The sequence below is a fragment of the Mchenga conophoros genome, linkage group LG6 (assembly GCF_057382185.1).
Source record: "Mchenga conophoros isolate Kocher_MC1m ecotype Shallow Benthic linkage group LG6, M_conophoros_male_GT1.1, whole genome shotgun sequence".
In the NCBI taxonomy this organism is placed as follows: domain Eukaryota; kingdom Metazoa; phylum Chordata; class Actinopteri; order Cichliformes; family Cichlidae; genus Mchenga; species Mchenga conophoros.
The window spans coordinates 37,435,318-37,507,406 of record NC_140531.1 but is presented as its reverse complement, the minus strand read 5'-3'; the positions used below and the strand labels follow the sequence as shown (position 1 = coordinate 37,507,406).

Genomic DNA, 72,089 nt, shown 5'->3' with positions numbered 1-72,089 from the left:
GTACTGTGGAAACAACTTGTCTTAGAACTTTTTAAGGAAAATTAGTTTTTGGGGAAAGTTAGTTTTCCCACAGATGTGTGTGTTATCTGGAGAAACACTCTTAAATGCAGAAATGGTGCCAAATAAGTTTTCAGATTGTTAGGGACACCTACCAGTTTTAGTCTTTTTTTTAGAAAGTATCTTAAATTCTTAAAGCAACTTAAAGTGAAACTGGATAAATGAAAAAAAATAATTAAGTCATTATATCGTAAGAGTGTTTTGTATTATCTGAGACATGAAATATAAGATGACTTTTCTTTTAAACTGGATAAAAAATGCAATAAATAAACATGCATACCTTATCTTTATACATTGTTTATATTCATTTATTTTAATTGGCTACATAGTGTTAAATTGCTGCCTGAATCATCAGAAAAGAAAACCGTGGTTTAAAAATTCTTGCAGCAACTGCTATTGGGGTTTTTTTCTTTTTTTTTTCCTAAAACACTCAGTGCTTGTGTTTGTTGCTCAGAAGCAGACCTTCTTCCAAAACCACCTACAGGAAAAGAAAGTGTGTATACGTGTGTGTCCTCACACATTTGTGTGTCCACAGCAGGGTGAGCCTCATGCCCTATTTCAGTCAGGCCTGATATGATCAGACGTCAGATCGTGAGCTCTTCGTCTCTCTCTGGCTCTTGGCGTTTCTGCTCGAAGGTGAGAAAAGGTCTAAACGCTGACACAGTCCAACATTGCCTTTGATATTTTGTTACCACAAAGACACAGATCCACTGGAAATAAGCCTCAACAGATGTATCAGCTGAAACTCAGGGTAATAGTAAACTGATAGACATTGACGAAAGCTGAGGAGACACAAAGTTCAAGAGGTCCCTGAAAATATTCTGAAAGGTACATAAATACAACAATGACACTATGGTGTGGTCATTTTTATGTGCTGTTTATTTTACAAGGTCAGCAGCATCACCTTTTGAAAATGCCTCTTGAAATAGTTTGTTAATAATATAACTTATATAATATTCTGTTACTTGTGTATAAAGTACATCTAATGAGATTTGGACAGTTAAATGAAGTAGCCTGTCTAACGTCATCTTTCACTATCTTATTAATTGTCCTTTCCATTTTTAGGCATTTAAAAATCTCACATGTTTGAAAAACGTGATAGTACAGATGCTCATTAAAAGTGAAAGTTTTTGTGATGATAGTCAACATACCAACAGCGCTGTCTTCAACTCCTCCAGCTGACACATAACTTCACACAACACCTGCAGACAGACAAGCACACAGCCCCTCCCCTTACTAGCAGCTGAACAGGTGAAGAGTAGCTGATGTTCACAACACTGAGCAAGACTTTATGAGGAACTTCGAGAGGTCAGTAAAACTCCCGGTTCAACAACACTGGAGTATTACATGGTTATCATAAGCATGTTAACTTTAACCCCTTGACTGTTAACAGTATCTGATAGCCACACTACCCTTCTTTTAAGTTATCAATAAGAAAATGACTAGTGGTCGTAGCTAATAATAAAATGGCAAAGGTCATGTTGAAGCTAAACAGCAAACTTGTGAATTTAACAAAATAACACAATTATTTGTATACTGCGTTACGTTTTCCTCAAGTCCCAGGCTGAAGCTGAGGAAAAAAATCCACCAGCAACTAGTCAAAAACAGTGGCAGCCAACCTTACCAACTCTGTTTGATCAGCAATTAAATATGATGGCAAGTCACCAAAAGCACAACAGTCTCTCAGACAACTTTGGGGTTTTTTGTGTTTATTTTTATTTGGACAACCTAAGAGAATATTAAAATAGTTATCATATCTATACATTACAGTTCTAAAATAATATATTTTTAAGCAAAGCTACTTTCAGCTGTTCCTTATTAACAAGAGGTTTCCACAGAAGGTAGCTCCACATGTTTTGGTTTGGCACTTTTTTTTGCTGGATGTCTTTCCTGATGCAACACCCACTTGTTTTGCAAAGGTATAAGCCACTCAGACAACTTAAAAAAAAAACATAATTGATGTTAATGTTTGTACTTTTCAAATCTTTATTAAAAATCTGTTTTAATGTTTTCTTCCCTCTTTTCCACTCCACATTATTGAACATGGTGTTGAGTATGGAGTATCAGTACTGAGTTTGAAATTCTTGTGACAACCCTTCTCTGATCATGATAATGGGGGAAGTACGATGGCAAGTCAGAAGTTGGTGCAAATAAAGCCCTTCACCAATTACCACATCCTCACCCTTACAGCAGTTGGAAAGTAAGTTTTTCATGCTCAGAAGTACACACACACAACATACAATTATGGAATAAATGAATGATAAGGAAAGTCAGAAATTCAGATAAAACTGTGGTAACAAAATGGGCTTTGGTAGAAGCAGTGGAAGTGTAATTTTATAGGGGTTATATAAAATATACTTTCATAGCAGCTTGTTTGATTAACTGGTGGTGACGCAAGCAAAGGATTTGAAAAAGTATACAGACATAGTGTGAGGATTTTTTTTTCCAGCATCAGTGACACTTGGGGGGTGAAAAGAAGAAGGAAATCGGATTATTCAAGAGGAATGGCAGACTTCAGATCAGCTCCATCCCTGTAGAAACAGACTGCAGGGACTTTTCTTTCCATTTCTTAAACACATTTCTTCCCACACATAATAGCACTTGACTCAAAACATTTATGTGAATCTTTTACAGTCTGCGATTAATTAATTAAGTCATTCAACTCCCACACATGTTACTTAACGTGAATATACTCAGGTGAAAAGAATGAAAGCTAAAAGGAGAAGGAAACAGATATATTACATAACAGACTTTTACAACAAAAGTGTTCACATATTCTGTTTCAGCTTTCCTTCGCTGAGTCCTTTCCCCTCTTACTCAATTTAAACAATCAGCTCCTTCAAAGAAATGCATATTTATTTTCAAAGTTGTGCAACATCTATCAGAAGCTCTGAATAATGGTTATCACTTTATATACTGAAACAGAGTTGGTGGGTGTTAAGTATTCTATCACAGTGACTGTGACTTGTGCGCGCGCACACACACAGTGTAAGGACAAGTGTGCACACATATATGTGCATGAGCACACACAAGCCCACAAATCACAGGTCTCATTTAGTTCCCTTTCTGTGTTTTAATTAGAGCCGAAGCAGGCTAATCACTTCCTTAGTAGACAGCATCACTAATGAGACAGAGGGAGGAGAGAGATGGACATAATTGTAGGGAGCGAAAAAGAAGGGTCATGAAGGAGAAGTGTCAAGGAATAAAGAAATAAGACATGAGAGGTTGTTATGAATAAATAACAAAAAGGAGGTAGAGGAGGATGGCTATAATGATATAAAAAGAAAAAGAAAAAAAAGAGGGAGAGATGAGTGATAGAAATAAACATGGACCAGGGAGAAAATTAAGCTTGAGTTGACAGCAAGCACATTGACTCAAAAAGAGAGATGTGGCTGGAGTGACAGAGAGAGAGGGGGATGAACTTAAAGGACGGGAACACAAGAAAAGTAAAGGAAGCTTGGACACATATAGTGGGAGAGTGAGAGAGAAGGCTGAGAGAAATAATGAGAGTCCCTTACCTCCCACAAAGACAGCCATGTCTGCCCTAACCCCCCTTCCTTCCCCTCCCTTCCTCGCTGTTTCTCTGTGGCTGAGCCTTTCATGTTGTCACCCTCGGAGTGTCTGAATAGCCTTTTATTATTCAACAGTCTGGACAGGTCATGGGGTCATGACACAGACCACCACCATGCCACCAGCAAGCATCCAAACACACACACACACATACGCACACACAATCATCATAATTCTCATACACCACGGAATAAATGGGGTAAGCTATTTGTGAATGCAAACACACACAAACGTGAAACGGTAGCCAGAAAACACTCATACCATGCTAACTTCAGCTACTCCATGTTGACATGTGACAGTCCCCGATGCATTCATTATAACACTTGTCCACCCCTTGTTAACTTACTATAGCTATCTGTCCAATGCATCTGTAGTACTGGAGCTGGTACCCTGGTATTTTCTACGCGTCTGCTCATGTAGCTGCACGTACGCGTATGTGCGCAGGTACATGACTGTTTGTGTGTGACAGGGAGAAAACAGAGATAACAGTAGCTTGGTGGTATCGGCTCTATCTTATCTGCTACACAGCCAGCAGCAGGTATACAAGCTAATTGGAAAGTGCCAGACACACAGTAGACTGGTGAAACATGCGCTCACCTTTCCAGCAAGCGCAGCAGACTAGAGAATTGGCAGCTGGAGAGTGAGGGAGACTAAGAGAAAACCATTGATGGGAAAGACCAAAATGATAGGTCGAAAATGAGACAAAAGGAAAAAGAAGTAGAGGGAGGAGTGACAGAACAAGGGGATGAGATAGAGATGGAGGATAGAGACAGGAAAATTGTAGGGAAGACAGCAGAGCTCACAGATACAACATCAACAAGACAAATGGTAACTAAGGCACAGTACACTCTGAAATACCTCAGGAATTGTGCCTATTCTGTCTGTAACTGTATTGTCAGCGCTGAGTATTGGGAAAATAGGAAAACAAATAGCATCTCCTGCATTACTCGTCAGTATGTGACACTTTCCACTTCACTTAGTAAGGAGCAACTCTCTCAAAAGTCAGTCCCAACCTTTTTACAATCTTAAAACATCTCTGTATATTCTGCCTGTGATATTTGCAATAGAGGTCTCAGAACAGCCTGGGCCATAACCTGTATGAAGGTGAAAGTGGCCCGAGTCACTTCTCCCTCATCTTCATTAGTGAAAGAGTCCCTCAGGACCAAACTAACAACGATAGATTATTATAGTCATTTCAGAAATTTTTATTTGGTTGTGTATTTGCGTAACTAATACACAAAGAAAGACATTAAACAGCTCAAGCGGTCACAAAAAGAAAGCATAATTAAAAGAAGATTCAAATGTCAAATAGTGAAAGAAAGACAATGTGGACAACAGGATAGAAAAAAATGTCTGGTTTTCATCTCTTCCTCTGTAAGTGTCCTCTTTGCCCCACACAACTCTGATGTTTTCATTTGAGACTATTTTTTATTCATTGAGCCTGCTTTCACTGGAACTTCTTTTTTTTACTTTGGCCAAATACAGAAGCTTCCTTTGCTGTTTTTCTAAATATTTTATGTTTCTGTTTAGGTTTTTATGTCCATATTGAAACCGCACATAAAGAATGTAGAAAAGGGGAAGAAACAGAAAGAACTTCCTGTGTCAGTAGAGGAAGGCAGATATTCTCAGTACTGCTTTCAAAGCAGCATTTAGTTTAGTGGTAAATTACTAATATAGATCCTTTACCTTCATGTGTTTCTCAAGATCTTTAGTAAAGTAGCTTTGAATTAATGAGCAAACCATCCAATTTAATTTACATTTCTATTTAATTGAGAGAGAGAAAAGAAGAAAAAACAATATAAAGTGTCTTGGTAAAGTGTAAGGCACTGATCTTCTCTCAGAAAGGATGCAATGACCCCCACTACATAACACACTACATGCAGGGAACAAGCACAGCAGTTTTTCTTTTAATTTGCTATGGATATGTGTATAACAACATTATCAGCAAGCATTAGAACAATATATATGTTATATGGTGGAGAAGATGTATTTTATATTGAACTACTGCCTGTCCAAATGTCTGTGCACATCCTAGCCATATAGTATTTCACAACATTTTAATGGTTTTTACCAGTGTTGTATTTCTATTTCAGATTTTCACTCATATGACTCATAATGACGTATCTTTTTGAATGCATCATCAAAAACAGAAGAGGCCTTGCACAAGGCTAGAAGCAGGTGAGAAGTTGTGATAATGGTTATTGATTACAGAACTAGCACACTGTGTCCTGTCTTGTTTTTTATTACAGATGAAAAGCCATCATCCCTGCGAGGCTACTTAGTGTGCTCAATGAAGAGGAATGTGTGGGAGAAAGATGTTAAATGCTGGATATGTATTGCTATATATAAAAGTAATCAAGTGTGAACAAAAGCTGGTGCTGATGATGATGTGGCGCATGTGGGAATTAATTTGGCTAATTATGATGGATGCTTGTTTGGCTCGTATGGGGAAAAAAAGAAAATTTAGAGACCATGCTAATCAACAAAATGTGCTTGTATATGTTTCCTTTTTGGGGGGGGATTCATTCAGTAAGACTGATTGTGTGTAATCTTACTTTGTATCAGCATGTGTTTGTTTTGAGCCTGCACTCTTGGAGATCTCTCCCTCCTTTCGTACCTTTGATGAGACCCCTGGGAGTGATGGTTTGCACTTCAGCAACACGTTTTTTTTCTCCCTCTTCTTGAGTCGGAGTTTGTCGTAACTAAAACCATCAGAGAGCCTCCTTACCATTTGCTGTTTATTTGGCACAGGAAAATCTCTGATGTGAATTAATTGCTTGTTAGCTGAGAGGAGCCAATAATAACAGCCTAGGAGTGATGCAGACTTGACAAGACTTGTTTAATGATTAGCGATGGTGATGAACACTTCATTACTATTCATGTACTGTGCAGATTTTTTTAAGCACAATACAAATGAATTTTAATGACTCGAATTACATTTTTCTTAAGCATTTTTTTAAAAGTTTGTGAATAAATTAATGCTCACTTGACAGTTCACTAAGTACACCCCTAATCATTTTGCATACAAAATGACACATTTTTGACACTTATTTCAGATCCTCTATTTTCCTTCTTTTTATAAAAACTATTATGACATCAAATAGACTGAAAATACTTGATGTCCAGGTTAATAAGCAGGGATGAGCTAAAAGAGACGTTTGTAAATGAGGGATAATCCCTCAGCAGAGTCTTCCATATCACTGCAAAAGTGAATGACAGTAGTCAAAGTGTAATGCATATACACATCAAGTAAGGCATTAAAACTAAGCAGTTGTCTTTAACCGTTAAGAAAATATAGAGTTTAATTGTGTAAAATCGGCTGCAATATTGTGTCCATCATCGATCAGTTTTGTCATATTTTGTCCACTTTCCATTTTTGTCTGCTTTTCCAGCCATCCGTTATGAGTGTTTCTTCCCTTCCCTCTCCCTCTGCGAATCACTGCCTGCTGAGCTGATTGAACATGTGCTATTCACTGTTTGGATTGTGACCCAAATCCCTTGCAAAAACTTGAAACACCATGTTAAACATTCTCCAATAGAGTCCAACAGCTTGTGAAATATGTGGTCAATTTGTTCATGTTTGTAACAATGCTGCATCCAGAAGAAATGACTGTCTAAATCCACTTTATCATCCAACTTTGTATAACCTTTTCCAAGGTCTTTTTTTTCTCCAAACCAAATCAACAAGAGCTCAGGTGCAGCTAGCCTGGTGTATAACTAATAGATACTTGCACACACCAAAGTCCTACCTAAACACGCACGCATGCACACACACACACACACACACACACACACACACACACACACACACACACACACACACACACACACAAATTGAGCAAAGCATCCTGGCTCTGTCAAGGTTGTCACAAATCAATCCAGAGTTGTGTTTTCATTAAGCGAAGGTGAGAAGTGGAGTGTGCAAATGAGAGAGGAAAGAGGTTTTAATCATGAACATCTGAGGGACCAGAGGGTACACTGGAGAAGTCTTCGTTTCTTTTTTTTGTCTTTAGTGCACTCCTACACCTCTCCCTCCCACGTGTCTTTATTTTATTTCTCCTGATGCTTTGAATTCTTTCTTTGTCTCACCACACACACACACACGCCTACTTCCACGGTCCCCTCTAACCTCCTCTCTCCCCTTCTACCTTTTAACTCCATCATCTCTTTGAGCAGAAACTTTCCACACTTATATACTCCTTGACCCTTCTTTGCTTCTCCCTGTGTCTTAGTCATTTCATCCAGGCTTTTATCAAGCCCCAGCACATTTCAACTTGTGCATCTACCTTTCCACGCTCCCATAGCTTCATCATCGCTTTCCTACTTCTTTCCCCTGCTCCTCAAACTCTTTCCACTCCACTTTATCATGGCCCCCCATTCATTCTCCCATTCCACAGCTGTCAGCTCTCAGAACCTCAAGAACCATAAATCTGGTCCAACCCCAGGAAGTGGGTCACCAGGGGACACTTAAACATGTAGCACTCCAGAGAGGGCCTAACCCTGCTAGAAAATCGGCTCATGCATGCAGAGGTACACAAGCACACGCTCATGAGGACTTGCGCACACACATAGACAGGTTTATGGATGTCGGGGTTGAAACAGAGCAACCTAAGTATAGGTCTGTGTTATTACAACTCATGTTCTTCTATTCAATCCAGGTTGTTAGGATTTATGCGCAGGAGAAACAAGAGAAGCTTTGTGTCACATAAACCACACTGTGCTGCTGCACTTTTACTGAGCCTGGTTTCCTCCTGCATGAACCCACACCCGTCAGTCTGGTGTATGCCAGCAAGTCTCTGGAGCTAGTTATGTTGTGTGTAATCATGCGTGTCTTTGTGTGTGCTCCAGAGATCTCTGGTTTGAGTTAGTCTCTGTGCTCTGCAGCTAATGTCGCTATTTGTTCTACTGCTTTAACGCACTGTAGCTTAGAAGCTAACATTTCCTAATTCAAACATGATGAGAAATCCCCAAACATTCTTTGATTTGGTTTGGGGTTTTTTTGGTTTGCGGGAACACACAGATGACCTCGACCTCATTACAACTTCTTAATCAAAACCACACAGCAACTTTGTCTGTGCATCAATGAAAGATGTGCATTCCATCTCAAGTATGACTAATGCAAATGTTCTGATACTGTTCACACATGTTTACTGACATGTTCTAAAAGCAGCTTGTCACTGTCTTTTCAAAATGAATACATCAAGGATGACGGTTGCCTTCAAGTCAAAAAAAGCTTGGCCTGTCCTCATTACTAGCCTGACGCACATGCTCTGTCAACAAAATCGCACCAAATGGGACCAATTCCGTTTGGATGAAGCACATCTCCGAGAGAGTTCCTTTTCTAAAACACTAATCTCTGGACCACAAATTAGCTGTCAGTCATCAGCTGTACACAGCCATCGTATCGGGGAAAAGGCAGTCCCCAACAAATCAACAACATGTCAATCACCCATACACCCAAACACATGCTCACAGCTATCGACACAAGAAGGTACACACTTGCAGGCTGAGACGTGCATGAACACACGCACACAACAATCAGTGAATGTGTCTTTAGACTAAAAGCTCCTAACTCTGTTTTCTCCATTAATTCAAGGTGACTTCAGCAAAGAATTAGAGAAGGGATATGGAACTTAGGGCTCTAAAGTGCTCTCCTAATTAATATAAATTTTCAATTGATATTGCCTCAATGAATTGCATTATAATTTTATAAATTTAGCATGTATTAATTCTTATCACTAAGGAGAAACCATTTAAGAGTCAAGAAAATGTGTCTAAGTATCCGATTGAAATGTGGGTTAGCTGATATTAGATAGTTTCTTTAATAGGTTTTGAAGCTTAATGACTTTCAATCAATATTAAATGAATAGTAAGTTTTCCATTTCATGCTAAAAAAAAGAAGGCTGGAAGCAGAAGGAAACAACTGGTCTATTGTTCCTCAGTATAAATAGGTTTTATCTTGTTTGCTTATTTCCTACAAAATTTAGGATTAAAGAAATGTAAGAACAGTTTGTGGCTTACCAGAAGTTAACACTCCAGAAATGTCAAACTGTTGCTTTAACTTTGAAATTTAACATGCACATCTGTGATAACTCTATAGAAGAAAAATTTACCAACCAAATTAATATGCTATTTGAGATGAGGAAGCATGTTCAAAACATTGAGACAATAAGCAGAATTCAGCAAGGAACACAATCTGTCAAGTGATCAAAGACAACAAAGCTCTCAGACAACATTTGCAGTTTGGTGTAATTTAGCTTTGAGCTACTGTTGTTTCCTCAGGTGTGCAGAAACACACAGCTTTTGGGATTTTTAGTGTAATATCAGTATTGTTTTCCTTCATCTGACTTTGTGGCGTCAATACAAACCTTATTTGTAGATCTCAGCATTACTCTGTCTATGTGAGAATGTTATAATAACCACTAGAAAGCACTGTCCTATTGTTTAAGTTGTAATAAACCAGAATTATCATTTAATGTACAACTGAAATTTTGTCCAAATAAAAGCAATAATAAGGAACTGCTTAAGTGGCAGTTTAAATTCCTTCTGTTTTGACAAAGAAATTCAGTAATGTTTCACATTTCACGTAAGGGTGAATCTTACTTATACAATATGAATACAGATAGAGAATGTATTTCAAATCCTGAGTGCTGTGGTGCTGATTGCTTGTGAAGCCTTTGTGTTTCTTTGTGCCATGACTTGGTTGGCCAAAGCACCTCGCTGTCAGTGCCATTCAGTCAGATAAAGTGTGTGAGAGTGTCTGCCCATGGATGCATGTCTCTGTGTGTGTGTGTGTGTGTGTGTGTGTGTGTGTGTGTGTGTGTGTGTGTGTGTGTGTGTGTGTGTGTGTGTGTGCGTGTGCGTGTAGTAGAAAGTCAGCTAGGTATGAATCAGGGAGAGAGAATGAGGCCAAGGAAAGGATGACTGGATGATTAGACACCCAAACTGCTCCTTCATGTCAAGCAAACAAATGAAATAGTCACCATCCCACAACTGCAAGAGAATGGAAAATAATTTGGTTATTTGACTTGACAATACATAAAAAAGCAGGTCTACAGGGGGAATAACTGCCAACACCCAAAGCACTAAGGGTTCACAAACTTACAGTCACTACGGGCACCAAGAGTAGAATGGAACAGAATAGAATAGCAAATGCATTGGTCATCCATATAGTATAACCATCCCAGAGTTAAAATGACACTTTGTACTGGTCTTGCAGAGGAAAGGTATGAATAATTTATACACCTTTCCTACCGCATAAGTCAGTAAAGTCTGTAAAAAAGTAATAACAGCCTGTTCTTTTCATTGGATGCAGGGCCGAGGGACTGGCAGAGCAGTGCAGTAATGCGTCCACTTTAAAGGTGACCAGCCTCATTCTTTCTTTGCCTCATAGTTCTGCCTGGGCTATAAATTTGTCGCCCAACTGTTGACATCGCTTCCAATATGCTAGGCTCAGACTGTGATCACCACATGCACTGTGAGCAGGAACAAGGCAGAGCACTCTTTCTTGTCTACTCAGTACTTACGCACACACATAGACACACATACACGCACCAGTGGTGGTCATAAAGTAATAAAACTCTGTGGAACCCTAATGAAAGCAAAGGAGTGGGGGGGGGACTCGGATGAATAACAATCATTGCCCTTATGGGGGTGGTTGTGTATGTATGTGTGTGTTTATGTGAGTGTGTGTATGTGTGCAGGGGGAGGTATCAACCTCTCCCTCCCTCCGCAGTGAAAACAAATTCCCAACCTTTCTGTGGTCCTACTCCTCCCCTCCGGAATGGAATCCACCAAATCGCTGCTAACTGAATAATGTGACAAAGAACGGGCAGACGAGGCGACAGATGCTCGCGTGCCTTTACAACCAAACCACCACAATCACTGCTCGCACCGCGCGCACACACAACCACATGCATTCCTCTTGACTCCAATCTGAAGCGACCGGGGTCTAGAGGCAGATTTCTAAGGCCGCTCCACCTGCTGCGCCTGTTGACTTCGAGGGAGGGGGATATGGCAGTGGATTGTCATTAATGTTGGCGGCAGACGTTTAATTCACACTATTACTTTATGACTACAAGGCCCGAACACACGGAGGCAATTGTTAGGCAAGCATAATGAAGAGAGCTGCACACGGGCACTGGAGCTATTTGTTTGTTTGTGCTGATCGCATGCATTTGTGGAGACCGAACTGGGCTTTAGAACAACCCATGGATCAATAAAATTATCTTTGGGGACGGGAGCAGAAGAAGTTAAACAAAACCAAAATCCAAGAGACATGGCATCTTTGCACCTGCTGTAAAGAATGAATATTTGCAGCTCAATGGGTGTCCTTAAGCACTAAAGATCATGTTTGCTCGGCTCTTCGGGTTATGCAGCGTAGCTAAATGTATTAAGCCTCCATCTGCTTTTTACTTAGATTATACCCCCTCTATATATTAATTGTTTTTATTCTGCGCAGTGTTTAAGACCCCACGCACCCGCACCCCCTCCGCCACTTTCTCTTTCTTTTGCTTCCTTCTCCCATAAACTCCAAATGTGATTAGCTTCTCCGGGACGCCGGGAGTAATTGCATTACTGCATTGTGAGCATTTGGAGCTATGGAAATGTTGGGTGTCCGTATCAAACCTGTTTAAATACTCAGTGCATTATGGTTAAAGATGTGCAAAAGACGGGTGAATGCAAACATTTTGCAGACATGGCTCAGGCGATGAATAGACAGGGAGCGGGAATAAAGGTTTTCCGCCAATTTAAGGCTGTGGGTTCAAAAGAGGAGCTTCTGGTTGGTGTCTATGCACTTTTAGAATTTTTTAATAAACCATAGTTTTCGGGGTAATTCGTAAAAAGTTGTAGAAGCGGTGCAGATGCGTTGCTTTAAAGACTAGCCTGAATAACCTAGTTCATATGGATAACATCATTATGCTCAGTGATGGTGTGTATATCTAATTTCTATTGCAGCAGTGGGTTTAGCAACTGTTAGTACTTTATTGATTTGTTTTTGAGATACTGTATCTATTTATTTCTTAAGGTTAACTTCGGGTCAACGCTTTCAGTGGTTTTGAAAGTGTTGACTGAGAAATTTCCAAAGAATGTGATAAGTGGAGGTGAACGAGGCCGTTCTGAGCTTAGTTTCTTTTAGGTGAAGGTTGTGTTCTTTCTGCTCCAGATGGTCATTAGTGTCTCATCTTCGGTGTGTTCTATAATATTTCATTTCAATATGTATGAGGAGTTTTGGTGACTGAAGCTCTGATGAGCGCTTTTTCTCTGTCTTTTTTGACGCACACACAAGAAACACGCATAAGCACGCGAGCGAACACGCGAGTACAGCTCTGGAAAAGCTGCTTGGTACTCTACAATCCCCCATGACAACTCATTTCCTCACAGTTGTGTGGGGTTCGTGGCTCCGCTGGAGTCTTGTTTGGTCGGCTGTAATCGCTGGGTCCCGGTGCCAAACAAACCGCGCCAGATGGTCTCCAGAATGCACATCCCAGTTGTGCACATTGTAAACCTTAGATCTCTCTCTCCCTTTCTGTTCGTGCTTTTATTCATTTCTCTGTTTATGTTTGATTCTCTGGCCTGTTTGCACATTTGCGCCAATTAGATTTTTTTCCCCTTTTTCTAGTGAACAGAAAAATACATGCCCAAACTATAGAATTGTGGATGCTTATCAGAAACCCATCCTGCGGGGAGTTTGATGTTAAACAGATTTGTGCACGGGGACAGAGCTGTTCCTCGGCGTGACCAACTCTTTTAAGGCATTCATTAGAGTCCGGCTTCCTTTCAACGCGATTCGCCACACAGCTTACCCGGCTTATACCCTCACCCATAGACAGTTACAGATGGGGCACATGTGAAAAAATATATTGCGCTGAACACATCTCCTACAAAGTGTATGAGCATGGAGAAGGGGGTAGTCAGCTGCCACTTGAAAGAGCAGAAAAAGACTTGGTACAGTACAAGCTGGTGGCACGCATATGCACTAACGCCGAGACACCCGGTGCGTCAATCATTTAGCAGGAGTGTGTGTGGTGACAGCTGGTTATAGCTCGACTAGGTGTGTCTATCAGTGATTCAAGTATAGGGACTTACAAAGCTAAAGATGAATGTGACTGTATATTTTTCTTGTTTAATGATAATTTAGACTCTTTGTGTCTCCGCGCTGTCTGGAGAGAACAGACCCGAAGCGAGAAACTCGTAAACCTTCCCGGGGTTTTATAGCAACGGGGGAAGCAATTTCAGTATGGTATTTTTTAGTTTATTTTCTACTCTGTCCATTGTAGATGCGTAGTCGTTACTCTGAAAAGTGGTGAAAGTGAACCCCCACAGGGCGGGGTTTTTACCCCCCCCCCCCCCCCTCTCCACACACACACACACACACACACACACACACACACACACACACACACACACACACACACACACTTTATCCCTTTCCTCCCTCTTGCGCCTCCCCTTTCCTCTCTTTTCGGAGTTTGAGTGGCTACCAGCCAGCTTTTGATTTAAGGATCGTTTGTCTTTCCTGGGATGTGAAAAAAGGGTCGTGGCTGATCTACAACTAGTTCGTTTGAGGCGGTTATTTTGGGCAACTCTGTGTGCAGAGGCACCTCAAATAGAGAGAGGGAGCGAAAGAGAGCGCAAGGCGCACAGACCAGAGGCAGGGAGGAGAGAGAGAAAGGCGCACAGATTTCAGTGGAACTCCGCTGGTTCCCCCGCACACTGGATGCGCGCAACAGATCTGTATGACAACGGAGTACAGACAGAAACACATTCGGATGGTTTTATGGAAATTAGAGCAACTTAAGCAAGCTTACATTTAACAATCGGGTGTTTTTCCCCTTGCCCAGTGGAGAAAGCAATGCTACTGAATCAGCGAGCTCATCATTTAATAAGTTGAAACTGGAACAGATCTCCACTGCATTTTGCAGTAATTCCTTTGGACTTATTTCGGAGTTCAGCAAAATACAAAGGAGACCAAAATGAAGGGGCTCTTTCTACGAAGAATGTGGAAAGTTCTGGCGGTGTTGGCACTGGCGACGCAGCACATCACTGGCAAGACACTGAAATATCAGATTTATGAGGAGCAGAAGGTTGGCACTGTCATTGCCCGCTTGAAAGAAGACGTCGCGGATGTCCTGGCTAAACTTCCAAGCTCGGTGCCGCTCCGCTTTAGAGCTATGCAACGAGGAAGCTCGTCTTTCTTCAATGTGCGCGAGCAGGACGGAGAAATCAGCATCAAGACCAAAATTGATCGCGAGAAACTCTGCGAAAAGAATCTGAATTGTTCCATACAGTTCGACGTGCTAACACTCCCCACTGAGCACCTCCAGCTGTTTCTCATCGAGGTGGAGGTGTTGGACATTAACGACAACGCACCTCAGTTCGCTCGCGCCGTGATCCCAATTGAGATTTCCGAGAGCGCGGCCGTGGGAGCGCGCATTCCCCTGGACAGCGCCACAGACCCCGATGTCGGGGAGAATTCACTGTACTCGTATGCCTTAGAACCAAACAACTTCTTTAAGCTTGACATTCAGTCTAGGACTGATGGGGTTAAATATGCTGAGCTGGTGGTGCTAAGGGAGCTCGATCGGGAGGAGCGCTCTGGTTACGAACTTCAATACACGGCCTCTGACAGGGGCGTTCCCCCGAGAACGGGTTCGACCCTCCTTAAAATCAGTGTTACTGACTCAAACGATAACAGTCCGGTTTTTGAAAAGTCGTCATATGTCATCAATCTGCCAGAAAATTCACCTGTTGGCACTCTGCTCATTGACTTAAACGCAACGGACGCGGATGAGGGCACAAACGCCAAAATAGTCTACTCATTTAGCAGTCATGTTTCTCCGAAAATAATGGAGACATTCAAAATTAACCCCGACAGCGGTCACCTGACTCTCATCAGGCGCGTAGATCACGAGACTGCTAATTCTTATGATATCGATGTGCAAGCACAGGACATGGGTCCAAACTCCATGCCCGCTCACTGCAAGATCCTGGTCAAAGTGGTAGACATCAACGACAACAAACCTGACATCAGCATCACTCTCATGTCTTCCCAGGGGAATGGAGATGCAGCTTACGTATCTGAAGCTTCGCCTTTGGACACATTTGTTGCTTTGGTCAGGGTAGAGGACTTGGACTCTGGACTGAATGGGGAGGTGGAGTGCAAGCTTCATGGTCAAGGCTACTTCAAATTGCAGAAAACATATGAGAACAACTACATGATTTTGACCAATGTGTCTCTAGACAGAGAGAAGAGGTCAGAGTTCAGCCTGACTGTGGTGGCAGAGGATCGAGGGACTCCAAGTCTTTCTACTGTCAAACATTTCACTGTGCATGTAACTGATGAAAATGACAACCCACCACGTTTTGAGAAGGGGCAATATGAGATCTTTAAATCAGAGAACAATGCCCCTGGAGCATATCTGACGTCCATCTTGGCCACTGACCCTGACCTGGATTCTAATGGGCAGGTGAGCTACTCCATCTTGGAGAACTCTGTTCACGGCAGTTCTATCTCCACCTATGTCACCATTGACCCCTCTAATGGCGCTATCTATGCACTGCGCACATTTGATCGAGAGGATGTTAGCCGTATAGCCTTTATTGTGCAAGCAAAGGATGCAGGAAAACCAGCACTGCTCAGCAATGCCACAGTTATTCTGAACATTCTGGATGAAAATGACAACCCTCCAGTCATTGTGGTCCCTCAGCTGTGGAACTTCACTGCAGATGTGCCTGCTTCAAAGTTTACAGAGGCTGGACACTTAATAACTGTGGTTAGGGCAACTGATAGAGATACAGGAGTCAATGCTGAGCTCATTTGCTCTATAGTCAGTGGCAACGAAGAAGGATTCTTCTTGATTGAGCCGCGAACATGTGAGATTCATGCCAATGCTAGTCTGGATAACTTCCCCCATGACCATGCAGAGCTGACTGTTGTGGTCAGAGATCAAGGAAGTGAGAGTCTCAGTGCTAAGGCCGTTCTGAAAATCACTCTCCATGAGACCATTGAGAACCACGGGTCAGTAACAGACCAAGGAGAGGCTTCACTTGATGTATCTCTGATTATCATCATCTCCTTGGGAGCCATCTGCGTCGCACTCATGTTTATCATGGTGGTGTTTGCTTCTCGCTGTAACCGGGAGAAAAAGGACACCAGGCACTCCTATAACTGCCGGGTAGCAGAATCCACCCACCAGCACCACCCAAAGAAGCCCTCACGCCAAATACACAAAGGTGATATAACCTTGGTCCCCACAGTGAACGGCACTCTCCCAATCAGAGCCCACCACCGCTCCCCTTCAGCCACACCTCCCATGGAACGAGCCCAGATAGGGAGCAGGCAGAACCACCACAGTCGCCAATCCCTGAACAGCCTAGTGACCATTTCGTCCAATCATATTCCAGAGAGCTTTGCCCTGGAACTGGCACACACAACTCCACCAGTTGAGGTAAGTGCGCGCGCACACACACACACACACACACACACACACACACACACACACACACACACACACACACACACACACACACAGAGAGAAACAAATTACTTTCAGATATTTCAAATGTGATCCCACAGCCCCTTTCCAAATTTTCTTTCTCAGTGTTTCTCCCTCTCTCAAGCACACACACACACACACACACACACACACACACACACACCAGCCTTCTCATCCTCACACAGCTGTCCCTGTTTGAGCAAATTAACTCATCATTTCCATGACAGTGACTTAATCAACACTGCCCTGTAGTTCAAACTGATTCTCATTAAAAACTGTTGATGATTATAGACGTGTCTTTGTCTTTACCTTGTTTACACCCTGTCACCATTACCTCCATCATGACCATGACTCACCCCCCCAGTCATATGTCTACATATTCATCTAGACTCACCCTCAACCCCCCCTTTTTGTTTTAACATCATCCATTTTGTCTCATCCATTTTTAGCAGCCCCTCCATCATCCATTTTGTGTTTACTCATCCATTATTTTGTCTTCTGTGTTGTCTGTCTCTCTTTTCCCCTTCCTCAATTCTCCATCTGTAATTCATCCCCCCCTTTCTGTTTCTTTTTGTTTGTTTTATTTTGTTTGTTTTGTCATTTTTTTTGGGATGTAGCAAGTCTCACAGCTTCTGTCCATGCTCCATCAGGGCCAGTACCAGCCCAGACCCAGTTTCCGTGGCAACAAATACTCGCGCAGCTACAGGTAATTTACCCCCCACCCCCCCAGCCACCCCTTCCCCCCCAAAAAGATTATCTTTTGTTTACTTTTTAAACCTCTTGTTTTTCATTGTGTCTGACATTTGTCAACAACCCGTTGTGCAGGTTTCCCTGTCAGTTGATCAGTTACATGTAGATCATGACTTGATGGTGTCCAAATGTTTTTATTCATATTCTAATTGTCATACCAATGTCTTCTGTTCTAAGTGTGAAACCCTTAGATGTCTGAATATCACAAAAATTCCTTTGTGCTAAAAGGAGCTCAGGTTATAAAGTCTGCATCCATCACTGCTTTCATCATAATATCTGATTATGTTCTTTGGATGATATATTTATTGATACCCTAGTGGCTGCTATGATTTATTTATGGATGCAATTTACCTGCGTGTAGAATTAATGGGTTAAGGCTTGTCACAAGTTTTGACAGATTCCAGAAACAGCCCTAAGTTTGATATAATTTGCTTGTCACTAATCTTCTCTAAGGACAGACTGATTTGTTTAACCTGCAAAACAGAATGTGCCACCTGTGTTTGTCCAAAGTGTAAAATTCTACTACTTACTTTCAGACTATACTTATATGTGTTCATAGTCTTTTTTTTTAATGGCTTCTCACAGGTATGCGTTACAAGACATGGACAAGTTCAGCCTGAAGGACAGTGGCCGTGGGGACAGCGAGGCGGGGGACAGTGATTGTGACATGGGACGGGAATCCCCCGTGGACAGACTGCTGCTGGGGGAGGGCTTTTCTGACCTGATGCACCTTGAAATGCACCATCGACTCCACCCAGGTGAGATTTTGGTGATGCAACCCACCTCTTCAGCCTATGTCCCTGTGTAAAATGACACCTTTTCCTGTTTTGCGTCACCTTCATAACAGCATGACTAGGCACCAGTCAGCTGACTTACATACCCAACACCTTCTATTGCAGCAACTCATACTCAAATATTGCTTCACCATCCAGAGCATAATTGCACCTCAGTTTTATTGTACTTTGCAGAAGTTGTCAGTTGTAGGTTTCTGACTAATTCCGCGTCTTGCTTCACTTTGAGTCAGTTGAAATGGCCATTTTCCACTCATGATCTTAGAAATAAGAGATTTCTTTCTCAGTTCAAATTGAAAATGAGCTACAACTGAAACAAGCTGTCTTCCTGCGGACCGCACCTAGGCACCCAGTGTACTGCCTCTCTGACAAATTTCAGCACCATGGACAGCACCAGGCCTAAGCCCATTATTTGTCTGTACACCTGCCTTTACAGCCACTCCATTCACCCTGTTTCCAACACAATCCCTATTGTACTCAGCCCCATTCTTCCACACAGCCCTCATTTCCACGCTCGTTATCACACTGAGAGAGGTTACAGTGTGTCTGGCTGTTACTGTGTGTGTGGTTGTGTGTGTGTGTTATCTGCCCCTAAGATAGAGTCGTGTCTGTAAAATCCTCCCTGGAGCGGAGATGAGTCGCCTGTCACTCATCGGTATGCGTCTCAGAGTGCTGTTTTTTTCCCCTCCTTCTTTTTCTTTTCTTTCTCTTTTTTTCCCCCTGGTGAGTGACAGTGGTGCACTTTCATGTCTGAACTGAGGAGAATTCATAGTAATTGCTTTTAGAATTATGTTATTCTCTCTCTTACTGACTCCATCCTTCTTTTGCTTTCTGCTTCATGAGATCCTGAGTATCTCTCGCCCTCTCTCTCTTTCGCTCCCTCATTTTGTTAATGTATTACAATCTTTACAGAGATTGGTGGATGTGGACAGTCCTGCTGTATCTTATTTTTGTTCTCCCTTTGAAAATGACTTGGAGGTGTTGGAACCCTTCTCCCCCCCTTTCTCTTCTGCTATCTTTTATGCTAATATAAAAGAAAAAGGAGGGGAAGACGATAATGGGCTGAGAGGGAGGATTACCACTGTTTCTCTTCAGTAGATTTAATTTGTTTAGATTTTTCTATTTAGATGGGCAAATGTGCTTTTTCATGCTGGATAGGATAAAAGAACAAACAAGCAAATCCCTGCCTCAGTCTTGTAGTTGGAAGATGTGGACATACTTGGAAGTGCAGCCAAATATTACATTAATAGCTGCCTATGATGCCATTTGGGTGGGATCTGACACTTGTCTATTTGTTTATTTAAATCCTGTCATAGTCTTCATACCTGGCACTACCTGGAACTCTAAACAGGAATATGAAGAGACTGAGAGAAAAATAAATAAATAAAAATCCTACAAAGCAGAGCCGTGATTTTGATTTTAATGAAAGACTGAAGTGGTGCACCATGAAATATTAATTAGGTATTGTACATGGATCATTCTAACAGAATAAGGCATGGCTCGTCAGACTCAACAGCATGCCTGCTCCTTAAAGAAATCAGTACCTTGTCCTCCTGTTGAACTCTGTATCACTTCAAATATAACACTTTCACCCCTCTTTACTTCAGTCTTAGGCTTTGTGGCTTGTATTATTCAGGGGTGTTGACATTTTCCGTACCAAGTGACAAACATAAAAAAACAAACAAAAAATGGTTTTGTCTGAGGATTTTTAAACATATGATTTGTTTGAGTTGTTTTGCAGACTTTTTGTTGTTACTTTGCCTGATGCATGACGAATGTCCTAAAGATTTTTGTAGTTGAACCGTCTCTTGACTCAGTGTCCTTTTTTTTGTTTTGTTTTCTGCTTTAGCTATGAGACTGTGCACGGATGAATGTCGTGTCCTGGGACACTCTGACCAGTGCTGGATGCCTCCTCTCTCCTCCCCCGCTTCCTCTGCTGACTACCGCAACAACATGTACATCCCTGGGGAGGAGTCCTCCCAGCAGCCTCAGCTCGATGATGACCAGTCCTCCGTTGACTCGGAGCGCCGCAAGAGCTTCTCTACTTTTGGCAAAGAATCTGGGAATGAAGAGGAAGGAGCTGGAGGTGTTGTCTCTGGAGCAGGAGGTGATGTGTGTGCAGCTGGAGGAGGGGCTGGCTCCCTCCTCACAGAGATGAACTCTGTGTTTCAGCGACTCCTACCCCCTAATATGGACTCTTATGTCGAATGCACTGAAACAAGCCCAACTTCATCGTCATCAACCACTGAGAGAGGAAATGGACGAAGTGGCAACATTGTTGGTAACCACAGTAACAACGCTGTTCCCCAGGACAACCGGAGAGGGTTGCTGCCAGGTGGTAAAGGTCCCAGTTACCCCCCAGGGGTGGCTGCATGGGCAGCCAATACTCACTATCTAAACCCAGGAAGTGGGTCTGGAAATGGGACTAACCATGTTTCCTCCTCCCCTTCTTCTTCTACTTCTTCCTCATCCTCACCCTCAACTTCGACTCCCACCTCCACCAGTGGCCAGCCTCCACACTTAAAGTGGCTGCCAGCAATGGAGGAAATTCCAGAGAATTATGAGGAAGATGACTTTGATGGTGTTTTCCATCAGGGTCACCAGAGTGGCAAGCGTAGCGAGAACCGCCACGAGGCTGGCATGGATGCAAGCGAGCTGGTCCAAGAGATCAACAAACTGCTGCAGGATGTCAGGCAAAACTAGAGAAAAAGAGAAGGCATAGCATTGTTTCACTGTGTGATATGAAGAAATATTTCACCACATTATGGTAAATGCGTGTTCCTTGTGCCAACATTAAAAAAGAAGAAAAAAAAAGTTCACATTCACTGTAATGCTCATCTTGTTTATTTTTAACAGATTTTCTCCTTACCTTTCAGTGCTGAGAGAAAGGTAAAAAAACAGCACTGAAGTTGTGATCTGGGTGACTTAAAAGCATCAAAGTGAGCACTGAAAGAACAGATTGCTCAAAGTTGCTTGAATGAGTGATTTCAAAAGGAAATCCACCGACAAAAACTGTACCCTTTCTTCATTTGTAATGTTTACAGCAGCGTGAAGAGACTCCACAGGGAGAAAGCAACAGTTGTGTGATCTAATTTCTCCTCTTACAGTGTACAATATTGTACAGTGTCTGTGGAAAACGGCAAATCCACTTGAATATTGTGCTATGTCTCCTGTTTTGTTATTATGGAATGTAACTGTACAATTTGATCTTTGTATTTTAAAAATACTCTTTTTTACTTCTATATATTTATATGTGTCCATGTATGTTTGTACAGAAAAAGAAAACAAAATGTCTATTTTTTATATTTGTCACTGCATGTCTTGATATCACTCAATGTGTCTCTTTTCCTCTACCCTGTTTATTTTCTAAACGACTGTATTTAATTTTGTTATTGAATGTGTGTGTGCATATTGAAAATAGTCACATCCCAATGCAGTTCCATGTTGGAAGTGAGTTTTGTATGGTAACATTGTGACCAGTGGACGATAAATAAAGTGGAGGGATTCATAAAAGTGTTTGAAAATTATTCTCGGTGCCTGAGGTTTTCAATAATTACTTTCATTTACATTTATTCTTTCATTTCATTTCTCTTGAATTCCTTACTGAGTACTTGCATTTGCCCCATCTGTCTCTTACCTCCCCCTAATGCTCAGCATTGGAATTGCAGCACCCTGTGCGCACAGAGCCAAAATCTCATGTATGCTGTCTAGGCAGACCTTCCCCAGGCCCCATTATATCATGATTCACATGCATGACTCTACTCATAAACATGCCATTAGTGGTGAATTTATTCCCAGATGAACTCTTTAGATTTAAATGCATTTAGGCATTAATTTACTTTCAGATTAGGGGTTCTCTTTCTCACTGTCTCTCATCTGTGAAAGCATAATGCTTCTGGTAAATATGCTTAGCAAATGAACAGCATCTGATAATAGCTGCACATGACGAGAAATTAAAATCATGGGATTGTACAACTCTGCCATATGGACGCATAACACAATTAGGAGAAAGTATGAAGTGAGCTTTTGCCCTCCCCTCACTTCCTCTGCTCATGATTGGGAGAGCTTATCTTTGGTTGATACACTCATGAGCAAGAACACACAAATTAAAAACACACACACACCCAGGAGAAAATAAGTTTAATTTAAAAGCGCAAAAAATCAAACAACCTAGGCTAAATGAAGCAATTAACCTCATGAAACAGAGTTTTAACAAGGTAAAGGTTAGAATTTGCATACACATACACACACACAGCCATAAGGCAGACACAAGTAACATCTACACACCTGCAAAACAAGATCGCGAACACAGACACACATGAAAACAGGAGAATGGCTAAAGCATGCACACATGAAAACACCTAATAATGAAGTCATTTGTCTTCATCATTAAAAGACTCCAAGCGTCAATTACAACAAGCACTGTATGTGTGTGTGTGCGCAAAGGAAACTAAAGCATGCTTGTAATAAATTTAGGTTAGCTTACTGAAAGCTAATCCAGATTCATGTATCTGTAACAGTATTTGGATGACAGGCCTATCCACCATATATCCTACCAGCCATCAGCTCAATTGTTTTAAACTAATGTCACTGAAGATTTTGGCTTGATGCCATTCACATGTTTATATGACAAGTATCCTACAAGACTTCAGTCAGCCGCCAACTGGGTTAATTTAACATAAGTAGCTTTGAGGCAACACAAGCCTACTAAAGAACTCTAATTAACCTGTTATATCTTGTAATGATAGCAAGATAGTCATGCTGTACAAGGTTACTGGCACTGGATGTATCCTTATATTTAGCACAAAACTATGGATAAGGTATCAACCTTCTGCAGCAATAGGTACCTGACTACCACAATAAAAAGGTACATTTAAAATGGACTATTTCATGATGTAGAAACAGGATTTCACTATGTTGTATATGTCATTTCAAAATTAGCCCAAGATTGGCAATACATGATGAATGATCATCAGCAACAAGAAATTTCTTTGGCAAAGGGTAATGGTGTGTGTAATGAAAGAAAAAAGAAAAAAAAAACACAGGGTGAAAGATCCAGTCATACTCATTTATTACCACTCACATAATTAATTTTACACAAAAACAACAGTGGCACTGACACTGACTTTGAAATTGACTTGAAATATAAGCTCCCACTTGTTATTGTTGTAGTAAATCCACCCATTAAATTGTTTTGTCAGTACTACTCGCCTTTCGCTCACTCTCATTCTGAAACCCAGTGTCTTCCATCTTCCTCCACCCTCGTATGCATATACCTCCATATCTCGCTCTCATCTTCCGGCTATTTCTGTCTGTTCATCTGTCTGTTGAAGACTCACATGCACACACACCCATAAATATTCCCCTTCACACATAAGCAGTCACACACACAACTAAATCCCAGCAGTACTTCTCAGCTCATATCACAGCCCCCACTCCCAAGTCCCCACAGACATTAGAATTTTTAATGCTCTTCACTGATTCATCTCATCCTGTCACTGACTGATTCCTCCCTAATCACAATTTTTGCTAATTGTTTTTTTCACATCACTTTGACACAAATACAATCCTGCTTACCATGAAAATCTTGAGAAACCACAACCACATCTCATTTTGCCTCTAAAATGTATTTAGTGATTGCCGTTACAACAGGAAATTAAGAAGGTGAGAGCTTGTGTAATGTGAGGTTATTGGGCCTTCTGACACGAAATCAGTTTTTATCTAAAGTCAGAAACTCCGCAGTGACCCTCTGTGCACATATGCTGCACTAGTGTCAGGGAAACAGGATATTGGCAGGCCTGTAATATAAACACTGTAAACAAGTCACAGTGATAAAACTGCCATGATGGAATGCTTTATGTGTTGCACTTCCCATAGTATAGGCTACAACACATGACTGCAAGTTAGTAAGTGTGATATATAACATGGCCACCTTACCCAAATGTCTTAATAAGAAATTCCTTAAGTAATAAAATGTGAGTCTTGAGAGACTCAGATCAGAGCAAGAACCTCTGTTTTCTTTGTGATGCTTGGATTCAATGCCAACTTTTCAACTAAGAATATTTAAGGGAAAAGGACTTTTTTTCTCATCAGTAAAAAATTAGGTTATGGTTACTTAAGTGAGACTTGCTGTATTATTAGTACACTGACTGGCAAAATAGGTATTATTTGGGTTTTTTACAGGTATTTCTTTTCTTTATACTTATTTTTGTTTCTTATTATTTTGACTTAAAAAAAAAAAATCCTAATATCATCTTTTCACATCTGCTAGAAATAACTTGATAGAAACTGGAAGGGAACGCTCCTCGATGAAGCAACTAACCTCAAAAGATGCTGAGCATAAAAACAACAATGCAATTATTTGAATTTTTTGTCTTGTATTTGTTTCGATTAGTTGATTCTCAAAATTTATGGCCTTTGACTCCTATCATAAAAGCAACCACTGTTTGGGATGCTTCATTACTTCTTAGCTGTCTGCAGTTGTTGTAAGTTGTAAGTAACTTACAGTAACTTCGACTTTACCTCTGCACTTTATGAGGTGTTATAGGTGTACCTCATAAACAAATATATAACTGACACAAGTTTTTTTTTCTGTATATATAAATAGCTAAATGTAATATTTTCATTGAAATAAAACATTTTGGAAAACTGTTGGATAGGACCATATTTTTGTAATAATCATCTGCATAAAATGAAGATTGTGTGCGCTGAATAAATCCTAGTCTGTTAAGAAGCCATTATAAAGAATGTGTCCAGCAGATGGCACTGTGGGACCTATCTTCTCACAAAAAGAGATACATTTTCACAGCACCACTCAAGACCTCAAGATTCTGCCACACATTCAAAAAGGCCTGCCGGAGAGCTGTAGAGAGAGAAAAAGTGCTAAGGCTGAGTCATTTTGTCACTCTAATTGCATATTGGTTTATGTATCTACAGTTTCTGTCCCTCTTTATCTTATGAAGGCTCAACTTAGTGAATGTTATTTTTTTAGAGAGAGACAACGATACACTGGCTCTTATCATTGTGGAAATAAATGTCTGTGTAAATGAGTGCCGGTTTATATGCCTGTTTTAAGCGAGTGGGCGTGTTAGTGGGTTTCTTTGCATGTGTGTGTGTGTCTGTGTTTTTTGGGGGTGGGGGTGTTTACTGCACTCTCAGTCTCTAATAGATATCCCCACCCAGGCTGCCATTTAGAACTGGAGAGCAGCCAGCTGTATGTGCTCCTCTACTGACGCTCTCTCCCTTCACTCTCTCTCTCTCTCTCTCTCTCTCTCTCTCTCTCTCTCCTTTGCTCTCTCTCTCTCCTTTGCTCTCTCTCTCCCTCTGTGCACAATTGGATTAGTGTAGAGTGATAGACACTAAAGACAGAATCTCACTGCTGCACTCGGTTGCATATACACACATATGTACACACACATACCCACACACACAACAGATGACTGCTGCAAAGGCTGACGAATAATACTAAAATACAAGGTATAAACACATATGTTTTTAACATGTATGCTCCTTTGTGCTTACACACACACACACACACACACACACACACACACACACACACACAAAAAAAAGAGAGATGAATTACTGAATGGATGGAATCTGACGTAACCCATAGTGGAAGTGGGTCATATGGGGGAGACAGGTCATGAGGGAAATAACACTGAAGTTCTCGGTCTCTCTCTGTCCTTAGAATTATAATTGCTACTGAATATCCTGAAAAAATATAAACTATGAAAAATATGCAAATATGTGTTTTGTGAAATTATTATATTACTGTGATATTGTACATTGTTTTGAAATGATAAGAATGTTACAATAAAGGTCTGACTATATACAGTGAAGCATGAATATAAGGAATGAATGTCAAACATATTAAACGAAACACTGAAAATATAGAATCGTAGAAATAGGAAAATAGAAAAAATAAAGTAAATAAGAAAAAAGTTGTACAAACAAAAGCCAAAATACTATACTATGTACAAATGGTCGCTATATACAGTAAAATACTAAAATAATAAAGTCCCTTTTTTATATACATAAAGTGCTGAAGTCATAATATATACATGTATTTTTAAAATGTTTATCACTTGTGTCTGACTGCTGTTGAGATGAAGGACCTACTTCAGCAGTAGACCTACAGCCACGATGTAGCACTGCAAGCTGTTGTAGGACACAGCTGGTCCTATTTACCAGTCTATTAAGATGCTTGCTGTCCCACTCCGTGCTGCCACCTTCCCAGCAGACAACAGCATGATGACACTACACCGAGAAGGCATACCTGGAGGAGATTAGGAACCTGGAGAACTGGTGCCAGGAGAACAACCTCCTCCTAAAGACTAAGGAGGACTTCAGTACAAAGCAGGAGGAACTACAAGCCCGTGATCATCAGTGGTGCACCAGTGCAGAGAGTGGACAGCTTCCGATACCTGGGTGTCCACATCACTCAAGACCTGTCATACTCATGTCACATCAACACCCTGGTCAAGAAAGCCCTCCAGCATCTCTTCTTCCTCACCTCAGAAGACTTAGAGACTTCAGTCTGCCACTGAGGGTGCTTAAGAACTTCTACTCCTGCACCATTGAGAGCATCCTGACGGGAAACATCGGCACCTGGTTTGGGAACAGCACCAAGTAGGACAGACAAGATCTGCAAAAAGTGGCGCGCTCGGCCGAATGCATCATTCACTCTAATTTTCCTGACCTGACCTGTCTGTCTACACTAAGCGGTGCATGACCTGTTATGGCACTGAGCCTTGGGAGTGAGAATGCCTTTTTATTTTTATGCAAATCCAAGTGTGCCAGGCCTCGTGGATGATTGGTTACTAGGAGACCCGTGCCAGCCCTCTTTTATGCAGATTGAAGTGTGCCAGATCATGCGGACGATTGGCTGATTGGAGATCCCATGACACTCCAAGAAGAAAAGACTGGATGATCGTGTGCACCTGTGGGAATAAAATGCTGGAGGTCCTTCACTCAGTGGCTGCTGCTTAGGACTAAACATGCAGTTTGCTCTTCGTGCCTCCCTCTGTGAACTTTGTTGAACTTGTTCATAATGCTGAACTTTGCGTGTTATCCTCGATGCATGCTCGAACTTAGCCTGATTAGAATTTTGTGACGCTAGCTTGCCTTAGTTATCCCTTAGCTTTTACATTTACTTGTGTTATTGCTTTACATGTGTTAATTGGTTTCCCAGTGGTCTGTTGAACAGCCCTATCAGTTTTCTGTTTAAAGTTGTAATAAAACCTTCTATTTTACTCAGTTTTTGTGTGGGGGCTTATGTATGTTACTCCCCTCCTGTCGCCTAGCAGAGGGGTCGTAACAGACCAAAGCCAGGAAGATCATGATCGACCTCTTCCACCCTAACAATGGACTCTTCTCACTGTTGAGGTCTGGGAAGTGCTTACGCTCCCTTAAGACCAAAACAGAGAAAATAAGGAGGAGCTTCTTCGCCCAGGCAATTCAGGTCCTGAACCAGGTGTAGGACATGACTGGACTCTCATACATCACGGCACCGCATGCACTCTGTTTATCTGCATACTTCTTATAATTTCTTTTTTAAATTGTTTGTTTGAACATTCTATTTTTTCTTTACAATTTACCTTTAACCCTTAGTTCAGTCTTTACTTCTTAGGTTAAATTCTTAATTTATTGTTTACATCTGTTAGACCTTTTTTTTTATTTGAAAGCAAAACATTTTTACTGTAAATTTCTAAATTTTAATTTGTAAATTTTAGAAATCTTGTCAATTTCTGTAGTGTAGTTTAATGGTCAGGCATTGCACAGCAATAAGCATTTCACTGCATGTCGTACTGTGTATGATTATGTGTGTGACAAATAGAATTTGAATTTAAGATAGCAGAAGCCATCATAGTGTCATAAAAAGTCCTTAGTAGTGTTCTGCACATCCCAAAAGACCTCAGCCTTTCTAGCTGATGAAGTTGACTTTTAGCCTTCTTAAACAGAGCACGAGTGTTAAATCAAATCAAATCAAATCAAATCACTTTTATTGTCACATCACATGTGCAGGTACATTGGTACAGCACATGTGAGTGAAATTCTTGTGTGCGAGCTTCACAAGCAACAGAGTTGTGCAAAATACAATAATGTAAACAAGCAAAATACAAGAATGGCTACATCTGAAACTAATAAATATATGTACAATATATAATAGTATATGCATTTCTGGATGTGTATACTAAATATTTTTCTACGTGTGTGTGTGTGTGTACACATATTTTACAAATTAAATAGAGTAAACAATAAATAAAATATATAAAATAAAATATACAGAGTGAGACATGTGCAAAACAGTGGCGTTACTGTACAGTATGGAGTGCATAATGTTAAAGTTCCAGTAGTGAAGCTGAGGTGTCTATGACGTGTTCAGCAGTCTGATGGCCTGATGGAAAAAGCTGTCTCTCAGTCTGCTGGTACGGGACCGGATGCTGCAGAACCTCCTTCCTGATGGAAGTAGTCTGAACAGTTTATGGCTGGGGTGACTGGAGTCCTTGATGATCCTTCCCGCTTTCCTCAGGCACCGCTTCCTGTAGATGTCTTGGAGGGAGGGAAGCTCACCTCCAATTATCCGTTCAGAGCACCGCACTACTCGCTGGAGAGCTTTGCAGTTGTAGGCGGTGCTGTTGCCATACCAGGTGGTGATGCATCCAGTGAGGATGCTCTCAATGGCACAGTGATAGAAGGTCCTGAGGATGCGGGGGCTCATGCCGAATCTTTTCAGTCTCCTGAGAAAGAAGAGGCGCTGCTGCGCCTTCTTCACTGTTTTGTTTGTGTGTACTGACCACGTAAGATCCTCAGCCAGATGTACACCAAGGAACCGGAAGCTGCTTATGTGACCAGTCTAGTTTATTGTTAAGGTGGGCACCTAATTTGTACCACCTCAATGTCCAAAACATCGAGGTTATAGGTGGTGCTTTCCTCTGGAAGTCAATCACCATCTCTTTCGTCTTACTGGTGTTGATGCGCAGGTGGTTTTCATATGAGATGATGAAGTCGGTGATGACCTTTCTATACTCAAGATCGGTCCCCTCAGATCCAACGATGGATGTATCATCTGAGGACCTCCGGAGGTGACAATTTGTGGTGTTGTATCTGAAGTCAAAACTGTAGAAGGTAAAAAGGAAAGAGTCTGTCCCCTGAGGGACCCCCATGCTGCATAGCGCTACCTCAGGGAAACAGTGCTGAAGCCTCATGAACTGTAGTCTGCTGGTGAGGTACTTTATTGTCCATGCATTTTGGTGATGGTTGATGCCAGCTCATTCCAGCTTCTCCATCAGCGGTGCTGGTTGAATTGTATTGAAGACACTGGAGAAGTCAAAAAACATGACTCTCATAGTGCGTCCAGTACTCTCCAGGTGTGGCCGTGATCTGAGCAGGAGGCAGATGACTGGATCATCCACCCCAAACAGGACGGTAAGCGAACTATACTGGGGTTCGACAGAGCTCATATTGGATATTGAAACCCCAAGTGACATCAAAACTTACAGGTTTTGTTCCAGAAAACAGTAAAAAATGCATGTAATAACCTATCTCCATAAAATGTGCATACATCAAAAGCAACACTAAAAGTCTCAGTATTTCTTACAGAATTAGATTCTATTTGCGGCCATAACTGCAACCTGTGGAGGGAAATGGAGGTATGGTCATAGCACCAAGGCTTATAATAAACAATATATTAACAAAGTAACAGTAAGTTCAACATTTAGATGTATTTATATGTTAATTATATAAATTTCTCACAAGCTGCATAGGCTGCTGTCTTCCTCCTCCCATTAATTACACATGTTAAAATAAGGAACCCTTTGACACTGAAGATATTTTTCAGTGTTCATTTGAATTGTGGAAGCAAATGATCCTTTACTAGAGTTTTTAGCCAACATTCTCATTATGAACTTTTACAGGCAGCTTATAAAATTTGCAGAGAGGTCTCTATGAAAAAAGCTATTGATGCACTACTCCTAGACATTTGATCTCATTTAGAAATTTACCATTTTCTTTTCAGCCAAAAGAAAGAGTTCATTTTTTTGTTTAGGCAAACACAGAGCTGACCAGCTGGTCACCAACAGGCTGGTTGTGTGTTAATGTAAGAGAACAAGAGGGAGAACGCTGCAGACAGGTCTACGACTTACTTATTTGAAATAGTTAGAAGAGAGAAATGAATAGATATGTGGTGCTATTTTTTTTCATGACATTTTCTTCTTCTTCTTCTTCTTCTTCTTCTTCTCCTTCTTCTTCTTCTTCTTCTTCTTCTTCTTCTTCTTCACCACAATAGATCATCTGCCTCCATCTCACCCTCTCTTACCCACATAGCAGACAGGTCTGGCTCGGATCTGGTGTTAAGCCGACACTGCTGGTTGACTTCTGGCACGGTAAGTGGTATGTCATTCAGATATGGGCCAGGCCTGGCATAAATAGCACTGTTTATATGATGGCATGCCACATCTGGCCCGATTGTGGTTTGGTTTATCTGGCCAAGGCTCATAGAAAACAGGTCTGGCCCGGATCCGGCATCAAGCTGGCACTTCTGACTGACTGGTGTCATGGGAGGGTGCATGTCAACCAGCTGTGGGCCAGGTCTGGCAATGATGGCACTATTTATGTTCCTATTTTCCTATTTTACTTAGAAGAGCCAAATGCCATGTTGCAATACTATACTGCTATAGTAGCCAACGTTTCAAATGCAGGTTTAACAATTGTGAGTGTATACTTACACTTTGTTGTATAGAGCACTTTGAGTAATCTGGGAGAGTAGGAAAGTGCTATGTAAGAATCAGTCCATTCACTGTCTGAACAGAGTTTTGTCATGTTTCTTTTGGGCTATCATGTTCCGGCACACGTTGTTATTTCATGGCTTGATTAAGGTACACATTAGGCTGAGATCTGGGGCCAGAGCTGAAACTGTTCTGGGCCAGCACAGGGCCAGCAGTGTGTCTGCAACTGGCCCGTGGCTGTACACAACTGGCCCACAACATGGCCCACATACCGCAAAGAGTGACGGCCCTTTGGTGGCCCAGATCTGGTTTGCCAGAGGTAATTCACACATGGGCCAGCACAGGACCACCCGTGTGTCTGCAACTGGCCTTGTGCTGGCCTGTGTGTGGGCCACCTCTGGCAAACCAGATCTGAGCCACCAAAAGGCTGTCATTCTTTGAGGTATATGGGCTATGTGTAAGCACATTGTGCGGGCCAGATCTGGGACATACCAATTTTGCTATGTGGGAACATGCTCTTCTGTCACACAAACCCTCTACATGCCCTTCATTACATCCATGAATCTTCCCCATGGTCTTCCTCCTGCCTGGCAGCTCCATTTTTAATATCTTCTGTCCAACAAATTCACTATTCCCTCTCTACACATGTCCAAACCACTTCAGCCTTACTGCTCTAACTTTGGAGACATGTGGATGGATGGATGGATAAGACTTGTTTACTAATGACCAAAAAGTTTACCTCATGGTGGTACTATAAGGGACTCACCAAAGTCATAGAATGTATTATGTGTAAATTATAAATTTAATTACATGGGACAAAATTCAGTAGCAAATTAAATATTTCAGCAAGCATCAAAGTGGTGAATTGATACGTTGGCCAACAGCATCCCAAGAGCTATGCTACTATCAAGGAGTAGTGCTGTTTATTGTAAAGAGGTGAAAATTAATAAAAAAAAAATCATATGTATTCTCAAGGTGAGAGCAAGAGGAAACCACTGCCCCTGCCAGCAGTTTAGAAAGAAAATGTTGCAGGTAGTTTCATAATTACCTACACAATATGAATAGCACACCACAGAAGCAATTCATCTTTACATAACACCCATTTTTACAGTTGTTTTAGTTTCCTCACAAATGTACACATAAACTAGTGTGATTGTTATTAGCATGTCGTAATTAAACCATCTGGATAACAAAGTAGCTTGCTCAGTCTCAGGGTGAAATGACAATAGTTTGCCTCTTAGTGTTTGTGTGTGTGTATGTGTGCGTGTGTGTGAGTGTGTCTGAAAGAGTAAAGTGATACCAGAGGCCATTTATCCAGAGAATACCTGTCATGGTCCTGGGTCGTTGACCCAGCGTTTTGCGTTTTTTCTGATCTGTATTAGTTAGGGTTAACCTGAAGTTTGGTGTATTGTCAGCCCTACCTGTGTCTGTCCTTGGTGCTCTGTTCATGTCCCCGTGTTGTGTTGTACATCAGTCTGTTTCCTGTTTTATTTTGAAGGCTCGTGTTCTGGATTTCCTGTTCTGTTCTGAAGGTCTGTGTCTGTTATTGTGTTCAGCTTGTCTCCTCCGGTCCCCAGGTGTATTAGGTTCAGCTGTTCTTCCCTTCTGTGTGTGATTACCTGATTACCTTGTGTGTGTATATTTAGTGGGTGTCGGTCTGTGTTCGTTGTCGGCTCGTCTGCGTTCATCCATGTATCACTGCACTCATCCGTGTATTTCTGCATTCCATGGTGTCCTGTCTCTGCGTCCCTCTGCCCCACACCCCCTTTGTACGGTCTCAGGTTTGCTATTTAGTTTCTCCCAGTTTAGGTTTCCGTTTGTAAAGTACTCATACCTCGTTGCCTGTTTTTGTCACCGCCACCTTTGTAAATAAAACATCACTCGTATCATCAGTTTGCTGCATCTTGGGTCCTCCTTTTCCTCCACACCACACGGCTCCCTCCGCCAGCCGTGACAGTACGAGCCGACCAACATGGACCCAGCAGCATTCGCACCTACCCAGGAGTTTCGGGAGGAGGTAACCGACACGGTCGCAAGGTTGGTAAACCTGTGGCTCGAGCAGGAGGAAGAAGAGTTCCACCGCGCTGTAGAAGCCAGGCTACAGCAGCTACTCTCTGCACACTCCTGGCTGCTAGACTCGCTTCACCCGCTGGCACGGGACTTCCTCCTTCATGAGCTGCACCTTCGCCCTCCAGCCGCTACCGCTTCCCAACCCAGCCCGGCGGTGAAGATTTTGCCCGGCCCGCCGGAGGTTTTGCCCGGCCCGCCGGAGGTTTTGCCCGGCCCGCCGGAGGTTTTGCCCGGCCCGCCGGAGGTTTCGCCCGGGAGGAAGCGACGATCGCGCCGTCGGCGCGTCGCCCCACAGCCGGAGAGTAGGACTTCGGAACTGCCGGCTGTGGTGAGTGGAAAAGACACTCCGTCTGTTTCGCCAGCTCGAATGACTGTTTATTCCGGGGCTGTGTTTGTTGAGCCAGCTGCCCAGCAGGTAGCTCTGTTAGCCACTCAATCGCCACCTCCATTACAGTCACAGCCAGACCTATTAGACACTTGGTTACAATCCATAGCTCAGTCAATAGCTCTGTTGGCAAGAGACTCATCAGCTTTATTATCAGCTCAGCCACCTATTCAGCCACCATCTTCACCAGCTCCGCCTGTATTACAAGTCGAGTCCATCCAACCGGAAAAGCACTGTATTTCACCTGTTCATGTCAAGCAGAGAGACACACCACATAACGCAGTTGTCAGTCCGCAACAGCTGGCCAGCCCAGAGACTGTGACGCACTCCAGGGCCTCCCCAGAGGCTGGGTCCCAGCCCCCAGCCGACTCTGGACCCCTGGAGATTAAGAAGCCAGCTGAGGACTGTATCCGGCTGTCGCTGCCCGAGCTGGGTCAATGCTCTGTGCAGCTGCAGTCTGCCTTGTGTTTGCCAGAGGCCCGTGTGCCTGCTGGTTCTGACCCGTGCCTGCCAGAGGCCCGTGCGCCTGCTGGTTCTGAACTGTGCCTGCCAGAGGCCCGTGCGCCTGCTGGTTCTGAACTGTGTGTTCCAGGGGCCCCGGTGCCCACTGGTCCAGAGACTGTTTTCACTGGGGGGCCCGAGGAGCCCGTCCAGCCTCCTGCCTCGTCAGCTGGAGGGCCCGAGGAGCCCGTCCAGCTGCCAACTGCAGCCTCATCATCCTCGCCAGCTGCAGCTTCATCCACGCCACGGGCAGCAGCAGCTTCTTCCACGCCTGCAGCGCTACAGTCTCTGGCTTCCACGCCGTCGCCTGCTGCAGCCTCATCATCCTCGCCAGCTGCAGCCTCCGAGCCTTCATCCTCGCCCGGTCCAGCTTCGTCTTCAGCATCGCCTGGTCCGGCTCCAGCCTTCGTGTCTTCAGCATCGCCTGGCCCGGCTCCAGCATCCTCGTCAGTATCACCTGATCCGGCTTCTGCTTCAGCTTCGCCTGGTCCGGCCTCTGCTTCAGCATCCTCATCAGCTGCCTCGTCTGGTCCAGCCTCTGCTTCGGTCTCGTCTGGTGCTGCGACGGCCACGCCACCTTCGGGTCCCAAACTGCCGCCTCGACATCGGCGGTCATCTGCCAGGCCGCTGGTGGAACGTCATCGTCAACATGGACGACCTCCTAGACGCCGCCGCTGCCTTCCGCACGGTCGGCCTCCAGACTTCTGTTATCACCGCCGTTGCCGTCCGCACGGTCGGCCTCCAGACTTCTGTTATCGCCGCCGTTGCCGTCCGCACGGTCGGCCTCCAGACTTCTGTCATCGCCGCCGTTGCTGTCCGCACGGTCAGCCGCCTGAACTGCCTCCACTCCGCCACCGCTGCCTTCCGCTCGGTCGGCTTATGGATCTGTGTCGCCGACGTGGCCGGCCTCAGAAGATGAACTGTCCTGGACTTCTGAGCTGTCAGCCCCTGGGCCGGCCTCCTGAACTGTGTTTTTGTCCTTGTACTCCAGCATGTGTGTTTTTGTTTTGGACAATTCCCTCGGTCCGCTGGAGCTTGTTTTGCTCTGTGTTGGTCCCTCCGTCCTGGGCCCCCGCCGCCCGCCCTGGGTTGGTCGTTTGTTTTTGTTTTTGGCTGTCTGGTGCCAGCCCTTGGAGGGGGGGTACTGTCATGGTCCTGGGTCGTTGACCCAGCGTTTTGCGTTTTTTCTGATCTGTATTAGTTAGGGTTAACCTGAAGTTTGGTGTATTGTCAGCCCTACCTGTGTCTGTCCTTGGTGCTCTGTTCATGTCCCCGTGTTGTGGTGTACATCAGTCTGTTTCCTGTTTTATTTTGAAGGCTCGTGTTCTGGATTTCCTGTTCTGTTCTGAAGGTCTGTGTCTGTTATTGTGTTCAGCTTGTCTCCTCCGGTCCCCAGGTGTATTAGGTTCAGCTGTTCTTCCCTCCTGTGTGTGATTACCTGATTACCTTGTGTGTGTATATTTAGTGGGTGTCGGTCTGTGTTCGTTGTCGGCTCGTCTGCGTTCATCCATGTATCACTGCACTCATCCGTGTATTTCTGCGTATCTCTGCATTCATCTGCGTTCCATGGTGTCCTGTCTCTGCGTCCCTCTGCCCCGCACCCCCTTTGTACGGTCTCAGGTTTGCTATTTAGTTTCTCCCAGTTTAGGTTTCCGTTTGTAAAGTACTCATACCTCGTTGCCTGTTTTTGTCACCGCCACCTTTGTAAATAAAACATCACTCGTATCATCAGTTTGCTGCATCTTGGGTCCTCCTTTTCCTCCACACCACACGGCTCCCTCCGCCAGCCGTGACAATACCGCTACCCTCAGTCTGCTTTTACTGTTTCATTCTTATGAAGAAATCAAATCGTGGTCTCTGTGTGCACATGTCTGTGTTCCAAAGATTTAAACAACCTTAGTACAATGCTTTTCTCTTGCCTATTCGAGGATCCTTCATGTTCAACTACAGCTACAGCATGATGTCACTTATTCCACAAGTAAACAAGTGAAGCTATTTTGGACATGATTTGAGTTGTACAAAGATAACAGCTACTGAGTCTGCTGTTTTTACCAGATACAGCTCATGTCAAACATGGTAGCTTTTGACTGTTGAATTATTTAAACCTGCAGAAAATTCAATGCATATTTTGAACATGAATAGTGATATTGTGTATGAAATAGTGAGAAAACATAGCTCACATAAACGTTTAAGGTGTTACCAGTGAAATACAAAAAAAGCTGTTTGGAGACTCAAACAAAAAACTGAAAGAAAGTATTCCTGTAGTAGGTATAAAATATTTAAAATGTCGCCTTTGTATGTGGCATAGTTATTGTTATAACCACAAATAGATTAAAAGCCAATGTACCACATGTAACTACTCTGCAGTGAACTATTTATGGTCATTTGATACTTTAACATGTTTTAATCACCATATTACGATGTTTTTGTTCTATTCATATAACTACAGTTTAAACATTTAAAGAATACAGCAATATCAAACCAATAAAACTCAATATGAAAGATAACTTTTATTTGTTAAAGAGGGTGTAAAGATACTGAGAGTACTTGTGGCACAAGGAGCACACCTGAGAAACCAAGCTTTGTCAAAATGATGTGTGGCAACAGACATGTGCATTAAACACATCTGTTGCATACATGACAACTTATTTTTCCAGCTCAAGCAAACAAACTAGAATCCAATGCATCTTGTCACATTATGTCCAATGCATACATGTATTATTACCTATTAGTCACATGCATTTGGGCACACAATTTAAATCACTAGAATAGCTCCACCACTAATAGTAGGTGTATAAGTGCAATGGATGAAAGGCATTAGCCTGCAAAGAGATAAACACCAACAGTTTAAATGATGTAACCAAATGCTAATGTATGCAGATAAGAATGGATGTGCAGTGGATCAGTTTTCTGTTAATAAGCAATTATTTCTAGATGCTCATCAGAGGTTAAAATACACTACCACAAAGTATATATTTTTTCAGGAATTAGGAATCAAGTAACATGCTGTAAGCCAGTAATTTTGCGATGTATGATATTTGTAAAAAACAAACACTTTATCACCATTTATCAGCTTCACTTTTTAAATATAAAACATGCAATTGTAGTATAAAATGGCACAGAATAGACACTTGCTGGCAGGTGAAAACTGACATCTGTATCATTTTTTGTATGTAATTTGTATAGTATATTTTTTTTTCTCTAATTTCTTTTCTAAATGTACTTGTATATTGTTCACATGTTGAAATAAATTACCAATCAATCAATCAATCAATCAATCAATCAATTACCGTTCACAAAAAACAAAATTAAACAGTGATCCAGCGTAGGCCAACAAGTAATGTGAAAAGTGGACCTATATTCACCAAACTGCTAAAAAACAAACAAACATAATTCCCAATGAAAGGATCGTGATTTTCTGTAAACATGCACTTGGTTGCCATGCTCATCGTCAGTGTTCTGTCTGCAATGTTCCTGTAAATATGTATAATGTAGATTTATTTTTATATTCACATGTTTAATTTTGTGAGTAAATTAGAATGAAGCAATTGACGTTTTATATTGTTTCATGAAAGTGTACTTGACGTGTTAGAGACAGGCAACCCGTTGACTAGCACCTACAGCCAATTTAGAATCACCAATTAACCTAACATGCATGTTTTTAAACTGTGCAAGACAGAGTACTCAGAAGAAATCCACACAGATACAGGAAGAACATTCAAAGGCCTCAGCCAGCCAAACCCAGAACCTTCTTGCTGTGATGCGACCAACACACCACCATATTCATTTCCAGAATATTTAATACAAAGGTTACATTGCTGATGGGTGCAGCTGAAGGGTGAAGCTGATGACTTACTCTCACTGAGTTTTGGAAAATAACAAAAGTTATTCTCATTTCTCTCCCCACAGTCCCTCCATCTCCTTTTCGGTTTCCCTCTTTGTCAAGTCCTTTCTGTCACAGATATTTCCTAAAAGTACATGTCAGAAATAGAGGGAGAAGATGAAGAGGTGGTAATGGTGGCAGGTGTTATGTTTGAAGATGTGTGTGTGTGTGTGTGCACATGCGTGCCTGTCAAAGGTACAGGTGCTCTTGCAGTGTCAGAGAAAACGGCAGGCTCAATCTGGGGTCGGCTGATTGGCCAATTAGGGACTGTTTCCATGTGACATGCGGCAGTCAATTTACTCTCCTTTTTTCACTGTCTGTCCCCCTCTCTCTCTTTCACTCTCATCCTTAAGTGGCTCCGTCTTTACCACTATCCTATCTGTCTCTTCCAGTATCTCATCCACTTTTTCTTCCTACCATTCAATTTGTTCCCTCTCCTTCACTTACCTATAGTCTACTTTGCTTTCCTTCCCAACATGCACCTCACAGTCTCATATCCCTCAAAGAACTCCCTGCCGCTCTTTTGTCATTTCCAGTACACCTCTTTCTACCACTTCCATTGTCCGTCCTCACCACACACATCAGAATATCCACTCCTCTAATCCAGCTTTGACAATTTTACTAATGGAACTAACCAGTCATTATCTAAACTACCAAAAGACCACACTTGTATCAAATACAAATGTGCTTCTGACAATTAAAATGAGTCAGAATGTTAAAAAAGAAGTTAACAACTGAACCGATTTTCCATGGAGGTATAAACAACATAGAAAGCTCAATTATCCTTTTGAAGCTAACTGTCATAAAAACCAACTAAACCCACGCTATGTGTTCCTACTTATGTTTTAAATTTGGAGAAGAGTTGTGTGTCGAGGTCTAGTGGATTTAGGGGAAAATGTATATGGCAGAGGGAAAGACCAAAAAAGAAAAAAAAAACTATATTAAGTTAAGTTGAGGACTAGTCTGTCATTTGAGAACAGTGAAATCGTTGATATGTTTCTGTTGATCTGAGTGTTGTGAAATGCCATGTTATCCTGCTGGAAACAACAATCACGGGATGGGTATGCTGTCATAAATGAATAGCTACAGTGTTTAAATAATGCTCAATTTAAACTAGGGGCCCAAAGTGTCCCAAGAAAATATTGCTGAGCGTGAATTGTAGATACGATTTTATTCATGCCAACTTGTGATCCTACCATCCAAATGTCACAGAAGAAATCAAACCAGGTGATGGTTTTCCAGTTTTCTACTGTCCAATTTTGGTAAACCTGTGTAAACTGTAGCCTCATATTCCTGTTGTTAGCTGAGAGAAGTGCCACGTGATGTGGACTTCTGCTGCTCATCTGCTTCGAGGTTCAATCTGCTGAGCATTCAGAGATGCTACTTGAGTGTCTGCTGCCTCCCTATCAGCTTAAAGGCGTTTGGCCATTCTGAAGTATTTCTGAAATATTCAGACCAGCCCATCTGACACCATCTGGCATCATCAACCATGCTACGTTCTAAGTCACTTAAATCACCTTCATGCTTGGATTGAATTTCAACAGGTTATCTTCATCATGTCTACATGCCTAATTGCCTTGAGCTCTTGCCATGTGATTGGCTGATTACATATTTGTGTGAGGACTTCACATACCACCACCAGATGACATGAGTACTTAAGTACTTACATCAGTGATGGTAAATAGACATTTTAACCCAAAAACCTATTGAGATCTGATTGTTTCAGAGAGACAATTATGGGGTTTTATTGTACCATACTTTACGTGTTCCCATAGCACAGGAGGAGAGAGAGCAACAGAGAGACACTCTGCTACAGTGAGAAGAGACGCTGACTGAAATTACTCCAAGCAGCATGCATGGAAAAGAAAAGAAAGGAAAAAAAAAACTAATATAACAGATCGGTGGATATTTCTCGCCTTTTCCTCACTGCTCTGAATAACTCTCTGTTACACTGTATTGCTACTGTACTTGCTGCCTGTGCTGTCTTATCTCGTCATGCGCTATCAGTGTCCCTTTTGATGCGGCAACGTTTTTAGACATGAATTTGCTTTTCACTGCATGAGAAAATGCACAAGTGGCATGAGAGCACATGGAAAGTGGGAATTGCCAAAAACTAACAGCAGTATGTGAGGCTTGGCAGTCTTAAATAAACTGACCAGAAAATGCTATGTGACAAACAGTAAGGGACAGATATTCATTGTCAAGTAAAGTAATTTCTTTTTTGTTTCTTATGCATTGCACACTTGATCCATTGTGTATGTGATTCATCTGCTCCAGTTTCTAGTAAGTGGGAATGACCACCTCCTTCATTTAGTAAAAATCAGTGAATAGGACACCAGTGTACTGGTCAACCCCCAACCCATCCCATTAGAGAGAGATAAACATACTAATCCATTATTATATTTTTCAACCATTAATTCATTAAATTGCTAAAATGCTTTTGTGTTTTTCTATGTTGGAAATGCCAAAGTGGACATCCCACCACACTCATTAAGCCCAATTTAAGTGGCCAGTTGGAAAATTCATTTTACTTTTTAAAACTTAATTCATGTTTTAATACACATATAATTAAGTAATTGCAAGTTAAGATAAGATAAGATAAGATAAGATAAGATAGAACTTTATTAATCCCTCGGGTGGGTTCCTCTGGGAAATTCGACTTCCAAAAAGCACAGCAACGACCGAAGTTACAGTTACAGAATTGTTTTATATATATATATATATATATATATATATATATATATATATATATATACACACACACACACACACACACATATATAAATACAGAGACAAATATAAATAAAATATACAAAGGGGATAAATAGAATAAATAGGAATAAAAAATAAAAATACAAGTGAATTGCACATTTCAAGTATTGAGTCTATTGCACTGTTGACTATTTACAAAAAGTATTGCACAAGGTATTGCACAGTGAGGTGAAGAGGCACTACAGCTTAGTTGTTCCCCCCTCCTTTTTCTATGAGTCTGTGGTGGCCAGTGCGATCCTCTATGCTGTTGCATGCTGGGGGAGCAGGCTGAGGGTCGCAGATGCCAACAGACTTAATAAACTGATCCGTAAGGCCAGCAATGTTGTGGGGATGGAGCTGGACTCCCTCAAGGTGGTGTCGGAGAGGCGGATGCTGTCCAAGATAAAGACAATGTTGGATAACACCTCCCACCCACTCCATGACATGTTGGTCAGTCACAGGAGCTCGTTCAGTGAGAGACTGAGATTACCGAAAAGCACCACTGAACGACACAGGAAATCATTCCTGCCTGTGGCCATCTCCCTGTACAACGCATCCACTTAACACACTGTTTGCTGCTACAGCTACACATGTTTCTTTTCCAACTATTTATTTATGAGTGACTTATGTATGTATGTATGTATATATATATATGTATATATTGTACTATTCTTAGTTAGCGTATTGTCTGTCTTGTCTTAATGTTGGTTTAAAATGGAGCACTGTAACAAAAAATAATTTCCCCCAGGGATCAATAAAGTATTCTGATTCTGATTCTGATTGTCCTCCTGTTTCCCCTCCCTCTCCCCTCCAGAGAGGAGTTAAACAGTTTGATGGCGTGTGGGACAAAGGAGTTTTTAAGTCTGTTAGTTCTTGTCTTGGGAAGAAGCAACCTGTCACTGAACAGACTCTTCTGATTGTTTATGGCCGTGTGCAGAGGATGCCCAGCATTGTTCATAATGTCCTTTTCTCTGCCACTGTCACCAGAGTGTCCAGCTTCATGCCGACCACAGAGCTAGCCTTCCTGATCAGTTTCTATATATATAAGTTATACTGGCCAACTACAATTAAACACTAAAAAATAAACCACAGAAATGTGTATTAAGAAATTACATACACAATGACAACTGTCTTTCAGTTATAGAGCACTGTACTACCAGGATTTGATTACAAAAGTAACACAAGGAAGAGAGAGAGAGAGAGAGTTTTGCTCAGTGCAACCACTGGGTCTCAAAGGGCTTGATCCTTAAGTCAGTTCAAATATCTGCAGCTGGGGTGAAGCAATTCCATCAGGTGTGGGTAGGAAACTGTCTGAGAGATTAAAACAGGGAGGATGGCTTATCAAACAAGTCTTCCCCTTCAACTACAGTACTATTTGGTTATTTGCCAGTTGAACCCAAGTCTTGTGGAATGATCACACTCTACTCTTTAATGTGATGAAACCACAAAAATGACATAAAATTGCACTGTTTCATTTATTAAACAGGGAAAGCAGAGACACAAAATCTACTTTTCTTCAGTTTCTGAAATACAAGATGCTTTTCATTATGACTGCAAGTTTAATAGCAACAAATTCAGTACAGAAATTATAGGTTGCCAGGTCTCTATTGGAAATGAGGTTTTTACCTGGATAAATAAAGGAAACGTTTAAATCAAAGACTCATGACCTCTGATGTTTACCTCCAAAGCTTTCAGCAATCTCACATAATATAACTTTAATGTAGGACAAATTTAAATCCTATGCTCTTCTCTCATCTCCTTCCACAAAAGCCAAACATCTTTGTTTTCCTCTTAGCTTTAAAAGGTGCATATCATCCATCACTTTATGCATCCAAACCCAGCATGGGTTCTCAGCTGTGTTTCAATTCTATGCAGCCAAACAAAAACAAAGTAAAACAATCCCCGGTCACTGTGCCAAAAACGTTTACCATCCCCATATCTCACTAAACATATTGTTGGTGGGAACTCTTAGTTTTGGATTTACTGACATTTTGGCAGAGTGCCGTTTGTACAAACTGCTTTGTTTCCCAGCATCTTCATTTTTGACCATCTGTGTTGGTAGCCCCTCATTCTGTAGCACGGACAAGGTGGGCTACCAAGGGCTCATCCATCTGTAGACTGTAGAGAGGAGAGCAGTGATGTGTTGCTCTATCAGCAATTCATATTCTTTTTACAGGCACGTATTCAAACTTAATGTGCACTTATATGACATGCAAAGACTCAAAGAGACACAATTGTGCGTACTTGTGTATGCACACTTGGTAAAAGCATACACACACACACACACACACACACACATACACAGTCTTTGTTGCCACTCCAGCTCTTGTCTTCTCCTCTGGTGCCCCTTGTTGAGGGCTTTGATATTGTTTCCAAGCCTGGTTTCCTCTGACCCGCTTTGATGCTGGTGTCTAGTTGTCTTGTCATCTCCCCTCTCTTCTCTTCCATCTCTCTTTCTCTCCCTCCCTTTTGGTGTGTCGAGACAACGGGGGTGCTGGGAGCTACTCGCCACTCAGCGTTCTTTATCTCTTTCTTCCTCTTCCACTGTCTTATTTTCTCCTCCTTTCTCTGTCCATTTTTCTTCTAACTTACTTCTCATTCTTATCTGTTCTGATGCACGTCTCTTTCATGTGTTGCTTTCAGTTTTTTCTTAGACATTGGCCTTTGCTACTTTATATACTTTTCCACATTTTTCTATTGTAAACTTTATGTGTGTTGAATCTAAAACTAAGCAGCAGTATATCCTTTGGCTTTCCGTGTTTGCCTGTCTAAGGGATGAGGCTATTATTATTTGCTACTTTTTTAACAAACATACCCAACATTTCAACAATATATTTTACCATACTTGCCATACAGAACCAATTTTAATCAGGCCACAACACTGCAGTGAGTTAGTTTAACAGTTTTAACAGTTAAACTCACCTTGGTTATCAGGGAAATTAAATAAATAAAATGAATAAGACGTTTTTTAAAATAATATTTTTGCTTGTTCATGCTTCTTAAATGTCATTATTATCTAAATTAAATGATCCTAAATTGAATCATGTTTTGTTATCCAAAAAAAAAAAAAAAAAGAACAACAACTAATTTGCGGATGTAAAGAATGGGAGAAGGTTTTTGTTTTGTTTTGTTTTGGATTTTTGGCAGACATTGAGATTGTGACTCCCTTTAGTACTGCTATAAGCTTTCTTTTTTGCCTTACCACCAGATATTTTTTTAATGTTGTTTTTCCTCTTTGACATTTTATATTTATCAATCTTTCCCATTTTTCTTTTATTCATTTATTTATTTTTTGTTTGTTTCAAGCTCCATCTGCCTCATAGCTGGGCAGCAAGTAAAATGATGTCTTTTTTTAAAAAAAAAAAATGTTGTGTGTGATCTCAGTCTCATCAAACTTCATTTTAATAAACATTTGAAAGTTGTATTTTTCAAATGTCTTTATTTTTATTGACAATAGCACTGCTAATCTGGGTCTTAAACACATGTTTACAACTTTGGTTTCTGGGTACACACAGAATTTCACAATATTTGGCTTATAATTCAAATAATTTAGTTGGGTTGGTAATGCAACTTTTATTTAAATTTTTTTTTTTACACATCTTATTTAACCAGAGAACTACTTAAAGCCATCAATTAACAATATCCTTTTGAAGCCTAAGCAAAATACATAGTTTTTTTTTAACACATTGGCTACCAGAAAGTATATTTAAGGGGAGACATTTTTAAGACCTCATAGTACCATATAACCCTATTAGTGCACTGCACTCTCAGACCGCAGGGTTACTTGGGGTTCCAAGGATATATTTGAAAGTAAAATGGGAGGCAGGCTATTCCTAAACCAGCTCCCAGTTTGGATTTGGGAGACAGACACCCTCTCTACTTTTAAGATTAGACTTAAAACTTTTATTTTTGATAAAGCATATAGTTCGGACTGAATCAGGTGACTCTGAATTCCCCCTTAGTTATGCTGCATTAGTGGGGCTAGACTACTGGCGGCTTCCCATGATGCAATGAGTGTTTCGTCGTCACTGTCCCTTTTCACTCACTATGTGCTCACACGCCACTCTGCATTTAATCATTAGTTATTATTAATCTTTGGCTATCTTCCACAGTGTGTTTTTTGAACTGTCTTCCTCCCCTCACCCTTAACCTGTCACGGCAGATGGCTGCCCCTCCTTGAGTTCTGCTGGAAGTTTCTTCCTGTTAAAAGAAAGTTTTTCTTTCCTGCTGTCAGTCTGTGAAGGTTCTCAGCCATCCAGGTCATCGTAGTCAAAGGAGCTTCACCCCTCTTCACCTCTCATCCGAGAAGCTTCTTCAGTTCTGGAGATGAAATGTCTTCAAGCAAATTAAAGAAGTCCAGACGCTTTTCTTTGCAAGCTCCTGCTGTCACTAAGTCCTTACTCACAGGGGGTGATCTGATTATTGGCATTTTTGCTATATTATTATAGGTTATTTACCTAACAATATAAAGCCTCTTGAGATGACTGTTGCGATTTGGTGTTATATATATCACAAAAAAGAATTGAAATTTTAATTGAAAATTCATTTTAATTATGCTTTTAGTCAAAGACATAAGTCATAATTAAGTATTATTTGTGCAATACCCCATTGGTACAGACAGGTTTGTCTGTGTGTCACCATTTAAATGGAGTCTTAGAATGCATATTTTGTACACAATATATGTATATATATATTCTTCTGTTTGTCTACCACCACTATGTCCGGTTGGTTAGCCACCACCATTTTGTCCGTCTGTATCTGGAAGTCCCACAAGATCTCAGCTCGGTCATTCTCCACCACCCTTGGGGGCATCTCCCATTTTGACCTCGGGACTTCCAGGTTATACTCGGCACAGATGTTTCTGTACACTATGCCGGCCACTTGGTTATGGCGTTCCATGTATGCCCTGCCTGCTAGCATCTTGCACCCTGCTGTTATGTGCTGGATTGTCTCAGGGGCATCTTTACACAGCCTGCACCTGGGGTCTTGCCTGGTGCGTTGTCTCATCCTGGACTGTGGTGCTGACACTCACCAGTCCCCGGCCCCCTTCCTTCCGCTTAGCGTACAGCTTCAGGGTGCTGGACTTGGGGTGAAACCCTCCATGCATGGTAAGGAGCTTTCTTGTCTTGATGTCAGTGACTTTTATCTCCTCCTTTGGCCAACTTATTATACCAGCAGGGTGCCTGATCACGGGCGTAGGCGTAGGTGTTGATAGCCCGGATCTTGTTCTTACTGTTCAGCTGACTCCTCAGGACTTGCCTGACCCTCTGCAGGTACTTGGTGGTTGCAGCTTTCCTAGCAGCCTCTTCATAGTTCCCATTCACTTGCAGGTTACCTAGGTACCTGTAACTGTCCTCTATGTCTGCAATGTTGCCTTCTGTTTGTTCGATCCCCTCACACACACATATATATATATATATATATATATATATATATATATATATATATATATATATATATATATATATATAGAGAGAGAGAGAGAGAGAGAGAGAGAGAGAGGGAGAGAGAGATCATTACCATATATTGCTGTGGTTGTGCTTTATCTTATCTGAGTTTAATCTTTATATAGTTCGTCATTATATTTGCTAGGGTACTATAATAGGCTCTTATAATGGGGTTTATTATATTTTTTCTCACATGGTACTCACATGGCCCATGATCTACATGCCTATATGGATGCTCAAGTGATAAAATTGAAATATGTCACACTTTTCAACCCTGCGTTTTTAATAGTATTTGGGCTACCATAAGCTCTATGGTACAAAGAATAAAATATACCAGGCACCAAAAACACCAGCAGAAATAGACTGAATTTGTTTTTGTTAGGTGTTTTCATGGAATCTGCTGGCAATAAAAATATTATGAAATATTCCAAACCTTAACCTTTAATGTGCTTTGCTGCATCTAATCCTCTCTCTACATTGTTTTTGTCCTTTCTATCTCTTATTTAAAGCTCATAACATCATGCCGCATTGCATAAATAGCCTTTTAAAAACCAGTCCAACAAGCATGTCAATTATTAAATATGTCCTCCACGCTCAGAGAATTATCACTCAATATCAGACACTCATTTATCTCACGTACATGTGTCGATGACTGGAATTTATCTGACACCATTCTTCATAATACATTACAGCAAGTCTAAAAGTAAAGAACAGAAAGATCAAAGCAGCAAAAGACATACTAAATATAAAAGAGAGATGCTGACCCAGTAACTGACCATGCTGCTGATATACAGAAAGTATATCAGCAGCATTCATTGTGGTCAAGTGGAGATATTCTATATGCCCCATCTAGGCATTTTCTAGTCTGTTTTACTACTCCCTTATGACATATCGCTTTCTCTTTTGTCTTATTTTCTTAAATAACATATTACTCTCTATCTCAGAGGAACAACAGCATCAGGATTTAGATGACAACATTGCAGCTGAAAGGAAATAATTAAAATTTAAAAGACAGAATCAAAGCTGAGGAGAGGAGCAAAAAGGAAGTAAGCCGTGTAGCTGATTGCTACGTAATGAAAAAATAATCACTAACAAATTACTTTTTATCTTAGCAACTACATCAATTCTTTTCATATTACTGCATATAAATGCGCTTTTACTTTGTGTCCTAGATGTCCTTGAGCATGTTTATGCCCATTATGTGCATGCTTGCACTCAGAGGTTCATCAGACATAGATCATTTGGGTTCAGTCTTTCCCCATTACCCCACAGAGTGGCGAGCTGTGAAAGCAAGCCATACAGACAGAGGTCAGGATGTAATTCAGCAAGATTATCACGCTGGTCACCAGATAATTACATTATTATACGAGAGCAGACAGGTAATGCAGTCAAAATGACCAGGCAGCACTTTTATTGGGAAAGCGGGTGTGCTGGTGGTGGGGGTTGAGAGAGAGATCTTTGAAAATCTCTGTAATTTTATTTAATAGCATGCGCTTATTAGGAAATTACACTGCTACTTTGCTGTAGTCATGGGCTGCGGGGGATGGAACCTTTAGGGAAAAAAAATCCATGGGTTTGAATGTTTCTGTTGAATTTCATCGTTAGTCATATTTCATTTTGGGCAACAAGCTAATTTTGTTGATATTCACATTAATTATCTGGTTGTAGCCATTATGAAACGCCTTACCACCAAGAGGAATAAAGTGGAAATGCAGGGCAAAAAGAAGACTTGTGTAGCACTTTACTTCCACGTGGAGTTGGATGTCCTCTGTTTTGATGGAAGCTACTTAGTTCAGAAATAATTTGTTCTGGAAGGATGTATATCCTCCGGTAATTATGAGACATACCGAGTGTTGTGGTGTCCTTCTGATGTATCATGCAGTCAACTCAGACAAACACACATTCACAGAAACATACATACAGTAGGTGCTTTCAGCCATAATAAACGAGTGAGGGTCTTGCCCCTCTTTATGAGAAGAATCTGGCCTCAGGATTAAATGTGTCTGCTCCAATCAGATGGTACCATTTTGAGAATAATTACAAGAGCCACAATAGTCTTAATTGTAGCCCCGAGACCCAGCAATCTTAATGACTTTGGTATGTACTAAAAGTGTCTGGATGTTTGTTTCCATGCAGGCTGTCATGTAAATGTATTTGCAAAACTTGGTCTCAATGCATCGAAATGACACGAGTGACATTCCGAGGACGTATGGGATATTGTGTGTATTTGAGTTTGACAACATTCCTCTTTGTATGTTTGTGGATTGAATTTACAATCTGTCCATCACAGAATTTATTTATTTATTTATTTATTTATTTATTTTTTTTTTTTGGGGGGGGGGGGGGGGGGGGGGTTGAGTTCTAGAGATTCCACTACATGCGCAGACAGACACACACAACTGTAAAGAGTTTAGAAAAATACTTCCTTCTTATGCATGGAACCCACCAATGAAACCACCATGTAACCATTCTGTAAAACGTAGCAGGAAAACAAATAATTTTAGTAAAATTGAACTATTTAGATTTAGCTGAAGTACTTATGTTTAGCGACTTTAACACTTATCATCCTTAAGTTTGTCAAACACCTTTGTTCACAAATACCAATTACTCATCCAGAAGGCACAGATCAATATTTACATTCCTTTTCGAATCACATTTCTGGATATCCATGACTAAAGGCATGGCACTCTTTTTTAAGCTCAAGCAGCTGCTAAGGTTAGCTTAAGGGCTAGTTAAAAAGTTCCTCTGTTTATAAAACTAGTGCCCAACTTCTAAATCACTGTGTTTGTTGAGTATAGTGGTATTAATTGCAGGTTTAGTACTTATCATAATAATTTTGATTTCATACTGTTTTAGGTATACTGAAAATAAAAGCTTCTTGTGGTGGGTGTGTTCATTTCAGGCTCACTGAGTCCAAGTCCAGATCCCTTTTGAATATGGTCTGTACTTTCTCTCATGACCACAAGTCTATATGAGAACCTGAGTCTGACAGTTCAGACTAACAGGGAGCGGCATACCAGAATAATCTAGATTCATTACATGGTCACATATCAGATCAATAATGTCTGTATGCATGGTGTATCTTACATGTGTTCTAGTAAAAATGATACCCATGGGGTTTTCATATTGTCAGTAACAGTAAAACAAAGCGCAGACAAAGCCAGTGATCAGTCTCAAATTAATGTTATTAGCAGCATTTTGTTTCTTTCTTTTTTTCACCCATGTATCTTTCCATATCCCATTCTTCTAGATACGGGTGATGAAACAAGGCAAATGTAATTTCAGGCAGCTGTATCCAGCTGCTCAGCACACCACCTCAAGACCACCCGAGGGATGAAATTCTTTCAGTGTTCTTTGGCTGTTTCCCCTGGGTCTCCTTCCTGTTGGCCTTAACCTCCTTTATGGAGACGCTTGAGCAGCATCCTTGCCAGGTTCAACAGGCTCAGTGTTGAGGAGCAGCTCAACTCACAGGTCCTCTTGGAATTCTAAGTGTCTTGCTTTCTTACACAGATTGTGCCAGCAGCCTGCAGAGAAGAATCACTCAGTCTCGGATCTTTGTTCTTACTCTTTCAGTCACTGGTGACTGTAAGTGAGGTTTTACAGGGAGACCTAACACTGAGCAGATATATACTGAGAGATCTGTCTTGTGAATCAGCTCTTTATTTACCACCACCAGCCAAAGGACTTACTGCAGACTTTGCACCTTACCATCTTCTGATCTTCTGATCCCTTAAAACTCATGTCATGGTCTAAAACATGCTACTTGAATGTACCGGATTCTGCTCTTTTATGGAACAATGCTTATGATGCTTTTATACCAGGAAATAACAAATAAGTATCAACAATAAATTAAACAAAAAAAAAAAAACAATGTATGCAAAGAAAATGTATTACTAAGTCTAGACTAAATGTTTTATTGATTTATAAATACAGAAAAAAAATCCAAATAGCTGTTCAATCAATACTGAAAACAATTAGTGTTAAAGGCTAAAAAGTATGGTCATGCATAACACATCCAAGTAATCTTAGTGCATAAGGATGGGGCTAGATGATGGACTCTGATCAACGATTTAAGGTTCATCTTAGTGGAAAGTCAGTTACAATGACAGCAACTTAGTCCTAGGTCATAATGCAAGTGCTGTTTGATTTTTGTGAAACATACCAATTTCCACCCACTTTTTTGTCGTCTTGTAAAACAAATTTTACAACTGTTGCCCTGCCCCCAAGTTATGATGGGCTGTGTTAAACACAACATGATTCTAGTATTCAGAGGCAGAGTTGTTTCAAGAGAGATCTTATCCACCCTGTGGTGCTTTTTTTGTGTGGCTAAAAAGGCAAATTGCAGGGTTAAGAAGGGCTCTATTAATGACTGCACTTTCAGAGAAGAGAGAGAGCAAGAGACACAGTGAAACGAAGAGTAAGGCGAGGCAGCTATTTGCAAGTCTAATAGCATTCTGGCTGTAATGAACAGTGTTTCTGGTCATCCTTGGAGCAATGTGGGTATAATAGCCTATAACATATTAGAAATGGGAAATGGAAAGAAATTGAGGTGATCAGGTCAGTAAAAGGTGCTAATAATAAATACTGAATAGGACAGGATCAATAAACAACTCTGTACTAGTTACATTGGAGACGTGGTGCTTTTGTGCATGTGTCTCTGTGCTTGTGCATTAGGTGTGAGTGTGTTTATCTGAAAGGATGCATACCCAGAACAACACACCAATGATTTTAAATTGCTCACTGCACTTAATTTTTACCAAACAAAATTAAAAATTGATTTTTGAATGCTGACTGTATGCAATAATAGGGTGTGTGTGTTTCCAGAAGATATACGACTATTAAAGTTTTTAGAAGAAAGGAGCTCGATAGGGTCAAACCTATTTTTTAATTCACACAATTTGCATGTTGTTTTTCCATTAAGAGCCTTTATATGTGTGTATTCATGTCTATGGTAGTACGCATGTCCCTTTCAATAGGTCAACACGTATCCCATTTGTATTTGAATATCTGAAAGCAATGCGCTGCATTCTTAATAACTACTTCTTTAACCCACCAGAAGATGGCAGTCAAGCCTTTCCACACAGAGATAGCCGTGTTGCTCCTTTTTCACACAGATGCGTGGCATCAACATCCAAGGAAGGTGTGTCCCTGAGTTTATAGGTTTTTAACTATATTTTTTTGAATATTTCATATATTTTTTTTGTCGTCTCTTCTCTACTTTTCTCTCTGAAGTGTCAGCAGTTGCTTTTTTAATCTGATGAAACTTTAACAAGGTATGAATATAATAATCATAATGAATATTAACATGGCAGATAGATCCCTTGCTTTACTTAGGGTGCAAAAAATAATTGTCATTATTGCCTGAAACAGCAGAAAGTGTGCGAACAAACATCCATATATTAATTCTCTCACTCGCTCATTGCGCTCTCTGTTTTGTCTATCACAGGTTCACAAAGAAAGTGGAAAACAAGACATCGGGGTTGTATGAAATGTAATTCTGGAGGTAGACAAACAGCACGTGTTTAATGCTGTCACCATAGCAACAGCTCACAGCAGGGAAGAGCAATCACGCACACAAAAAAGACTCCCACTCTCTCTCTCACACACACGCACGCACACACCTAGGAATACACACAAACAAATATTTCAGAGATTGTCGTGTTGCAAAAATACAGCTGATACGGAACCTCTACCTCAACACTGTATTCAGTCAATTTTATTTAAATGGGATTTATAATTAGTTGTGATGTAGTTAAAATGTTTTAAATTGTGTATGTGTGTGTGTGTGTGTGTGTGTGTGTGTGTGTGTGTGTGTGTGTGTGTGTGTGTGTGTGTGTGAGAGAAAGAGAGACATGGTAGTTTATGTGGCGTTTTTTGCTTTTTCACTTTCTTTATCCGTCGCAACTGATTCTCATCTTTGCGAATTTCTGGTAACATTCCCAGCTTCATTTGAGAACTAAAACAATCAGCGGGGATGGAGATTAAGGTGTTCATCACACAAAACCACCTGAAATAGCATAAAGAACTGCTAAAGCTGAAATGTTTCTATAAGCATCCGAGTGATATAAGCATCTGCATGATTCTGTTTGTATTTTGTAATGTTTGCCCTACATGCCACTTCAGTTTTAGCTGCTTTGCTCAAGTAAAGTTAGGGAACTGAATGAAAATAGGTTAAATTCTGTGGCCTTATTCTAATCCTAAGCCTTGCTTTGAGGATAATTGCATGGATTGGTCTTCAACAGAAGCCACATAATTTCCTTTCCTTTTAATTTTTTCTTTATTTTTTTAGATTTTCTTTGAGAAACATGGCCAGTGGACTGGATATGAACCCCCTAAGAGCCAGAATCTTGTCACTTAAAGCCTTTTCCTGTCTTTTAAAATGATTAGAAACGCTGATGTGAGCCATGATCACATAGCCTTCTCCTCCAAAGCTGCTTTATAAATAGAACCTGTGTAGAGCTGTAAAAGCCAAAGAAGTGGTATTGAACAGTTAATCCCATAAAACCAACAGATTACTGAATATTCTTTGCCAGTCACAGCAGTAGGCCATTATCCCAAAGTGCCTTCTTTGTCTCTACTTGTTTCAATAATACTTTTCTCTTTAATCTACTCTCACTCCTTGTCATTCTGCCTTCTTCTCAGTGGTTTACTTTAACACACACATAACCTCTTAATATAGTCATTACCACCGTTTTTGTCTTTGAATCTTCACTGGCTTAAGTTTCTTCACTTCATTGTTCCTTCTTTTTTTCTTCCTCAACAAGTGAATTCCACAACTGAAATCGTCACAAGTCCACATTGTAAAGCAATCAATTTCTCCCTTACCGCCAATAAACTGCCAACTGCCATTAAGCAGCACTTTGAAAAAATAGTAAATTTTCAGTCAACAGCATTGGAAGAAACTGCGAGGAGAAACATGGCTCCCGGTAGGCAACATCCTCATTAGCCAGAGAAGAGAAATGGACAAAGGGAAAAAGACAGCAAAGAGACGCGGGGCTTGGTGGGGAGGTTACAGATGACAGATGGATCAACTCTTTGCCATTGAGTTAACTGGTTTTTAGAAAGAATAAAGAATGAGTATTTGTCACTTTAATCCTCTTGGAGTGCAACAGCTCTTCGGACACTGCATGTTCAACACATTATATTAGGTACATAGCATGCACACAGACACACATTTTCCTCCATCAGAGCTTATAATGACAAACACAGTTAAATATCAAAGAACAGATGATGGAAAGTTTACCATTAAGACAGCACAGAATTCAAAATTCAGGGACACAACTTAATAAGTGGCCTGCTGTTAGGAAAACAAATTCTACACCCAACAATGTGTGTGCACGTGTTGGTGGAGGTATATTAGTATCCAAAATAAACAGAGGATGAAGTATTTAATTATCAAATGCCTCTCCTCAGTCTGCTCATTGTTATGTGAGCTAAAATCACACTTGACAAACTCTGTTGTTCAGTCTCACCCCATCTTCTATTTCCTGAAATTACAGTGAGCTGCTGGGAATGACAGAGTGAGAAAAGAGGACAGAAGAGTGGATGGACAGTGAGAGGAAGGGATATACCTGCATTAAATCGTATTTTTCTCTGCTGATGGCGGAGGCTCATATGTATTTGGTTATCTGCTGTTTCTGCCTCCTGGCGGAGGACTGAGGCACACACAGCCACAGCTGCACATAGACATATATTCGCAGACACAAAAACACACACTGGACAGGACCGGGCGGTAGCCACTGGTGCCTGGCGCTATCGATTAGAAGAGTAACACAGTTATTTCTGCAGGTCTGTCTCCAACAGCTGTCCCCTTATGGCTGTGGGTGAAATGAGGAGGGGGAGAAGAGAAAAAGGAGAAGACAGGAAAGAAAAATGCTACAAAAGCAACAGCAGAGGGATCTTTCAGGAGAATGGACGGGAAAATGAAGTGAAAGGGATGTGGGGAACAAATGTACAGATGGCAAAGGGAAGGGGAAGTTTGGAAGGGATGAGCGTAAAGGGAGAAATATTGAAATGGAAACGAAAAGAGCAGAGAAGAGAAGGGCAAGGAGACGAAAGAGGTGGAGCAAAGAGCTGAAACATCATTAGCCAATAAAGAGAAATAAAGTGAAACAGAAATGCAACAGAGAGCTAGATTGTGGGAAACAGTCAGGATGAAGAAAAGGATTAAGGGGAGCAAAAGGAAACAAAGGGGAAGAAAAGAAACCACAAAATATTTTTTTCTTCCTTCTACACATGTCCACTTCTATGGATTGGATGTGACGCTGTATGAGGCACTTCTGATCTTTGCTGGTGAGGAGATTAAACACTAACTCACCCGGTGTGTGTGACCACTGATTGCACCCATGTGAGTTATGGATTTCTGCTTGAGTAGAGTGCTCCTTCACTTGCGTGCTGTGTATGTGTATGGGTAAGTGCATACATATCTGGCCATTGGTGTGTGCACATGAGAGTGTGCGCACAATCCAGAGGTAATAGTTAACCACCAGAACAGAGTGCTACTGACAGAAATACATTGATGTGGGACAGAATTTACAACTGCCCTCCCCCAATGCCTCCCATTTTTCTTAACCTTCTTCAACCAAGCCACACTGATGGGTCATGGTCTGCCAATTACCCTTCACTGACCAGCACACACACACACACACAAACACACACACACACACACACAAACAGAAGCATGTAGCACGTCGGCTTGTGTGTGTCTGAGTGTAGTGTAGTGGACAGCGGCCTGGCATGCTAGATTCATGGGGAATATGTCAGCCATCAGCCTGGGCATTTCAAACAATGCCTCACAATGTGCTTGACAGCCCTGAAAAACAGCCTGGTGCTTGGAAACTGCCAGCCCATCATCTCAACTCCCTCATCTGGGCTCTCTCTAGCTCACCATTGCTCGTTCTATCACTCTCTCTCTCTCTTTCACTGGTTGTGTGCACATCTCTGCAACTCTCTCTCTCTATATATCTCATTTTCTCTCTTAACTCACCCTCCAAACACTCATTTTCTGTCACATACGCTACCTCACATTGCCATTGCTATATTCCCATTCTACCAGTTCCCTATCCTCACACAGTCCTAAAAGTTAATGTTTTTTTCCTGTTTTCACAAAAGCCTTCATAGAGGGCAGTACCTCTTTGCTTTTTTCCATGGCGTTTTTACTCTTCCTTTCCTCCTCTGCAGTTCCATACTATAAAACAGCAGCAGATGCCCCTTATTAGGAGCTGAGCAGCAAGCAGATCACCACATAGTTAAGTACATAACAAACACACATACACATACTAGGTAGTTCTGTACATGATGGTATTATCTCGCCCGGCGGTGATATATCATGGTGAGACACCGGCCCATAAAGCTGCAGGGACATACAGTCCCCTTCTCTCCTTTCTCCTCCCCACTTCCCTCCAGTCACATGCAGTAACAGCCAGCCCTGATTCACAGCATTCAATTTACACAGGCTCGTAACAGGAGGTGATGGGCTCTTGGAGGTTGGAAGAGGGCTAACGGTTGCAAGAGTGTGTGAGAAAAAAAAATGACAGAAGGGAAGTGAAAAAGTACATTTTCATGTGAGAAGGGATTAGCAATAAGCTTTGCACTGTAGACTGTTGCCTAACACCACTGTGATTAATGAGAGTGATGCCATTATAGATTAGAATGATGAAAAATTTAGAGATGTGTTTTAGGTTAAGCAAACCTCCAAACAGACATTTATGTAACTCTGTTGTAAACACAACCTTGGCGTCCTCTCACTCCAGTTCCACATGCTTAGAATTGTGTGCATGAGTGCTGCTCCTTTTGTATCTTGTGTGAGTGTGCATGTTTAGAAGTTTGCACACAAGTGTCAATGCCTGCACCGAAAACAATCCAAAGAACTTGCTGACCCCAATCCCTTCCCCCTTATGAATATGTATCATTCCAAAAACTGATCCATATCTGCATGCTATAACTCTAAACTCTGCAGTCCCAGTTCCCCCCCCACCTCATCCCTTTCCACACCATGCACCATGCTATGCATATATAAACTTATAAATCTGTTCTGGTTCAACAGTGCATCTACATCTGAAATTTATTTGGAAACATATTTTCATACTTGCTTCGGCTGGAAAAACCTTATTCAGTTGTTTTATTTCTTTGCCTCTTTCTAGAGAATTATGAAGTAATTGCTCTTGAGAGAAAATAATAATAATTTTAAACCAAACACAGTTTTACAGCTTTCTGAACTGAATAGGCATGTGGTAATGTTTATTCCTCGCTGAATTCAAGGTTAAATGTGGCCAGCTGGTACTTTCCTTGGTAAAAAAGAAAGATGAATTACAAAAATATGTAAATAGAATTCAATCATTTATTCATTCATTCATATCTGTACTGATTTTAGTTGAATGGGCATGTGCAAACATGCAAAATGTGTAAAAAGGTAGCACATAACACAGGCTTTTTTATTATTACTCCATCACAGTCTGTGCATTATGTGATATTGCTCCCCTGCGTATGGGCATTACAGTGATGAGAATGGTGTGAGCTAGTAAACAAAAAGCATAGCATCTAAAACAAAAGCCCACTGGAATGTAGAAACATCTACTCATGATCCATGGAATTATGAATGATGTGAGCTGTGTTTGTTCTCCACTGAGCCCTGACATTTAACTGAAATTTATTGACCTGGATGTATCCAATCAAACGCGACTGCAGGGGAAACGTGATGAAATTATATGCTTACTATCAACGTGACAAATAGATATACAGTGCAAGCAGTCCAGAGAGATATGCCAGTCACCTCTGGGAATTTGCAGCATGTATGAGTATCCCACATTTTTTATGTTATTTGGATAACTGATTGAATGTATAAATGACAAGAGCTTTGCACACATATCACTCACAGGGACACGGCCCTCTGAGCAAGGCCTGATCTTTTGACATATCAGCGTATGAGAATGATGGATACACATGTGGTCACGATAGTTGACATTCATGCTCAGCTGATAATTCATGAGCTTCATTGTGCATGGATCTTCCTATTTTCTCTGAGACTGACAGAGGAGTGGCACACCAGGGTGCACTGAGGAGATATTTGGCATTCGGACTTTAGCATGTATCTGTGTTTCACATGGTCAGTGACACCCCCAGCAGGTGATTTATATTCACAGTGTACATTTGTGCTGTGCAGGTAATGGTTTCTGATGCGTGCTGGATCATTGAGATTCATTTTGTGTGGGGTGCTGTGGCTGCAGACCTGTCAATAGATGGATGAGAGAGGGAATGAGGAACGTGAGATGGAGAGAGAGAAGGACGGAGCAGTGATTCAGCTGTCGTCTCTGTCATTTCTTACTCAGAGACGGAGACCCCTGGGACCCCCCTTCAGTAGAAAATGGACAGGACGCGCACACACAGACTCAAAGATGCACACACTAGAGTGTTGGTGGAAAACCAGTGAGACAGTGGCCATATCAATGATGTGTGCCCATCAGGGGTGCCAGCCCCACTGACATATTGGCAGACCTACCCGCTAGGCTGAAAATTGTTAAAGATACTTATGTGTGAGTCACTTCACAGTTCTTGCCTTCTTACCACTCACAGTCACATTAGCAACAACGGAAGCTGGAACAGCGATAGACTAGAAAAGGTTGTGACACCAAACACATCGGAAATGTATATGTGAAGATTAACGTATGTAAATGTTAGAAATGAAAATGTGAGGAGAAAGAGGCATTCAAATCACAGACATACCTCTTAATTTCCCTCTGTATCACTGTATGTGTTCAAATTTCTGAACATCCCTCCACAATGTTTGGGATGCCTAAAAGATTTGATGCACACACACACACACACACACACACACGCACACACACACACACACACACACACACACACACACGCACACATATAAAAACTGCAGATATACAGAACATCAACTTTCTTATGAGGCCATTGTTTTAGAGCTGCTTGTCCCAGGAAAGTATCTCAGCAGCATCACTGTTTATGTTCCATTAGAAGGGATTTTACAGTGCATCATATTTCCCAACATCTCAGTGGCCTTTTTATATTAGAGGCTGCTTCAGGTTATAGATGAGTGATCACAAATGGAATAAAACTGAATGAGACAAGGTTAACAAGTGTGAATTCTGTATGTTTTACTGCTGTATTTCTGCATAAAACACTGCAGAGAATTCAACAGAGTTGCTTGTGGCAATTTAAAGTGTCTGAGGGAAGGCTGGCAATATGACCGGATACTATGAAGTACACTGGAAATTATTAAACTGACAATATCATACTCATATTTTGTAAAGGATAAGATTACAGTAAAGAGCTTGTAAGCTAGTTCATTACATATCAATTTAGAAGGCATTGCAAGTGTATAACCTACAGAATCATGACTTCACTTTGATATTATGGTCAAACTGAAGGATTGTTAAGTTCATTATTTTGTCATTGTGGCCCCTTTAAAATACTGCTTCAGTCTGATAGTTCTCAATAACATGTCTCGGGAGGTCAAACAGACTGCTACTCAAGAACACACCAGGAAACAGAAAAACGCTTCAAAATGACACAAAACATCAGAGGTGAATAAAACAAGAAGGAAACAGAAAAAAAAACACTGCAAAAAGCAGAAAAGATAAAACGAATCACCAAAGTAAGAGGACAGGTTTTTGTGATGGAACAGCTACCTTTGGCAGACTATCAGTAAGTAGCTAAAAGCAAACTATGTGTCTACAGTATTATATGAATTATGTGATCAACACATTATGTTGAATCTTTTTCTCCCTCACAATACTGATGAACCATTGGCTTTTTTTAGGTCTGATTCAGCCAAGTCTTTCGCACATTTTGGTTTCTGTCACTTCTATTAAATTAAATTAAATTAAATTTATTTATTTATATACGACCAAATCGCAACAACAGTCAACTCAAGGCGCTTAATACTGTATGGTAAAGACCTTCCAATAATACAGAGAAATACCAACAATCAGACAACCACCTATGAGCAAGCACTTTGGCGACAATGAGAAGGAAAAACTCCCTTTTAACAGGAAGAAACCTTGGGCGAAACCAGACTCAGGAAGGAGCCGCGATCTGCAGCCACCGACCAGTTGGGCGAAATGGGTCAAAGTATCACAGTTGGTTCGTCACGTTGTGTCCTCAAAAACCCTTCACTTTATTTAGTTTTTTTCTAGTTGTATTGCATTTTATTTAACATCTGCTGTGTTTTGTTTCCTATTTCTGTTGGGTTTTATTCCATTTTAGCGTGTTTGTGTGCTAGTATTTTCTTTACTTGCAGTCTCATGGTCACTGTATATTAAACCTTCCAGACAGAGCATCCAAATTTCAAGTTGTCAGCAACAGAACTCTGAAAAAATCTTAATAGTACTTCTTCATAGTGAATCATTTAGTGGCTAATAACTTGATATTTCCCACAGGAGCTTGTGGAGAGCGACCAACACGGAGTTAAACAGTAAATAAACTCCTCAGGTAAATTTCCAAATTAACAATGTTGTCTTCTAGTTATACAAATGGGTCTGCTACAAGTATGCACTGCTTTCCTAACAAGTTCAGGACGACTTTGTAAATTGTTACAGCTATTTTGACTGCTGTGAAGGCGAAAAAAGTCAAATGATGATATAGCAACTATGAAAATGTAATTCAAACAAATTGTCAAGACCAATTAATCAGCCACCCACTTGTTATGCTGTATAGATCTTTTAAAACTTTCTAAAATACAATAAACATGTTTTAAGAATTCTAGACTAACGTGTTTTGCAAAAAAACATTACCAACACAGACAACGAAAACAACTCTGGTCAACTTTATCCTTTTACAAAAAATATAAAAACATGAGGTATGTATGAACAGATTGCATGAAATTCCATCATAAAAATGAATTCAAACCAAAAACTACACTTGAGATAGAGAGTGAGTAGGCAACAAGTTAATACTTAATACCCTTTCAGCATTTTGGAATGCAGATGATTGGACAAAAACTAGATTCCTGCATGTATTCTAGGCTCTGTTTTCAGGTTTTAGAAAATCAAGCCTGTAACAGGAGGTCACAGGTAGTTTCGGGTGAGTAGTAGAATTGAGAGCAAATGTGTTCATATAGGGAAAAAAAGCCATGATTGGTACAAGACTTTTACCTGGAATACAGGATTTTGAATCCTCTGTGAAGCAAAAATGCAACACTGAATTCATTTTAGCACCAGGCAAGTATGGGCTGATGCTTTTGTGGAAAGAGAAGCTTCTACTACTGTAGTCTCTAACCCACTGCAGCTTTAAACGAAGCTAAGGCCACAGTTACACGTGGACATGCATTGGAAAAATTCTTCACTTGCATGTGTATATGGTAGATCACTTCAGTATTGAATGAAGTCTATATCACTTACAAGTAAGACTTACTATTCAGAAAACCACCCTTTTACAACACATTGGATAACCCAGAATACATGAGACTCTTTTCTTTTGAAACTCTGTACAGTATTCTTATGGAAATAACTGAAAGGCTACCTCACATTCATTCCTTATCCTCATTCAGTAACAAAATATATTTCATAGCAGTTTTCATTTTTGTCAAGGTACCACATTTGTTAAGTACTGTGACCTTTGCGGAAGCTGGTGATAGGGTGATTACAGTACAGTGATGGCAGACATACATAGTAGTCCTGTTTGTCATAGTTACATTGTGTGTAGGTACAAATCAATCAGGGCATAATAATGTGGCCTTCCTCTTGGGCAAGGTTAATGGCTGCAGTGGGTCTTGTGTACTTTGCTGAATTATTTTATATTTAAAAGATACCGAGATGACGGTGAGGCACTGTCCTTCAGGCTAGAAAAAGTACCTAGCTGTACATCACACTTTAACAACAAAATAAATTATTAAAAGTTTTGTTTGTTCTTACAATAGAAATTTATTATGGGAAGAAGATTTCTGTAAAAATAATAATAATAATAATAATGAAAGCACTGTCATGTAAGCTACATGTGGAATCTATAAAATTAACCATTTAGTTAGTGTTTATGCCTTCTCATTAAAATACATGCCAGGGTCTCTTGCTTGTCTCCTCTCCGATCCACAGCCAAACTCTGATGCTGTTTGTCCTTGTGTTAAGCGGTTACTTTATTTGTCTTAAAACAGATAAAATTACTGAGTTGGCCATTTAAACCTATCATGTCTGCCAAGACACCCTGCTGTCGATACACGGGTTCAAATGGTGAAAATAATTCTATAACTACTTTAATGCTTCATGGCTTTAAATTAAAGACCTCCATGTAAGCAGGATTAGCCACAAGGGCAGGTTTTCCGTTATAGACCTGCTGTGAGATAAAAAGATTTCACTGGCTTTTGCTAGTTGATGCTTCTGTTACCATAGTGGATTATATATTTTTGATACTAGCTGTCTTCATCTCACACAAACAGTTGAAATAACATCTAAATTCACACATGTAGAAACCTCAAGCTACCACTGGCACACAAGGAAACCTTTAGCCATTTATATAGTAAAGATTACCTATACTAATCAATAACAGCAACAAATGTCAAAATGTGTGTGTTTTTTATACTGAGGTGTTTCAATTAAGCCAACAAAGTAGTCTACAAGCTACAGCATCATGGTAAAGTATGTGACAACACATCAGAAAAAAATGTTTTTTATTCTCATAAATACATGGACGACGCACACAGCTATTTATTTCTGATGTACAGACTTTCCTTGCATTTAGTATAAATATGGATGTGTACGTTTTAATGATTTTAATACAGAAAAAACATAGAAATAAGTTTAAAATCTATTTTTATGTTTTCTGTTTAATGTTTTATGTCTTTGAAGCTCTGTGACATTATATAAAAACCTTTAATCTTTTACCTGTGATACTGGCTATGTGCAGTCTCCAGACAATTCAAAAGTCATATCTGTTCAGTTGGTTGTCTATGTGCTCAGTGCATTTAGGTATGTAGACATCATCAAGACAAGCTTCTGAAGTTCAAATTGAGTAAAAGGAGGAAGGAAGGTCAGTTATTTGACTGTTTGTTTGTGGCATATGAGCTGTTCAGAGTACTTCAGAAACCGCTGAAGTGCTGGAATTTTACCACACAACCATCTCAAGGATTTATAGAGAATGGTCCTAAAAAGAGAAAATATCCAGTGAGCAGTTCTCTCCTTGCTGATACTAGTGGTCGGAGGGAAACAGCTAGTTTGCTTTAAACTGGTAGAAAGTCAGTAACTCGAATAACCATTTGTTCCAAACAAGTTATAAAGAAGAGAATCTCTGAATGACCAGCATACTGAACCTTGAAGCAGATGAGTAAGAGCAGTAGAGGACTAGACTGGATGCTACTCACCAGCTAAGAACAGGAAAATTAGGCTACAGTACTGAAGGTTACTATAAATGACAATAAAAGGCTGGAAAAATGTTTAATCAGAATTTTGCATAACCAACATAAAAGCATGGCTCCATCCCTTACTAAGAAAGCAAAGGTAAGCACAGATATTTAAAGGAAATACATTAGTATCAGTTTCAAATTGAAAAGAAAAATGAACCAAACATACCAAAATGAAAAATAACTACAAATCATATCACTTTTGCTCACTTCTGAGTCAAGAGGCTGCTTCTCAAAACTTCTTGTTTGGATTACTGTGAAAGTTTGTGTGATTTAGCCCTTAGTGCTGCTTTTTTTGTCCTAGCCATCTCACAGACAGTAACAAGGAAATGACACAGATTGTGCGCACTGAGTGAAAAGTCGTAAATATTTCCAAGATTCCTTGGTGTAGAAATGACAAGAACATCAAATGTAGATATTTTCATAGAAATTTGTCAGTAACAAGTGTAATTAACTGAAAATTAATCATTGTCGCCACACAGTGGGAAGTGACATACACTGTAATCAAACCAAACCAGATGTTTAGAACTGTAAATACACTCCCCCCATAATGCAATACCTTCTTCGTTCAGCTGTTTCCTTTAAGGTTTGCCACAGCAGATCATCTGCCTCCATTTCACTCGATTCCCATTATGCTCTGCTGTTGCACCAACACTCTGCAGTTCCTCCTTCCATGTCCATGAATCTTCTCTGCCTCCTTTTTCCCCCCTTACTGGTAGCTCCATATTCAGAATTCTTCATCTAATATATCCAATATCCCTCCTCTGTAGAAGTCCAAGCACACTGTCTACCCACTTCACCCTGCACTCTCTACTTTAACTGTCTTGTGCCCTGTCCAGTGCTTTGGATGGTTGACACCAGGTCATCCATCTTTACTGCCCGTGCCCCTTGCCCTTATTCTGGCTTGTTTCTGCTGACTTTCAATCCTCTTCTCTCTATGCATACCTCTGCCTCGCCAGGCTCTTTTCTATCTGCTCCCCGTCACCGGTACTGCATGACTCACCACTGTCTTGCGGTCTTCATACAGCTACTCAGTAATTAACATCCTTAGCTAGCAAAGATGACCAGTCAGTTATCGGGGAAAGCCAGTGTTCAGGAGCTAATTTGTGTACATGGATGAATTTACCCTGAATAAAGCAATCACTCTACTGTGCTTAAATGTTAAACATCTTCAAACAGCAGTTCTCTCCACACGTATAAGGACAGTAACACTATATTTAAAAATGATGCACTTCAACGATCCCTTATTAATGGTGGATTTCACAAAGTATTAACCAAAGATGAATTACTGAGAGGACCGAAAATGTTCTCACAGTATTTTTCACTCACAAACTGCCTGTAATATAATTTCTATTTTCTAGCTCAGTGGTTCTCAAACTGTGGTACGCGTACCACTGCTGGTACATGGCCTTCCTCTAGTGGCATGCAGGAAGTCTCCAAAAATAATTTTTAAGATTAAATAATATATCATGTTCTTATTGAGGGATTTCTTTAAAAAATTAAAACGTACAGGTCTGCTATCACTTCCGACATAAATGAAGACAGACTTAAACCTAAACCAAAAATGGCTGTGTAGCGTTACTTACCATCCAACCTGATGGAGCTTGGATGTTTTACAATTAATGGGAGAAACTGCACAAAAATACATAGTGCTTCAACAAAGTTTTGCTTTTTATTTATTCTTTTTAAAATTTAAGAATTTCAAGCAACTTTCTTCACTTTGTCATTACAGGATATAGAAGGGTAGAATTCTGAGGCATTGCAATATCTTTCCAGATCCACAGTATGTGCTAAAACCAAATGAGGAAATTTGGTATGTTAATTCAAAATTTATACTTACATTTTTCCACTTAGGAGTTGTTCAGCACAGACTCTTTACATTTATTTATTTTTTACTAAGAGTTTTTTTTTGTTTTTTTTTAATATCCAGGTTAATATCCAAACAGTGTGAATTATTCTTAATGAGCTACAGTTCAAAAATGTACATGCGCACTACTCCGTACAGCTTACATCCTTTGAAAAAAATAACATGAACCACTGATATATATTGTCCTAATTACAACACTGCCGATAATACCTCCTTATATTTGCTGTATTTTCTGCAGCATGACTGAATCAGGACTGGATAAACTTCCCATTTGACATTTTGTGATGACTGTTTTCTCTTTGTGATTACAGGAGCTGCCCTGTGATTCAGACCTCAGCACAACCAAGTGACAAATAATTCATGTTTTGTTTTGTTTTTTTAATGCCATGTTGAAACTGATGATAAACTGGAAAGGGAAATGTGCCAGGATTGCAATGTAATTTAATAATATAGCAAGCAGTTCTATGTAGAAGAAGGCTAGAAAAGGAAGACCTCATTTAAGGTAGAATAGCTGCTTTTTATTCTGTGCTAATATAAACTGTTGGTCTTGTTGAGCAGTGCAACTGTCTGTCAGGCTCATCTTGGCTATGCTAATTGATTAAAATTTTGCTGGTGGCCTGTACAGAGTTTGTCTAACTGACAAGTGCATGATTTAAAAGTGCATACTAACTAGCATGAACTGAGAAACTTTAATTTATGTGTAGTTAGTTATTCATTGGTGTTTTCAGAAAATGCTGCTGCCTACATATGGTTGTTAATTGTCAGCAGAGCTTAGGTCTTGGGTTTTCCTCCTTCATATTTCCTAATCTTGGCTTTAAGTGAAATTTATAAGCTGCTATTTGTATATCCTCTACTAATCTGTTGCTGTATTTGAATGCAGACATTCCACAAGTTTCAATTATTGGATAACCAACTGTATTTCTTACTATTATATGGTTGCATCAAAATAAGAGTAGGCTGTTTGAGTGTCTCTAGGCTGTAATTTTTATAGGATTATTTTAGAGGGAAAGCTTAGTGAGATTAAGGAGCTTCTTAATGAGGTTCTATTCTTGTGCAGTGTGTTGGAACGCTGACTAAACACCAAATTAAACTAGCTCCAATGATGACGCAGAGTTGAAGTAAGACTGACCATTTACTCAAACTTATGTATTGTGCAAATAAACAATACAAAAATAATCAGCATATGTTGTCTTAACTCATAAATTAAATCTTTTCTGTTGTGCTTTTTTTTTTTTTTACAGTATTCATAGTTATAAAGTAACTGTTAAAACATCACTTTTAAATGCCTTGACTTGGCTTTCCTGACCAGTTAATACCCTTTTAAATCTTTTACATTTGAAACTTTTAAATCTTTTATTAGATTTTATTAAATTTATTATTTTTTATTAATTTTTACTGCTGTTTTTGTCTTGATAGCAGATTTTGTATTTATCTAACTCTCCTGGTCTGTTAGTGCCTCTATCCTGTCTGTGCTTGTGCCCGATTTGTACCCTGTTATTGACTTACGTTGACTCTCCATATTACTGTGAAGCACTTTGGTGTGCCTTCGGGTTTTTAAATGTGCTATATAAATAAAATTGTATTGTATTGTATTGTATTTAAATGAAATACCTAGTAATAAATGGCTTTTAGCATATCCATTGTAAAATTGATTAACTTTGACCTTGCTTGTATGATGTTCTAAACACAGATGCATGCAGATTGTGTTGAACATTATCATCCATGTTTTTTCCCACACCAGGAAGTGGCACAATGTTAAAAATGTCTGCACAGCAAGTAATGTCATCACAGTGCTTGTGTATGAATAAAGTTAATTTTTTACTAAAACTAAATTATCAAGTTCTTCTTTTAAACAACACAATTATCAAATTATTTAAACAGAAAAAAAATCAATGCTTATATGACAGAGGTTTTTTTTTGTAAATTAAAAAGAAATATAGAGCATTGGACTGTGGTCTTTCTCATTTTAGCACATGGAATTTAGGCGGACAAGTCAAACAAACTAGCTTACATGCTTATTTATGTATTTACTCCAAATAACCTAATGGAAATATGTCAGTGTTGCAGTTTATCCCTTTGAATAACAACTCACCCCAAAGTCAGCGAATCCCTTTGTGAATAGAGAAATAAACACATTCCCATAAATGTTCACCAGAAGAGACAGATATCAGTAATTCAAGTGCAGGAGTGAGTGTATATGATCTCTGGCTGAAGGTTGGCTGTCTGTCATCTGTCCGAGCAACAGTAACTCTCTGATTTCTACCTCACAGCTCCCTTGTGTGATTTCCTTCCTGTCCACTCCCTATTCACATTAAAAATCTTCATCCCTTCGCTTTCTTTCTCCTTTATGATAATCAGGCCCAGGAGTGCTCTGCCTATCTGGTAATCTGTCCCTCCCTCCCATATACTCAGACCAGTTCACCTGATCCCATAAACACCATTTTGCTTGATCTATCCCCTCTGGCTACACACAGCTGATGATCCCCGTTGCTCACTCCTCTCTTGAAGATTATTCCCTTTATCATGTTATCTTCAACTCACTGTCTATTTTTTTAACTTAACAAAGAAATAGTTTCATTTTAATACAAACTCCTCCGCATCACAGTCCCCACTCCTTTCTTCCTGTCAGTCTCTCACTCTCTCATACACTCCCTGTGCTTGTGGCCCCTGCGGTGACATAATTTAATATTCGTAGTGTCATAGTAAAGAGGAAGAAGGCTTGGGTTGTCAGTGTGGCGAGAGAGCCCACACTGATTTAGTGCTAGCATCACAGAGGGAGCATCTCTCCTTATTTTATTAGTAGGCTATGGACAAGCTGATGCAGTGACAGGGAGGTGGGGCAGTACAACTCAAATAAACAGCTGGAAGGCAGAAACAGAAGTAGCAGCAGTTTTGAGTTTAGACTCCCGAGGAAGAAAAAGAAATATGCTGGTATAATTTGCATTTGCTGTAGTTTTTCTCATTTCTAATTACTTTGCTGTCTAGTGTCTATGAAGTAATCAACATAAGTGAATTTGATGTGTGCAAAGCTGTGTGAAGTGTATATGCTTGGTAACAGTTAAAGTGCTGCAAACAGGGCCTAAATGATGATTGGGGTTAGTGATGAGGTTAGAGAGATTTTGTTGTCAGACTCTATTTCTGTACCACGTTGGTTTGTGCGTGACTCGAGTCCTACCTTCAGCTACTTTTGAAATAAATGTTTTCATCTGTTGGGTGATATTTGAGGTTGTGTTCAGACATGTGGCAGACATGTTCACAGGTGTATGTGTTATATATGTGTTTACGTGTATGTGACTGTGAAGACACAACACTGCAGGTGTGGAACTGGGAGCAGCAGAGGCCACGCTGGTGGCACAGAGCGTTTTCATACACTTCTCTGCTCAGCAGCAAGGATGTGAATGTTGAACATCTGCTGCTACTGTATTTGCATGTGAGAAACAGATAAACAAAACAGAACAGATGAAATGCTGAAGAGCTGCTTTACAATGGATTGTATACACAGGTTCAGAAAGATCTTATCCTGAGTTCTGAAGGCCAAACCCAAGGAGAGGGTGCACTGCAATTTGTTGCGACAATTGGAATCCTTGTGTCAAATGTTGGGTGTGTTGCTCCCGTTTTTGTCTGAAGTATGTTATATTTCCAAAAACCATCATACTTGGAATTCTTTTTGGACTACTCAATGACTCGACTGTGATTGCATTTCAGCTTCTCTCTATATGACTGTGGTGCTCTATGACTGCCAACTGGGCACAAAGGTATTTCAAGAATGGCTCATCCTGCCATTTAATTACACTAGCATTTGTTCAGCAAGCTGTAGTGCAGAGGTGCCGCATAACTTTAAGCTAAACTGGTCAGTTTTCTAAAGAAGCTCAGTCAGGTTTACTTAAAAGTTGACAGCAGTGCTCTTAGAGCATTGGTGGGATGTGTATTTCTTTCATTTTAGTGTAAAATAATCTATGAGGTGTTTGCAGAGATGGGGAGTAATGGAGTCCAAACACTTCATTAGTGCACTTAAGTAGATTTTTCATGTATCTGTACTTTAAGTATTTATTTTTCTGACATTTTTTTTCTCTTACATTTTAGAACAGACTCGTTGCTTTTGGTTTAAGATATCTGAGGAAGGTTATTATTTCCTAGCACTGCGCACATTTAAATGTCAAACCGATTTGAACCTAAACAGTAACACTTAAAAGGTAATCCAGTCAGCCATGAGGTATCACATTCAAAGAGATATTTATGCATAATTTAAAAGACCATTTAAACACTGTGGTCGTGGTACTTCAGCATGTAGCTAGCCCTACTGAAGAGGAGTGAGCATGGTAATGTTTTTTAAGTGGGATGCAATTTCAAACGTAACATTTGAATCAAGTTAATAAATATCAGCAAACACACAAACTGTTTTTGTGCAGCCTGTTGCGCACTGCGTCTGCTAGCTAAAGGCCCATCTGCTGTATTTCCCAGAAAGAGAAAAGAATGAAAACTAAATTATTTTAGAAAATTTAGAAATTTAAAAATTTTTAGATATTTCATCTGTATATGATATGAAGTTGTTTTTTTCATGTTTTGAAACTGAGGTATACAACTTTGTGTCGGCGGTTGAATGAAAATACTAATATACCCTTTAGTGCAGGATAAACAGGTTAGTTTACCATAATGTGATGGATTTAAAGTAAAGAAGTAATTTTATTACATTAACATAGCACAAGGTTCAGTTAGCTTTGCACAAAAATAGCTGGTAGAAATGTCCTCAAAGGAGCTACTTTTTAATTTCTTACTTGAGTAAGTTGTAGAGCCTCTACTTTTTCACTTTTACTGGGCTAAAGAAGTTGAATCAGTACTTCAGCTTTTACCTGGGAGTTTTTTTTAACACAAGTATCTGTACTTAACTTGGGTATTTGTGATATGTACAAACTTGATGTGCTGACAGCAATAGGATTGAAATGCTGACACATTTAATCCCAAACCAGCAAATGCAGTATTTGGAAACGTAACAAACAAAATCTTGCTCATGTTTTACTGAGAGATTATCCCCTTGTAATCACTCTTATTTTCTTGGTTTCCTGACAGAGAAAGGAGATAATTGACTCCTGTAATGTTTATTTTATTCAGTACTGATAGGCAATGCTGAATAAATAAATTAAAATAAATAAACAACAGAGAGAATCCATGAGTAGAAGGGCACTGCTGATCTAATTGATTTACAGTGGGGCAAAAAAGTATGTAGTCAGCCACCGATTGTGCAAGTTCCCCCACCTAAAATGATGACAGAGGTCAGTAATTTGCACCAGAGATACACTTCAACTGTGAGAGACAGAATGTGAAAAAAAAAATCCATGAATCCACATGGTAGGATTTGTAAAGAATTTATTCGTAAATTAGGGTGGAAAATAAGTATTTGGTCACCTCAAACAAGGAAAATCTCTGGCTCTCACAGACCTGTAACGTCTTCTGTAAGAAGCTTTTCTGTCCCCCACTCGTTACCTGTATGAATGGCACCTGTTTGAACTAATCATCTGTATAAAAGACACCTGTCCACAGCCTCAAACAGTCAGACTCCAAACTCCGCCATGGCCAAGACCAAAGAGCTTTCGAAGGACACCAGGAAAAGTATTGTAGACCTGCACCAGACTGGGAAGAGTGAATCTACAATAGGCAAGCAGCTTGGTGTGAAAAAATCAACTGTGGGAGCAATCATCAGAAAATGGAAGACATACAAGACCACTGATAATCTCCCTCGATCTGGGGCTCCACGCAAGATCTCATCCCGTGGGGTCAAAATGATCATGAGAACGGTGAGCAAAGATCCCAGAACCACACGGGGGGACCTGGTGAATGACCTGCAGAGAGCTGGGACCAAAGTAACAAAGGTCACCATCAGTAACACACTACAACGGCAGGGAATCAAATCCCGCAGTGCCAGACGTGTTCCGCTGCTGAAGCCAGTGCATGTCCAGGCCCGTCTGAAGTTTGCCAGAGAGCACATGGATGATACAGCAGAGGATTGGGAGAATGTCATGTGGTCAGATGAAACCAAAGTAGAACTTTTTGGTATAAACTCAACTCGTCGTGTTTGGAGGAAGAAGAATACTGAGTTGCATCCCAAGAACACCATACCTACTGTGAAGCATGGGGGTGGAAACATCATGCTATGGGGCTGTTTTTCTGCCAAGGGGACAGGACGACTGATCCGTGTTAAGGACAGAATGAATGGGGCCATGTATCGTGAGATTTTGAGCCAAAACCTCCTTCCATCAGTGAGAACTTTGAAGATGAAACGAGGCTGGGTCTTCCAACATGACAATGATCCAAAACACACCGCCCGGGCAACAAAGGAGTGGCTCCGTAAGAAGCATTTGAAAGTCCTGGAGTGGCCTAGCCAGTCTCCAGACCTCAACCCCATAGAAAATCTGTGGCGGGAGTTGAAAGTCCGTGTTGCTCGGCGACAGCCCCAAAACATCACTGCTCTCGAGAAGATCTGCATGGAGGAATGGGCCAAAATACCAGCTACTGTGTGTGCAAACCTGGTAAAGACCTATAGTAAACGTTTGACCTCTGTTATTGCCAACAAAGGTTATGTTACAAAGTATTGAGTTGTATTTTTGTTATTGACCAAATACTTATTTTCCACCCTGATTTACGAATAAATTCTTTACAAATCCTACCATGTGGATTCATGGATTTTTTTTTCACATTCTGTCTCTCACAGTTGAAGTGTACCTCTGGTGCAAATTACTGACCTCTGTCATCATTTTAGGTGGGGGAACTTGCACAATCGGTGGCTGACTAAATACTTTTTTGCCCCACTGTACATGTTTTTGAATTTCCTGCTTGTAGTTGTAGTTATAAGATAAGGTAATTGTCAGTGTAAGGTAAGGGTGTGTGCACCTCTGAGGTGAGCTTGATGTAGATTTTTGCAATAATGTCAACATTTACAGACAAAAGGAACCTGAGCTCCACACTCAAACTGTCATGGTCCTGGGCCATGTTGGCCCAGTATTCTTGGTTCCTTGTATTTTCACTCCTTATTTAGGCCATGTTTTCTGAGGTGTCCTGTTGTGGTGTTCCCTAAGTGTTTTCCCTTTGTGACTCTTACCCCCTTTGTGCCCCTCTGTGTATTTATGAGCTCTCGTCTCTCTTTGTGTTTAGTCCATGTTTCCCCCAGCCTGTTATGTCTGTGTTCTCCCCGTGCTCTCTCTCCTCCTGTCTGAACCTCTGTGTACTTCCTGTTTTACTTTGACAGTCTCTCGTCAGTATGCGTCATGTTGTGTTCACTCCTGCCCTGTCTCGTTATGTTTATCAGTGTCACCTGTGTTCCCCACCTGTGTGTAATCTCCCTGTGTTCTCTGAGTGTATTTAAGTTGTGTCTTCTGTCATGGTAGTTGCTGGTTCGTCTGTGTTGTTTCCCCTCGGTCTCCCTGCGTCTTCCCGTA

General features: G+C 40.6%; 1 protein-coding gene across 2 annotated transcripts; it reads left to right on the top strand.

The window, feature by feature from the left end:
• Positions 1 to 14,137: 14,137 nt before the first annotated feature.
• Positions 14,138 to 22,194, top strand: pcdh18a (protocadherin 18a). 2 transcript variants are annotated; one of them, XM_085277883.1, is made up of 4 exons: positions 14,138 to 17,078; positions 17,777 to 17,832; positions 18,462 to 18,634; positions 20,517 to 22,194. In XM_085277883.1, exons 1-4 carry the CDS (start codon positions 14,604 to 14,606, stop codon positions 21,368 to 21,370), a joined length of 3,558 nt encoding a protein of 1,185 aa, XP_085134009.1. In that variant the 5' UTR covers positions 14,138 to 14,603; the 3' UTR covers positions 21,371 to 22,194. The 2 variants fall into 2 exon arrangements, with proteins under 2 accessions (XP_085134009.1, XP_085134008.1); XM_085277882.1 differs by having other exon boundaries at positions 17,744 to 17,832.
• Positions 22,195 to 72,089: the final 49,895 nt, after the last annotated feature.

Bases quoted from the DNA above. Each gene is read 5' to 3' on its own strand.
- pcdh18a (XM_085277882.1), top strand. From the start codon at position 14,604: ATGAAGGGGCTCTTTCTACGAAGAATGTGGAAAGTTCTGGCGGTGTTG. The intron at 17,079-17,743 runs GTAAGTGCGCGC...TTTGGGATGTAG, and splicing joins ACACAACTCCACCAGTTGAG to CAAGTCTCACAGCTTCTGTC. The intron at 18,635-20,516 runs GTGAGATTTTGG...TTTCTGCTTTAG, and splicing joins GCACCATCGACTCCACCCAG to CTATGAGACTGTGCACGGAT.